Source organism: Erpetoichthys calabaricus, chromosome 3 (assembly GCF_900747795.2).
Source record: "Erpetoichthys calabaricus chromosome 3, fErpCal1.3, whole genome shotgun sequence".
NCBI lineage: Eukaryota > Metazoa > Chordata > Cladistia > Polypteriformes > Polypteridae > Erpetoichthys > Erpetoichthys calabaricus.
The window spans coordinates 146,978,226-147,050,314 of NC_041396.2; positions in this window are offsets into that span (position 1 = coordinate 146,978,226).

A 72,089-nucleotide genomic window follows, 5' to 3' on the forward strand; every position below is an offset into this window, starting at 1 on the left:
AACCTCCAAGTATTATACTGCGTCATTGATTTGTCAGTAAACATTGCAAAGATTTCTTTGCGTCAGTGTTGCAGCTCTTAAAGACAAATGTACTGTGTCCAATGCAGATCTGGAATTGGGCTTTTCAGATATTCAATTAAAACCTTAACAGCCCTCTAAAACAGTGTAATTACAACATTCAAACTGTCACTCTGGACTAGTGAATTTAAGTATGTCATCAAAGCCTTTAAACATTTTGATCAACAACTAAAGATGTTAACAATTCTGAATAAGAATAAAATATCCACTTTTTCTTTCCTCTTTATCTGTAATAAACATCAATGACAGAAAGACCAGGGGCCACATGTATAATGCCGTGCGTAGAAGTCACACTATAACATGGCATAAGCACAAAAGCAGAAATGTTCGTACACACAAAAAAATCCAGATGCATAAATCTGTGCGAATACCAGCTTCCACGTTCTTCTGCTACATAAATCCCGGTCAACGTGAAAAGTAACGCATGTGCACGTGCCTGTTGTCCTGCCCCAACTCCTCCCAGAATTACGCCTCTTTGAATACGCAAATCAATATAAATAGCCCTTAAGCTCAGCGTTCTGCGAAAAGGCAATGGCAAAGCACAGGGGGAAATAGAAGAATTTCAGTGAATACCAAATGGAGGCAAGGAAAAACGTACTATTTGTTGGTTTAAACAGTGGTATAAACAACAAAAGGAAGTTGATCGAGTGACATAGAATGTCGTAGAAACCGAAAGCTCAAGTTCACAAAGTTGCACAGTGCCCGAAATAAAAAAGAAGTTGTCAGATATCAAAGTCGCCATGAAAAGGCAAGTTGTAGCCCGCCGTCTTAGTGTAATATGAAAGCTTATTAGGGTACTGAGAAAAAAAATAGGCACACAGTGGGAAAAAAGCATGAAATGTCAACTTTAATCTCTAAATTTCGTAACTAAAGTAGCACGTTAAATGCTTTGTTTTGTATTTGATCTTCTATGTGCTGTATGTGTGTGAATTACTACCTGCTTCTTAAACCGGCTCTCTCTTCCTCCGACAGGACACAGAATCCATTACATTTGTGATATTACAGCTCTCTGAATAATTAAAATACTGAGATATATACTTGATATCATTTTCATGATGATAGGAGTTAAAGCATGTTATTAATCATGGGAACACGGTGGTGCAGTGATTGTTCATGCCTCATGCAAGATGCTTGCTGCACCGTGCGTGACCTTCAATGAAATAATTTATTGCAGCAGTACTGTCTCTTTCAAACGTACTAACCCTCAATTCCTGTCCTTACTTTTCTTTCTCCAAATACCTAATCGCCACACAATCAGCTCTGTAATAGACATTAAACCATCTGTAAGCTTAGAACGCCGATTCTTCAGAACTTTTAAGGAACACTGAAATATCTCGTAGTACATGTTTAAATTATTCTATCCATCCAGTGTCGCGCCAGTCCCAGCAAGAATACAGCACGAGGCAGGAACAATCCGTGAACAGAGCGCCAGCTCCTTGGTAGCGCTGCGACACCATGTCCTCACATGTTTAATTATTAACAGTATAGATTATTTAAATGATGTTAACATTTTATCTATATAATGTAATAAACATATTTTGCTGCATTGCATCTTAAAAATGATATCGTCATCATATGTAAATACATGCTTTATAAAGTGGCTCAGGTTGTGCAATATTATAACTGTATCGCAAGTTTACAGTGAGGTAATTGTACTTATAAGTACAAACAGTTCTACAAGGAGCATTTGATGGACTGATTGAGTGCATTTATAATTCTTGGGATGAAACTGTTTCTGAACTGCGAGGAAAGGCTCTGAAGCGTTTGCCGTATGAGAGCAGTTAAATAGGCAGCATGGCTGAGGCAGTGTGTGCTAGATGCTGTATACCGATAATTCTCTTTCCGATCAGCTGCTGTACAGCTGTGATTCCTCACTCAGATACAGTGATATAAATACTCCGAGTGGTGCAGTGAGAGTAATATGGAAATAGATGATTCGCTGTGGCAACCCCTAAAGAGAGCAGCTGAAAGGAGAAGAAGAAGGTGCAGTGAGAGTAACAACGCTAAAGCAGCTATTGTATTTAGAATAGTTTGACCATTCTGGGGACCATTATATTGTTACAGATTAATTACAATCAGATGCATTAAACTAATAAACAATATGCAGTTAATTTCAGTGTATTTATAAAGCCACGTCAGGGATGTGGATCTAAAAAAGAAAGGGTAATCACACAGGAACAGTAGCACTGCTTTGACGCTGGGTGCCACCAGTTTGCAAAACTGAGCGGAGAACTTGCGTATGCCAGGGTTGGAGCTACCGTGAAAATATGCCTGGCTTTACGTCAAGTTCAGGTTATATACATCACGGTCTGAGCGTGGAAACGTTCGTACGCAACATTTTTGTACGTACGCACCGTTTATACATGAGACCCCAGGTGCCTTAGTTGACACAAAACCAAAAACATTTCAGACAATTTCCCACAACCAGTTAACCAGGGAAAACCTGAATTTAAAGGTAAGGTACTAGTTCTCCACAAGGGTGCAAGCTAAGAGAACATTACCAAAGCTCCACATTACTATTTTTGTCAAGTGCCTTACATAATACTGTAGCCAAGTGTTTATAATGAAAGGTATATTGATATTCACACTGGGACACAATACAATATCATTCCATTGCAATTATTTTTGGATCTCTGCATTATTTTTGCATTAAACCATCTTACAAACAGCTAAATAGTTTCCCAAGTCAACAAGTCCTGGCCATTGACAACATCCAATGCAGTTATTTGGAGAATAAAAATTGAAGAAAGTCACTGGAAGATCCATATAAAGACAAGCTGCTGTATGTGAGAGGAGGGTCCAATGAAGCTGAGGGAGTCTCTGAGAGTTGTTGTTACAGTGTTTTACAAAGTGGAAAAGTGATTTGGGGTGTAATAGCAGTACTTGCTATATCAATAGCATTTAAGACAGCAGTTTCAGTTTAAAAGCTTGTACTTTTGGGGACAGCTTAATTACATCTAGTTCTACGAAACGTTTCTGAAACACCTCAAAAGTATAGTGCGATTGGAGAATATGACAAGGTTGAGGGCATAAATCATCCCCATAAGCAGCATGCAAGCTTTAGCAGTATTGCCTCATCCTGGGAATATCTACTTGCCTTCAAAAAGGATGAATATATCCACTGGATCCTCTCCATGAGCACTATGGACAACCAGGATCTTGAGAATATACTGAGTAACGTCACTGCATCTGTCCTCTTGCATACATTTTACAAGAAAAATGAAGACAATTATATTGAGAAACAAATAGAACTGCTTGAATCATTTGAAGTAACTTCATTATTTTGGCAGAATGAACACATATGTGATAAAAGGACCATCATTAAACATACAGTAGCTCAGGTTTAAATTGAGTTAAATCTATTTTACAGTGAGCTGGCATTAGCAAAACATTTGTAGAACATGGCAAAAGATGGCTGCACTCCACAGACTGTAGCCCCCAAATGAATGCTGCAGCCAATTAATTTTGTGTTCCTCTGCACCTTTATGGCTTTGTAACCCCAGAGCCTGTTTACTTTTTTTGATTGTCCCTAATTTGAATAATTGAAAAATATCTTTTTAGTTTGTTCTTCCAGATGACATAAAATTTTGTTGGCTTTTTCAGTGTCCCATTTGGGTCATCGCTGAGCAGAATATCTCCCTTGCTTCATCTGCCTTGCTATCTTACTTTAGGGTTAACTTGCATATTAAATGATAATGCATTAAAATTTTAACTGTATTATCATGCTTTACTAGGCAATCTTTAAAAAGCTCCTCTTCTTTCTCGCCCAAGGTACACTACAAGGATCTGGATAACAGTTTCACATCTCATTTCAAAGCTTTGGTTCTGTGAACAGATTAATATTGTGTCAATAGTGAACTGTTATTCATACACAATGAACTGTCAAGTGAGAACACAAGAGAATACATGTGCAAGGAATAGCGATTTGAGCACACAGAGCAAGAAATGAAGCATGCATGGGCATAGAAGCTACACAAGGATTTGTGCTGTATATGTGTATGCATGGGGCAGTGTGTGCGCGTGAGACTGAGAGACAGTAGGTCCATCTCCCTGCAAAAATGTGAGCAATTTAAATTTTCAACAAACAAACCTGACTCCAAGAATAGACTCACCTTGGTCCCCATGACACCTCCTTTGGCCTTTATCAGGGCAATAATTGTTGGTGTATAGTGGTCAAGTTTGTACATGAAAATCTGCTCCATGGAAATTGTTATTCTTCTGAATTCCTCCTTCATTTGACTTGGCAAAAGATTTATAAGTACAATATCAGGAACAAAGGAAGAATAAATTCTGTATAGGGTATTTTAAACCTGGTAGATAGATATTACTGATAAAATGAACAAGCTAGCACTTTTTATAATGATCAACTCAAAAAGAGGAACACTAATTTGTCTTCCAGTTTTAACTGAGAAGTGTGTTTCAAGTTTATTTATGTTCATTTGGCCAACCAGGAACAATACTCTTTTCAACAATATATATTATAAAAACAATTTTTGTTACTGCTCTAAGGAGCAGGTAACATTATTAAGGGTTTATAAATTCATCTACTTCAACTTCACAAAACAGAACAGGCTCTCTCCCTTTGAAGTCATCAGCAGCTGGACTACCACTCACTACCTCAAGACTTCGATAGGAAAACATTTTGGCCATTTTTTTCTTGACAAGGACAAGTTACTCCTCCATGCCTTCTCATTTTAGAATGATAATTAGTCATCTTGTATTTAAGACGCTGCTGCCTCCTGTTCATGCCTGAAAAAGATGTTTCAGGCTCCCTTAGGCATGGATGTTTTGTCATCAGGACTTTTACAACTACCTGTACTTATATGTCAGAGTTCATGCTTGGATTCTGAAGTAAGCCAGCACCTTCCTGCCTGAAGAATCATTTTGACATTATATGAAAAGGGTGGGTATCAGAAAATTAATTGGCCAAGGTTCTGATTGCTACTCTGGAGGCTGTGGTAAAATGATGATGCCAGATGAACTAATAGAAGAACTATCATCTTGGAAAGACAAATCCAATGGTGCTGGAAGGAGAAGAAATGGTAGCCTCTTTAATGAGAGTGAATGTGAGAATAAGAGAAGGTTCTGCATTAACTAGTTTAGTTGCATCTTTGTCATTATGCACATCTGTTGACGTCAGAGTGAAGAATTGGTCATCAAAATCTTTGTACATTTACTTAACATTAAAACTCCCTTGGAGTCGAAAATGTTCCTGTGCAGCTGCCAAAAGTTAATCTATACTGCTTGGAATTACTAGGAATTGCCAGGAATGTCCATTGTTTTAACTATTTTGAGTATAGCAGTACATAACGGCTAAGCTGCTTACCTTTTGCACTGTTGCACTTTTGTTTACTTCTTGACTATAATATAAAAAATAAAAACTTGTTATATCCTCTGAAGATGACTCCTTTTTTGGTGGGAGGGTTTGTTGAAGATTGTCCCTTGGGAGCCTTAAGGGCCAAAAATGACACTGTGAATGGGTTGACCGTTTTTTCATAATCCTAGTCCTAGCCAGAATGTTTTAAATTAATTTTGGGTCATTTAACTTACCCACTGAAATAGGCAGCTTGAGTTTAATCATCGCCAGCTAAATTACTGTAACTTTGACCTTTTCTGTAGGAACACAGCTAACATTAGCTACATTTCCTTCCCTCTGCTTTTGACTAAGCTTTACCTCTTTGGCAGCACTTATGTCTTTAGTTTTTAAGAAATGAAATAAATATTGGAGCTTATAAATAAATAAAAGCGCAGTCTAGCGATCTGACCAGAATGGTGTCTGGACACAGCACCCCCATCTTAGCAAAACATTAGAAATCTCCCTAACTTCTGTAATTAAAACTGACATTAATGTAATTATGAACAGTAATGTAAATTGCACATAGTTAGAAAAAAAATCAAACTATCAAAAAGCACATGGCCCAAAATATTACAAATCTAAAACAAAAAGGCACTAATGTACTTTACACCCCAGATAACCCAGCCATGCAGCAGCACCTCCGTGACAAGTTGACAGCCTCTAGTTGCTGATCCAACCCAGCTGAAATGGCAGGTAACTTGCCTTGTCCAAGGGTTTATTTGCAGATTTAAACAGGCTATACTTTTAGGTTAATATTTACTTAATATTTGTAGGTTTATGTGTAGTGACTATAAAACATTTAAATAGTTTGAGTAAATTTTTAATAAAATGTATTCTTTCCAAACAGCTCATTTATTAGATGAATAAAATGTGTATATATATATTTACATTTTTACTTAAGAAATTCTAATTATTATTGAATCTTAATATTACAATGTGGAAATAATGACAGTTAAGTTAATATATTTTACTGTACTGAAAAGTTCATTTTTTCAGTGTGCAGCACTGTTTCTCATACACTGACTCATCAATATATGCTGGAATTTTCTTTGACACCAAACACGCATGTGTAGTTTTAAAGTCCACTTGTGAAATTAAAAAAAAAAAAATGAAAACAGAGTGATGTCAGTCAGATTAAATTTCACTTTTATACTTGGGAGGGCTAATTCTGCATACAGTAATGTCCTTCTGTCCATGTAACTATTTGATGAAATCAATTCTCAAAGAGATTAGTACAGCAAGAATTACCTCTAGAGGGGACACTAGTGTATCACCAACAAACACCATCACAGGGTGAATGCATTCCAGGAACATTTCATATATACATAGTCAAAAAATGTCTTGCAAACTTAAAAATAATTCACAGTATCTTTTTTTGCATGTGAATTGTGTTACAATCTCTAAATCATGAGCAAAGTAACTTCAACTTGAAGCAGGAGTGGACACCTTTATGATTGTACCCTAATTTATTAAACCTTTCATTAAATGAATTTTCATTACCTAATTACAATTAATTTAAATAAGAAAACATTTTAACAGGCTCTGTGGCCCCAGAAGTAGCCACCATGTGTGTTTAAATTACATGAAAATTGACACAATGAGTTTAATAATAACACAAGTCATCAAAAGAAACCCTAGCAAGATAATACCATTTATTAAAAAATGTTGAAAAAGGCACTTTAGCTAGACTTTATCACTTCTAGTTTCACATTTAAAGGAATGGCCTTTTTTATCTGGCTTCCAACTGGTTTATCTTCTGCTTTGGACCTTTGATGCTCATGATAATGCAAAAGTGTGCAAAAGATATGACAAAGTTAGTGAACCACAGCACGTGAACGCATAAGAACACCTCACTGCAGAATGTGGATCAGGTTTGGCCAGTTTGGAGGACAGTGTCTGAACACATCAGCATCAGCCATGGAAATAGCTAAGAAAGAAGATTGTCATCAATATTTGGCTCTGCTTCGTTGCTCAGGCTGCAGTGGGGTGTACTTTGATTGACTACGTGGAGGATCAGGTGTTAGCACCAGCACTGTGAATATTTGCAAAATGTTATTTCCTAAAGCGTGGGGAAGGCTGAATTTTAAATAACTGACTGAGTAAAGCATTATGCATAGTTGCATACCTTATTTGTTTACTGATTTAATATTGCAGTAAAAAATACAAAACACTGCTGCAAATTTTGCTTTTAGAACTGTCATATTGATGTGGTAGCATTATGCAGTTGCTGCAGATTTGTCAACTGCACCTCCATGATGCAAATCTCCTGTTCCACCACATCCCAAGGGTGCATTGTTGGACTGAGATCTGGTGACTGTGACGACAATTTGAGTACAGTGAACTCATTGTCATGTTCAAGAAACCAGCTTGAGATGATTTGAGCTTTGTGACATGGCACCTTTACTGCTGGAAGTAGCTGTCAGAATATGGGTAACAGTGCAGTCATCAATGGGATGGACATGGTCAGAAACAATACTCAGGTAGGCTGTGGCATTTTAACAATTTTAATTGCGAGAACCAGGCATAAGAACTGTCAGGATATGGAAACTTTTTAGCATGTTTTCATCCAGTTTTTGCTACGTTTTTGTATTTTATCTAGATGTTTTGTTTATTTTTCAGTTTGCACGCTGATAATGTTTTGGGGTATGCAGGAGACCCCGTCATTCTCAGGTAAACAACTTTCTTACTACATATACTGCCTCCTCCCTCACATAATAGCAGTTTGTTGAATATAGATTTACTAATTATGGGTCTTCTTTTGCATGTACCTTCATTCAGGTTTTTTTTTCTATTAGACCATATCATAACAAGAGGTATCCAAAAACAAAAGAACACATTGGCGAGTGGTTCACATTAATTTATAAATTAATTTCACATTTAAATTGCAGCTGCATTTTCTAAGCCACGGGAAATGCTTCTGATAGGAAAACAGGTGTGGCCTTGGGAGGACTGCCATTTTAACATGTGTCACAAAAACGACCAAAAGACATCACAAAGATTTGGGGCAGCCACCTGTTTAATATGCCTTGGCTGCAAAATGGTAATGGTTAAGATATGTTCACAGGTTAGAGTCCAGAACAGAACTTAGTGTATGAAGCAAGATGATGGCTTTAAAGGCCAGTACAGGAAGTGATATCATTGGGGCCAGAATCGGAAGTGATTTAGTCAGGACCGGAAGAGATGTCATCAATAGCATCGAACCCAGAAGTGATGTCTTCGGGACCGGAAGTGATGTCTTCAATGGTGCCAGAAGCTAGTGGGATTTCCCGTGGATGGTCTGCAGAGGATTGAGAGAGGGGATTAGTGCAGCTGGCCACCCCCTGGTCCGATGTGGTACTACTATTATTCAGGCCCTCTAGCTGCCTCCCTATCGCACATGTGTGACACATGATAAAAAGCAATGTGCACTGAGGAAAGAAAAACAAAAGGAGAAAAAGCAAACACATGCTTTTGTCTAAATCAGCACACAACAAGTAATTTTGCTGAAACTGTATTTGTCTTGGAACTGTTTGACTATTTAATATGCATAATTTTTCTTACTCATTTAATGAGTTTTCATAGATTTCATACAACATTAATTAAAAAAGGTACTGAAGAGTAAGATGACTCTGTAATGGAAGGTAGGTATGGACTGGCATTCTGGCTGGGATAGATGCTTTTCTTATAATAGATGGAAAGCACTGATGGATGAGCATCTACTGGGAAAAAGGAACACCAACCAATATAATGGAAGGACAGAGAGTGAATTGCACCCCAGGACCTGTGTTCCGTGAGTTTCTTGGGTGTTAGAATCCTTCTGGTGGAGCCCCTATTTGGACACCTGCAGGGTTGCATGGGATTTGCAGTTCAAATGGGCACCCCTGTTGGTTTCCTTAGGTGGCACTGATTGAAGCTGGTAGGAGCAGGTTTTCTTGACATATGGAGGATTTCCTTGACCCAGACATGCAACATGGCTAAAGCACTGACATGCTGGGGGCAATCTCAGGTCAGTCTTGAAAAGGAGCCCATTCGCCAAGTGAGTCAGTGTGGGGAGATTAGAACACTAGGAGGACAATACTTGTCTGAAGAGGAAAGCTAAAAAAGGGATAAGGGAGAGGACTATTGGTCATAGTATATATTTTTGGTGTGAACTGGTAGCCATATAAACAATGTTCTGTGGTCAATAAGAGTTTTCCTAGACAACTGTGTAAGACATCAATGTTCCAGTTTTAGGGTGCTCCCCTATAGTCCACATTCATTAAATATGAGGCGGGTGGGAATGAATAACTAATGTAACTGTAATAGAAATAAAATACATGTGCAGCAATATCAGATAAGATACAGCCTTAAAATATCTAATGTGGAAATATTTCATTTAAAAAAAAAAAATAAGGCAAACACAGCATCCATTGCAAGCTCTGTTGAAAGCTATCAAATCTCCATTAATTAAAGCTATCAAGTTATACGAAACATTTTGTGAAGCATAAAGCAAATCAAATGTGCTGATGCCTGCTACACTACCCCATACAGTTATGAATGTCTGAATGTTACTGCTAATAATCAAAACTTTTTTTTTGTAAAGTATAGAAGGAATGATTCCAGAAACTTCTCAAAATAAGAACGTGCAACTCAGACATAGACACTTCTCTAAAACAGCACTGCTGCTCCTCTATTAAAAATAACAGATCACATGAAAAAGGGAACTGTTTTATACCATCACTTATTTGTTGTCCAGAAAACATATCTAAGCTCTCCCATCTACTTAATTTCCAACAGAATTTCGAATTTACAGAAATAGCATTTATAAATTGAATCCATTTCTGACAACTATGTTTGTGAGGTTATTGCCCGGGGGTTCAAAGAGTTTGCCACTTTCTTGGGACACCATGGTTTTTCAGATAGATGAAGATGATACAAGTCTTATTAAGGCTGTCAAATTCAATAATCTTGATTGGCTGAATGAAAAAATGTTGTATCCACTAGTGATAAAAATTGCATTATTTGGGAATTTGAGAGCACTGCAACCAGAACAGGTTTCTGATTCTGTATTTTGTATCCCTGCTATTAATTCCCCTTTAGAGTTTTCACTACAATTGATCAGATGGTGTTGTTCAAAATGGTAGCCATTTAATCTGAGGACTGTGGAAAGAGTTGTCTTTATAGTTAAAAACTTACAAAATTATTTAATCAAAAGTGTTGCATCCAAATTTAATGGCAAAGTGTACAGATTTTTCACTCTAGCAGTAATAGTACAACTACTATAATGTATACTTTAATTGGGGATATCTGGCCCACAAACACACAATTTCCAATTCAGGGTTGTAATGAGCCAGTTCCTGCAAGGTGGGCTACAAGAAAGAACTCAACCCAGGGTTGACAGTTAGTCCATTACAGGGGATATGCTTGCACATACCCCACTTATTCATACAGGCCCAAACTCTAGGCACCATTTAACCAAACATTTGCACCTTTGGGATACAACAACAACAACAACAATATTTATTTATATAGCACATTTTCATACAAAAAAGTAGCTCAAAGTGCTTTACATAGTGAAGAAAAGAAAAATAAAAGACAAAGTAAGAAATTAAAATAAGACAACATTAATTAACATATAATAAGAATAAGGTCCAATGGCCAGGGAGGACAGAAAAAGCAAACAAAAACTCCAGATGGCTGGAGAAAAAATAAAATCTGCAGGGGTTCCAGGCCATGAGACCGCCAAGTCCCCTCTGGGCATTCTACCTAACATAAATGAAATAGTCCTCTTTTTATTTAGGGTTTAGGGATGTGGAAGGAAAACTGGAAACTATAAAAGCTGTAATAATGACTAAACAACAGCTAAAGTTTAATAATAATGATATTAATAATAAATAATTACATTTATATATTACTTTACTAACTAATCAAAGTACTTTATGCAGACACAGGGGAACCACTTCAGCCACCGCCAATGTGCAGCATCCACCTGGATGATGCTACAGCCTGCATTATAGCACCAGTATGCTCATCAGACATTAGCTATTAAGTGTTGAAGGGGCGAGAGAGCGAGCCATTTAGAGACAGGGGATGATTAGGAGTCAGAATGGATGAGGCTATGATAGGCAATTTAGCCAGGACATCAGACAACACACTACTCTTTTCGAAAGATGCCCAAGTATGGCCACAGTGTCAGGACCTTGGTTTTACGTCTCATCTGAAGGACTGTGCCATATTTACAGCACTGTATCCCCGCCACTGCACTGGGTCATTGGGATCTACACACAAATCACAAGTAAAACACCCCTGTTGGCCTCACCAACACCTCTTCCAGCAGCAACTCAAGCTTCTCCTAGATGGTCTCACACCCAAGTACCGGCTGGGCCCAAACTTGCTTAGCTTCAGGTGGATGACCTGTTCTGAAATGCATGTGATATGGCTGCCTAATGTTTTAATGTTGCATCATTTCATTCACACTCTTACAACTAAATTAACACTCCATGGTAAATGGATACTTTTTCATTAAATCAGAAAAGACTTAGTCAAAGAGATTACTTTTGTTTAAAGGTGATGTCGCATCATACAACCCCATATCAGAAAAGGTTGATGCGATATGGAAAATGTAAATAATAAATGCAGTGATTATTAAATTTACTTTGACTTTAATTTCATTGCAGCCAGTTTGAATCAAAGATATTTCATGTTTTGCCTGGTCAACTTCATTTCATTTGTTAATATACATCCATATTTCAGGCCTGCAACACAATCCAAAAAAGTTGGGATGGTAAAGCATTCACCACTTTATATGTTACCATTCCTTCCCACAACACTAAAAAGTCATTTTGTCACTGAGGATACCAAGTGATGAAACATTACAGGTGTTATTTTGCCCCAATCTTCCTGCAAACACATCTGAGGGTGTGCAACAGTATGGGGTAATCTATGTTGCATTTCTCATTTCAAAATTCTCCACACATTCTCAATTGAGGACAGGTCAGGACTGCAGGTAGACCAGTCCAGGGTCTGTACCCTCTTTGTCTGCAGCCATGTCTTTGTAATGTGTGCAGAATGTGGTTTTGCATTGTCATGTAGAAAAATGCTTGGATGTCCATGGAAAATATTTTGTCTTGAAGGCAGCATATATTGTTCTAAAATCTCAGTGTACTTTTCTGAATTAATGCTGCCATCACAGAAGTATAAATTCCCTTTTCCAAGGGCACTGACACAACCCCATACCATGATAGACCCTGGTTTTTGGACTTCGTCTTTGGTCTGGAGCACACAATATCTGTTTCTTCCAAAAAAGATCTGGAATACTGCTTTGTCTGACCACAATATGTTTCCATTCTACGATGGTCCATCCCAGATGCCTCCAAGTCCAGAGCAGTCGACACCTTTTCTAGACATGGTTAATATAAGGCTTCTTTTTTGCACAGTAAAATTTTAAATGGCATTTGTGAATATAAGTCTGTATTGTAATGCCTGACAAAGGTTTGCCAAAGTAATCCTTTGCCCATATGGTTTTACCAGCTATTGATGAGTGATGGTTCTTGATGCAGTTCTGTTTGAGAGATCGGAGATCACATATATTTAGCTTAGGCTTGTGGCCTTGCCCTTTAATGCACTGAAATATGCAAATTTGTTCCAATCTGTCTTGATCAGCATTGTTTTTAAACATTTCAATAATTTTCTTACGCATTTGTTGACAAACTGGAGATCCTCAGCCTATCATTGCTCTTCAAAGATTCAGCCTTACGTGGATACTGCTTTTGTACCAAATCATGATCACAATCTCCTGTTGACATTACCTGTTTGAAATCACATAATTATTTCATTATTTTACCTCATTACTAATTTCCCCCATCTCAATCTTTTTTGGAATGTGTTACAGGCCTGAAATACAGGAATGATTGTATATTAACAAATGAAATGAAGTTCACCAGACAAAACATGAAATGTTCACATGGTCTGCAATGAAATTAAAGTCAAAGTAAATTTAGGAATCACTGCGTTTTTTTTTTTGTTTGTTTGTTTGTTTGTTTTTTTTCCTTATCATCGCAACTTTTTCTGTTCTGGAGTTATTGTTAGAGTAGCTTCTAAGGTAACACAAATTTACTACTAGTTAGTAGCATGGACACATTTTTGCCTAAATATTGCACAAATAGGATTTGAAAAGTCAGTCAACTGCTTTTACATCAACTCAAAAGCAATTTTTTTTTTCTACAGCATTTTGAACTGTGAGTTCTGAGTTCCATCAATGGGCCCTTTACCAACAAAATTGGATGTGCAAACCTACATTCTTCGGCTCACTTAATTCAATTCAGGGTTTCAGGGGCCTCATGGATATCCCAGCTGGTGAATCAACTTTAGACTAGGCACTGGTCCATTGCAGGGACCACTCATGCACACACACACACACACATGCACACACGCACGCGCACACACACACACACAGGGACAATGGATCTGTTAAGCATTAATGTTATTACTCGGTCACCATGATTCCTAAATGCAATGTAGTTATAATTGAAACACTGATTTTAATATGTAGCAGCGCAACTTAACATAACCTACAACTCTCAGCAGCCTGGCAGTATTACACTATTGGGCAGATTTGGAAGGTGCAGGGGTTGCTGGGAAGAAGATTAATCAAATGGATTCTTTGAAAAAGGAGTCAAAAAGATGCTGAGGGAATTGTGATCATCCATCTGTTTTTGTTTCTACTTATCACTCAAGCCATTGTATTATAGCTACAAGTACCTTGGATTAGTGTTTCTTCATCTAAATATGTGTCTTTGTCTGGGGAGTGCTCCCAATCACATCAAATCTTCATGTTGCAAAGGGAACCTGGTAGGACAAAACTTTTCATTTCCCTCAGAGGACTGTTTCATTCCACTCTCCGCCGTTAGCTGCTTCTGCATTACTTGACTGTGTCGGACTTTATTGTTGTTTATTGAGCAGTATCTTCATTTCGTTTGTTTTCATGTGTGTAAATAATTATTGGTAATTATGAATTCGTTTTTGTGTAACATTGTGTTTCTTTTCATTATTTGATTAATGTTTACTTTATTATCTTTAATAATATATAGATTCATTGTTCCACTTATCAGTGTCTCTGTGTGTGAGTTTGTGCATGCTGGGTCAAGGCTGGGTGTGTTCCTGGGTTCCCTGCAATAAAATAAAAAAGTCACTCGTTTTTGTGTAACATTGTGTTTCTTTTCATTATTTGATTAATGTATACTTTATTATCTTTAATAATATATAGATTCATTGTGCCACTTATCAGTGTCTCTGTGTGTGAGTTTGTGCATGCTGGGTCAAGGCTGGGTGTGTTCCTGGGGTCCCTGCAATAAAATAAACAAATCACTGTCTTCAGACATTATAAATCTTAGCGTCCCCATAGCCACTACAAATTCATCAGATTTTTCTCTTAAATGCAACTACTTGTATAAATTGAAGAATTTCAATATGTTCTTATACACTATAGTACACTTTCCTTGACAAGCACAGAACACTTAGCTTCCCAGCAATGGCTTATTTTGACCTGCATCAAACAAGTAGTCACTTCTTCTTCTTACAGCTTAAAAAATACACAGTAAAGTAGCTGTTTTTAAATTCAGACTCTCATTAGAAGAAAAGAAAATGATCCTTTCTCCAAATAAACTGCATGGATTTTAAGTATGCATAAATCAAAAGACAAAACCATTTTACCAATAACAACATAGGAAATAATTAAGGTACTATTTATTATTCCAAATGATGTAATCATCAGCTAAATGTTTTAATCATTAGTGTTTATTTGCAGTTAGTCAATGGTTACATCTCCAGAATAAAAAGATACCAAAACTGCTGGTTTGTGATTGCCACTACAAACTTCATGGAATAGTTAATGTGTCACTGAGTGCCTGCTAATAACATCTCCAGAAGCTTCTTGTGTGTAAATTAATGTAAAAGGAAATGCCAAAACCATTTTAGTTTCTCTAAAGTTGTTATTGAATGATATCATAAAGCAAAATGACCTACTTATCATGCCCTTGAGCTAACCTGTCTTAATGATTTTCTTTTCAAAGCAGGAAAACTCACAAGGGAAGGTAAACTCTGTACTTCTGAGATGTTATTTGAGCATAATTGCCTGATGCTATTTGGTGCTGACTCTGCAATGAGAGAAATTGTGAGGCAGTAGCAAAAAAAAAATAATAATAATAATCACAATCTCGCTTCATTTCCCAGCAGTCTTAGGCTTCATGATGCAGAAAGGTCTTTCAGCCTGAGCTGGGGGAAAGAGACATTCCCAGAAATCAGTTACATTTATAAATCCTTCACTTTCCATTTTAGTCAGCGCAGAAAAGTTAGAAAGAGGAGGCAATATTTAGTGCATTTAGTGTCAGGTGCTTTTGGAAGAAAAAATATTCACTAATGTAAATAAATAGTAATGTACTTGGTATACCACAGATGATGAAAGAAGGCTTGCAGTAGCTGAAGGGATTTATTACAGGCAGTTAATCAAGTTCTTGATTACAATTAAAAAACTCTTATGTTATTTTAACACATTAAAAAATGATATCAAATACACTCTAGAGATGCAGTATCAATATATTGTAGATAGATATACTTTAAAATTTTAACTTCCATAGTGATTCTCATTAACTGCACTGAATTCAGAAAGCATTCAAATGCCCTCAATTTTCTCACATTTTGCTGAGCTGCAGACTTGTGCTTAAATCATTTCAATTTAATTCCCCCAACATGAAGGAGCATTCAGTACCCCGGAATGACAAACCAAAAACAGAATTTTTTGAAATTCTTGTACATTCGTTAAAAATAAAGAAAACTGAAATATCCCATTGAAACACATATTTAGACCCTTTACTCTGCACTTCTGGCAGCAATTACAGGCTAGAGTCTTCTTGGGTATGATGTGAAAAGCTTCCCACACTTGGATTTGTGGATTTTCTGCCATTCTTCTCTGCAGATCCTCTTAAGCTCTGTCAGTTTGGATGGAGACCATTGGTAGACAGCTATTTTCAGGTCTCCAACAGATGGACTCCAAACAAGATGTAGAAATATCTCAATGATAATCACTAGAATGGGATGCACCTGAGCCAGATTTCAAGTGTCATAGCAAAGGATCTGACTGATATTTCAGGTTTTTTATTTTTAATACATTTGCAAAACTTTCTAAAATGCAGTTTTCACTTTGTCATTATAAGGTACTGAGTGTTGCTTGATGAGAGAAAACATTAATTTAAACAATTTTATCATAAGGTTCCAAAATAACAGAATCTTTAAAAATAAAAGGGGTGTGAATACTTTGAATCCACTATATATTTAACTTAACCTTTTGTAATGTAATCTAACTGCAAGATGTGATAATTTACTACACTGTGTTCAGATATACTATTAATAAAATTCAATCAATGCTAATTATGATAGTGGCGCTTCCCAAATATAATTAAATACATTCTTATAGTGCCTATAAAGACTATTCACACCCTTGGAAGTTTTCACATTATATTTTAAAGTCAAAGTGAAAGCAGACCAATGCAAAGTGGCCCACATTAATTACAAATATAAAGCACAAAATAAATGATTCATAATATGACACACCTAAATCATCACTGATTCAGGCAATTGGTATTTGAAAGTCACATAACTAGTTCATAGGAGATCACCTGTTGGTAGTCAAGAGGTTTTCATTGACTGTTGTCTAAATGCACCTGATCTGGAAAGTCCAGCTTGTGGTGAGTTGTGGTGAGACTTAACCTCCTTCTTCCATAGCTAGCATCTGGCTGAGCTTGGTCTCGAATCCAGTACACTGCTATAAGTGCCGTTGGTAGATGGACTGCTTCAAATCACTCGAGGGGTAGTTTTGTGCTATTAGTTGTTTTGCAGCTGCTAGGCTGAGTCTACAGTTGTGTACATCGCCCTCTATTTGTATCGCCCAGGTTTTTTTTGATGCAGATCTTTGTATCTTCCATTGTACTGGACAGTTCATCCAAAGTAGTCTGTGTGGGAAAGGAAATTCATCCATTCTGCAAATATGCCCAAATCAGTACCACCACCGCTGTTGTTTTTCTTCTTCAACTATTGGTTGTTCACAGCAGCTCAATTAGATGTTGTCATTTCAGATGTGATTGTACAGGCTGATTTGCAAGATTTGATGGAGACATTGCATTTGTAAGCACTTTGTTTGTTAAGATCTTCCTTGAAAAGTACCCATGTTCTGGCTCCACTGAGCATGATAGACAGTACTAGCGCTCTATACGTTTGCCTCTTTCGTGTGTTTTGAGATTTTTTTTTCCCATAAGCATTAGTTCAGCAGTCCAAAAGCAGCTGTCACCAGCCCAATTGTATAGTTCACTTCTGCCATTGCTGATACTTTCTTTTCTTGCAGGAGTGCTTCAACTTATAGACTTGCTCTATTTGGACTCTGTTGAGACAAATGATGAGATGTCAGTGGTCAGGACCTTGGTTTTTTTGGCAATGATGCTGAGGGCATATGGGCTGGCGACATTCACAATGTTGTGAAGCATGCCTGTGGCCTTGCCATAATTTTCTGAGAGTACATCACTGTCATCAGCAAACATTAGATCTGTTAGATGGTGGTTTTCATTGTATTTGACCCCACACTTGCCAGTGAATACTTCTTGAATTATGAATATCAATGACAGCCTGAACAGTAGAAGTGAGACCACACTGCCTTGGCAGGTTCCGTTTTGGATTGATAATTTGTTTGAGATGTTGTTTAGAATTTGAACACAACTATTGGATCCATTGTAGGCCTCCTGCAGTAGTCAGATGATTTTGTTGGGTATGTGTCCTGTTCTGAATGGTTTTCATAGGACTGGTTGGTGGATGTTGTCAAAGGTTGTGTGGAAATCAATGAACACTATGATGGCCCACTTTCTTCACTTCATGTGGTTTTTCACCAGTTGCCTGACGGTGAAGATTTAGTCACAATAGCTATGTTTTTGACAGAAACCGGCTCTACCCTGCTGACATTCTCATGGCGGTTCTGGAGGCATAATTCGATTATCATCATGACTACATTCCCAGCAATTAAGAAGAGGATAATGCCATGGTAGTTTCTGCATTCACGGCTGTTGCTTTTCTTGAGGAATGGGATTACAATGGCTTGGTTCTATGCTGCTGGGATTTCCTCTGAGTACCAGATTAGCTGCAGCAAGGAATGCAGTCTTTGATTTATGATATTATCACCATCGTGTAAGTTTATCCACGCCAGCTGCTTTGTTGTGTTTCAGCAACTTGATTGCTGCTTTGACTTTGCCAATCATAGGTTTGTTTTCAGGGCCAGGTTCTAAGCTTCACTGGCTTGGGGTGGATCTACAGCTGGTCTCTGCACTCCTAAAAAAAATTGTTTCCATTGCTGCAACCACTCCACAGTCAACTGCACACAAGATCCGTCTTATTTGTGAATGATGTCAAAGGTTCTCTAGGCTTTTCTGCTAAGTTGCCTGAGGGTTGTAAAGAGAATACAGTACTCATTTTGTCTTATTCAGTTTCTTTGAGGTCTATGGCCACATTATGTGTGCTTCCCGTTCTACCTTGAGCTGGCAACAAACCTTCTGCCTGCTTGCATTTATCAATTAGTGTGAGGCTTTCATATGATATCCAGGCTTGTGTTTCCAGTTATATGGCTGGGCACCCCTCTCTTATGCAGTTGGCAATTGCGCTGGTGATTCAGTGGAACTGAATGTCTGTGTCTTCTGTTTCCTGCAAGACGGCAAACCTGTCACTTAGAATTGTTGTTTGTAGGCTGCTTCTGTCAGCTTTCATCAAACTAACTTTGTGGCCATTTGTTATTCAGCATGTTTGAGTTGAAGATGAAGGTGTGTGTAAACCAGGTAGTGGCCTAACCTGCTCAATGAAGACTAAAAAACAATCCAAGCAACTCTGTGAAAAAGTGATTGAAAAGCACAAGCCAGGAGATGAAAACAAGAAGATATCCAATGCGCTGAATATCCTTTACAGTTGATTTAAATAAATCATCAAGAAATGGAAATAGTATTTGATAGCTGTAAACTAATATGGATATTAATTAGGGTAGCCTGGAATGTAATTGTAGGCGGAGTGGTGGCTCTGAGGCTAGGGATCTGCACTGACAATCGGAAGGTTGCCGGTTCGAATCCCGTAAATGCCAAAAGAAAATCTGCTCTGTTGGGCCCTTCAGCAAGGCCCTTAACCTGCAATTGCTGAGCGCTTTGAGTAGTGAGAAAAGCGCTATATAAATGCAAAGAATTATTATTATTATTAGTTTACCGTTTATTTAAAAAGGAACTCTGGTTGTTCTACTCTGTACAGCTTCAAGTGCAGCTATGTCTATCGTGTAGTGTGGTGACCGGAATTGCATGCAGTACTCCAGATTCAGTCTCATTATTGCATTATATAATCTGAGCATAATGTTCCTATCCAACACATTGTGTCAGTGAAGCATAAACCATAGTAAACACAGATATTTGAGACTCTGATACCATTGTCTGATGCATCTTCAAAGAAATAAGTGCATTTGTGGAGATTAAAACCAGCAATAAATAAGTTCTCTCTATCATTTATATCTACAAATAAAACCATACAGACATTGAATTTCCTTGTCTTGCCTTTCCTGCCAGTACAGCAATGAGGGAACAGAACAACAAGAGTGGTGCAAAAGTACTTTGTGATTTTTATCTTCAAAAAGACAGTGTTCAATCCAAGTATATTACCATGCAGACATCATGTTGTGTTAGCTTTGTTTTCCTGCCAGCCCAGTACACCTTTCTACTTTTGTCTCCATAGCTCTTTTGTTGGGTCTTGTAGCTACTCCGAAATGCAGATAGCTGCAGCCTCTGTCTCTGACCACCATTGTTTGGTGTCTGCCAGAACACTTTGAGCCAGACCTCTGTCTTCTCTACACCCTCCTCGCTGTCTGCCCAATTAATTCCCACTCCTCATGCTCAACAAGGTACAATCCACTCCTGGTATGTCATTCCTCATGCTCCCTTAAAAGGCATTTGACTGCCTGCCTCCTTTCCACCATGCTAGCTCACACTCCCGATTCTGCCCTTCTAGACACTTGATTTCTTTAATTCCTCTCTTTCTAGTCTACCCAGGCTCCTTTATACTCTCATGGCCATATTGTCCTAATTACAACTTATGAAGATGCAATGAGGGAAACAGAATCAATCGTACATTCAAGCACATGTATGATTAGCCCCAATAAACACTTCATGGCTGCATGACCACACATACCCATGGAACCTGTGGTTGTGACATTTTTATTTAAAAACTAGCACACTGCCATAGACCCCTTACTCACTTTAACACAGTCTAGAGTTCTCATATGTCTTTTTCAGTGCTGCTGTTGTCATCACGTATTAGTTGAATGACTTCCTCCATTGCTCTTCTTCATGAGTAAACTGTTTTTGACCTCAGAATCAGCATTTACTTAATGTTTTTTAATTGGTAGCACATTCTTGATACACCAGTGACACTGTTTCATGGTAAACTGCAGCAGTCTTATTGTTTTTGAAACACTCTTTTATACATAGTAAACAAACTTTATCATACTGTGATAAGTCCACAGACAGTTTAAAAGTAATGGTTAATATAGCTTGTCTTTGCTTTTAGTGGTCCAGAGAGTGAAAATGCAGTGGTGGGGAAATGCTGCACTGGCATTTCAAGCCCCCTTCTGAGTCGCCTCCTCACTCAAAGGCCTACAAGTCAGAGCTTTCTCCTGTTTTAACTGGCCCTATACTGAGGTGCATATCCAACACAGCTACTTTATCTCCAGGCTTCCTTTCACAAGTGGTCTGACAGCAAAGTGCATGCATGAAGCAGCTGTGGGAAGGAAAGAACAGAGCACTATGATTAAGAGGCTGCTGGCAGAGAGAATACACATGCTGAGAAAGTTCACCACGTAATTTATACGAAGAGTTGAACGATCAGCTGGCACAATGAAAGGTTTAAATTAGTGACACAGCATCTGATAAAACGAGGACATGGGGTGCGTGCCTCGACATTGTTTGCTAAAAGGGTCCCAGGAATACATGAATAATAATTGAATAATAATTGGCTAGGCAAACAGACTATCTTATAAAACCAAAGTCCAGACCGCCAGAGGTCATCTTTTGACTGGTCTTTGGACTTGCAAACAGTACTGCTAAACAGGTAGAGCAAAAATAAGAACATTTAAACCTGTATTTAATAGTGACAACAGCTTACTTCATATTTGTGTGTATTTTTGGGTGGAAGTAATCTGTGATTGTGGGTTCTTTTTCATCATTGTCTTTGTGCATAATGTTTTTCACTTTTTGTTTCTGATTACTTTTCTATCTGTCCCCTGTGAACTCTCTGAAGAAGAAAAAGGAGGAAGAAAAGATTTTTGATTATTCTTGTTGCCTTTTTCTCATCACTTTTTGCTTTAGAATCATTCACTGTAATCATTGCATATAGCGTCTTCACTTATTTTACTTGTTTTTGCTAGTGTTATTGCATTGAACTACATATATTTGCAAGCCATTGCAGTAAATAGTTATTAGAACATCTGGATAAACCAGCATTCTGTTTTTTGGCACAGTCATCATTATCCGTATCTCTGTTCTCACATACCCTGGCTGTTTGGTAATGGCTCCAGGTGCCTGGAGACTGAAACTGTGCAATAGTGCCATTGCAAGGGGCACCACAAATACCATGAGGATAAATTTGTTCGAGGGTGTGATAATGGAAATTTGGGCTCTGCTTTAGTGATTTGTAGATTTAGTGATTTAATAAATCAAGTAATGGAGTAGTAGTTTACCTTTCAGAAAACACCAAACACAGATACTGGGAAAACATGCAGACTCCAAACAGAAAATGTTTGGGTGTGAAATCTAATGCCAACAACCTGTAAACATGAGGAGGTTGCCCTAACCAATGTCCCACTCTGCTGCTCCCTCAGAATAATCAACATTTTTAAACAATAAAAAGTAAAATGAAATAGAAAGAGTTTGTTGCATATTGTTCCATTTTTTCATTCATGCATTAGTCTATTTTCTGAACACCCCTTTCCAGCACATAATCACATGAAGACAGAGGACTTTCCTGGGAGTTGTGAAATAAAAGTGTACACTCATGAACATGTCCATATTTACTGAAATTACTATTTCCAGATTAACTTTGGGAATATGCTAACTCCATTTTCAGACGGCATGCTAGTTGTGAATGAAACTGGAGCTCAAGCCCTCTGAGATAATCATCTTTTCTGATGAACCAACATGCAGCCCTTTGATTGCCTTACAACCAAACAAGTATTACATTGTATAAAAACATACAATTACAATACATTTGGAGGTATTAGAAAAGTGCTAATGCAAGTTACAATTAGGCATTCTTAAAGGTGCTGCCAATAGGTTTATTTTTTATTTTATTTGAGAGAAGCTGTTGATACTCTTAACATGGATGCATCATTTAAACGAAATTGAGACTTTTTAAAATAAAACTCATAGAAATGGATATTAATGGGTAGTTAGTTATGTGGTATGGTGGTGCTGACATTGTGCTGCTGCCAGCGTTCATGTCCTGGGCCCTCCCTGTGTGGAGTCTGCATGTTCTCCTCATGTCTGCATGGGTTTCGTGCAAGTGTTCCAGGTTTCCTCCCACTGTCCAAAGAAATGTAGGTTAAGAACATTGGCAATGCTAAATTAGAAAGTGACATGACATAAGTTGCGTAATTTAAAGATGGCATTATTTTAAGGAAGACATTTTGTGAGCAGGCCATGACTCTTTGCAACAATAAATTTGGCTCAATAATTTTGAAAAATGGACAAATGGATGGATGGATGGGTTTTATATTAAAAGAGAAGTGGTTTTATATAATCTTCTAACAACAGCATCTGTTACATTTACCATCTTCTGTATAACAAATATGCAATATACTCTAGAATTTGTGGCAGTTTAGTTAGTTTGAAAGAAAATAAAATTGAATTTGATATATTTAGCTCATTATATTGTGCTGACTTTACTAATGCTAATGATACTTCTAGTGTGCACACTGAGACAAATGGCAATTTCAGTTGTGCCAATAATAGCTCTATAATGTTAGAACAAAAAGCAGAATTTGACATGGTGACACAACTCTGTTTTCACCTTGTCAGCAGTATTTGCCAGTTTTCATCAAAGAAGTATTAGTTGAAAGATGTGCAGTGTTGCAGAAGTTTAAGCACAGATTACCTGATCTACTGAAGTGAAGGCACAAAAAACAAGAAAAGTTTCATCCTGGATAAGGATAAAGTTTGTATGGAAACATTTGTGACAAACTCCATTGCAGAGCCTATCATTTTATTTGTTTGGGCATCAGGGTTGTTCCTTAGAGTTTTGTGGCTCACTTTCAATATTAAGTTGTTTGACATTGTTAACAGCACAGGTACAGAAGAAAAAAATACCATACTGTCAAATAAGTGAATTGGCTGCCAAGATGTCTTAGGAAAGTGGATAGAAACCTGAACAAGAGAACATCACCATCTGTTAATAGAACATTATAGAACGTGATAAATAAAATGGTAACAAAGCTAATAAGCAGATGGGTCTCATAATAAACATGCAATAAACATTACAGAAAATGGCTGAATAGTCAACACATCTTAATACTTAAGAGATTACTTAAATAATTAAACACCGTATATTACAGAATGGTTTCATGACTATAATGAAAGATTATTGACTTCAAACTAATCAGATAATGAAAAGTCACTTGTAAATTCGGACAAAACTCAAAAAATGGATTTGCAGTTCAGCATCAACTGTGAATTTAAAATTGAGGCATTTCAATCAATGTGAAATTACTGTAGCTGCATGTTTTTTGTCTAATCACCCAATTCTGCCGTTCTTTATTATATTCTGTAAGTGCCTTGAGCATGGGAAAGGTGCTATATAAATAAAATGTATTATTATTATTATTATTAATCCTGTTTTTGAAATGCTCTGGCACACAGGATATTTATTCTTGTATAGTGCTCTTCACCAAGTACAGGCCACATCAGGCAATGCCAGACACAAGGTATGAACCACTTTAGAAAGGATAATAATCCATAACACTACAGAGTCACGGTAAGTTTAGACTCAACAGTAACCTAAAGAAAACTTACACAAGCATTTTAGGGACAATAAGTGAACCCAAGCCCAGGAACTGGTAGGTAGCATTGATAAACACTATGGCAGTTAAATAATAGACAATGATCCATGCATATTTCTTTTTTAATTTAGAATTAGGTTCAAGGTGAAAAACAAGCTGAGATGGTACACCTATGTTGGGAACACTCATGCTCTCTAAAGTTTGGAATTGCCAGAAAGCCTAACATGTACATCTTTGGGATATAAAAGGAAATCTGACTGCCCAGAGAAAAACCAAGATAGACACAGAAAAAGCGAATAAACAAATTACAAATAGACTGGGACAAAGCATGGAACTAAACTTAGGTTAAACTGGAGTGCTAACTAGTGTGTCGCTTGAATGGGAAACATTTAACAGATAGTGCCTATAAAAAGCATTCATCACCTTACAGGTTTTCACATTATATATTATACAACACTGAATCAAAGTGGTTTTAACATTTTTGACATTTTGACACTGATCAACAGAAAAAGACTCTTTAATGTCACAGACACATCTCCTTCTGTGGATTGCCGCTTTATTGACCTGTTAAGAAGTCTGCACAATTATGTGGCACACTCTGATTAGCTGTAATACAGCTCAAGTACAGTAATCCCTCCTCCATCACGGGGGTTGCGTTCCAGAGCCACCCGCAAAATTAGAAAATCCGCGAAGTAGAAACCATATGTTTATATGGTTATTTTTATATTGTCATGCTTGGGGCACAGATTTGCGCAGAAACACAGGAGGTTGTAGAGAGACAGGAACGTTATTCAAACACTGCAAACAAACATTTGTCTCTTTTTCAAAAGTTTAAACTGTGCTCCATGACAAGACAGAGATGACAGTTCTGTCTCACAATTAAAAGAATGCAAACATATCTTCCTCTTCAAAGGAGTGCGTGTCAGGAGCACAGAATGTCACATAGATAGAGAAAACAATCTCTAGCAAACAAATCAATAGGGCTGTTTGGCTTTTAAGTATGCGAAGCACCGCGGCACAAAGCTGTTGAAGGCGGCAGCTCACACCCCCTCTGTCAGGAGCAGGGAATGAGAGAGAGAGAGATAGAGAGAGAGACAGATAAAAACAAACATGCAAAAATCAATACGTGCCCTTCGAGCTTTTAAGTATTCGAAGCACCGTGCAGCATGTCGCTTCACTAAGCAGCTGCACAGAAGGTAGCAACGTGAAGATAATCTTTCAGCATTTTTAGACGAGTGTCCGTATCATCTAGGTGTGCGAACAGCCCCCCTGCTCACACCCCCTACGTCAGGATCAGAGAAAGCGCAAGAGAGAGAAAGAGAAAAGTAAGTTGGGTAGCTTCTCAGCCATCTGCCAATAGCGTCCCTTGTATGAAATCAACTGGGCAAACCAACTGAGGAAGCATGTACCAGAAATTAAAAGACCCATTGTCCTCAGAAATCCGCGAACCAGCAAAAAATCCGCGATATATATTTAAATATGCTTACATATAAAATCCGCGATAGATTGAAGCCGCGAAAGGCGAAGCACGATATAGCAAGGGATCACTGTAAACTCATGGTGTACAATCCCTCGACACTTTGTTTAAATATAAACATATACACTGGATTCACAAAAGTAGGCCCCTATTTTAACGTTTTGTTATTTTGCAGCCTTCTGTTAAAATCATTTTAATTCATTTTTTAGCCCACTTCAAAGAACACTCAATACCCCAGAATGACAACATGAAAACAGGATTTAAAAAAATTTTGCACATTTATCAGAAGTATTTGCTTAATTTAGGGAACAAAATGATTGAAAATGATCTTAGCACAAGGCTGCAACATAACAAAATGTGAAAAAAGTGAAGGGGTCTGAATACTTTCTGAATCCACTGCATGTACGTTTTTCCATATTTTGAGAAAAGATCAAAATATTATTAGTGAATACTAAAATAAAAACACCTAATATATCTCGAAAGATGTCATTAACTAGTAGTAGCTGTAAAACATCTGGATCATTAGGTAAACCAATGGCTATTAATTTACTTTTCTAGTATGTATATGGTTATATGCACTTCTCAAATTAAAAACTGTTGAACCTGTCACTTAGTTAAGTGATGAGGAAATGAAGGGAAGAGGTTAAATATTCTTAACAGTTAGGGCTCCAAAAGGCGATCATCTGCAATCTAAAATCATTTGCTTTAGATGGTGGTCTTGACATGGTGTATATTTTCCCCCTATTTGATAAAAATGTCTATAAAATCCTCATAGTGAAAACACAATATTTTGTTTAAAAAGAACTGTAGAGCTGGTTGTATTTTAAGTTAACAATCCCTAAAGCAACAAGCTCCCCATAGCTCAGTTTCTTCTGTTTCCCAATTAATATGAGGATTATGTCTTTTTAACCAAGGGGAACCTAGAATTACATAGGGTGTCTGAACAAAAACAATGTTATTTCTTCAAAACACACATGTTAATAGTCTGCTGCATTCTTTTTTCATTTTATTATTACTTCAGTTCTCCATTGACCATGGTAGTTTGTTTAGGTTGTTGCTTTGTTGAGATTTTGCATGATCAGACTCATTGTCATAGTTACTACTTCACTTTGGAAGACACTATGTCACTTCACTTTAATTTCCATTCACTTGTCCTAGTTAGGACACATTGGATTAGACCGGCCAGACCACCGTATCCTAAACAACCTTCTATAGGAAGGTAAGGATTGTTGCCTGTTCTACTCCAAAGACCTCATGTATTTTGAGCTCATTTTGAGCTTATCATGACATTAGTGGACCAGTAGGAATAGCTAAAATCACATTTTTGTGGTGACTTCTCAGATTACATGTGCATTATTTTCCAGTCGTTGTCAAGAATTTTTTTTGTTTGTTTACATTACAGTCTTCACAGAAATTAATCGCTCTCCTCTGGGACTTTCCAAATGGTCTTAAAAGTCAAATGAATTTGAACTGCATAAATGATGTGAGGATGAACAGCAGACGTCACTATAAGCATTGCTTTATTCTATAATACCTGTGCACCACTGTAACAAATCAGAAAAAAAGAGTCAATGCTGTTTAAGGAGAGTGAAGATCAAGAAAACAGAATGAAGACAAAGTTACAATCTGGTTAGAGTCAGTAATTGCAGAAGGATTTTAAGTATAAAGGAATATAAAGCTACACTGTGTTCAGAAGTGGTAGTTAGCTCAACGTTTCAACACTCTTCAGTTGCTGGTACAACACAGTTTTATTAACACAATTTTCTTAATGCATTTTAGGTAACACTTCAGTTTAGGTACTGCAGATATATATCTACTACAGTATTACTCATTTAATACTATGTAACAAGACCTTAGCATACACTCCATTGGGTCTTCAAAACACTTCCAAAGCATCAGTAAAGTGTTTATTAATCTCTACAACGTGATCTACTAACAAAACTTTACTTTGGAGTGGTCTGAGGGGGTTTAACTCAGACACACTTCTCTTGATATTCTGTATTTAGTATAAGACCCGTGAATCATTCATATTAACAAGTCATTTTACCACCATGTCAATATGCCACAGTGCACAAAGCAGAATAATCTACTGTACTGATGTTTGTAAGTGTTATGAAGAACAAAAGAAGTCTTTTTAAGGTCTTGTTACATAAGAGTAAATGAGTAATAGATGCTTTTTTGTAGATGCCTAAAGTAAAGTGTTACCAAATTTTATTATTTCATCATCTTATCATCTTCATCTGTGACTGATCAAAGTAAGAATAATCTGAAGGATTCATTGATTCTCTCATGAAATGTGCATAAATGTCTAATTTAGGATTGTGCCCCAGAGATATGGGCATTTTACTTTTAAGCAGATTAGTATGTGCCTTGTTAATTAAGACATTTATTAGTTTTGTATTAATGCAGACTTTTAAAGAGGAGAGGTTTGCGTCATTTATGCTTTTAAAGTTTAAAATATGCAAACAAGATGAAGAATATTAAATGTGTAACAAATGTATGTCTTCTTTTTAAAATTCACACTTCATATTTTAAGTATGTTAGAACTATATTTAATTAAAATAGGTGATTAGTGAATTTTGTGCAGTTGACAAGGCCACATGCTTATGTATGCACTGTCTTTTGTGATTAGCAATTATGTAATAACCTCTTAATTACACTGAAAGTTTTTGTACAGATGTTAATGAGCTATGCATTCTACTTACAACCTAAATTACCCAACTCATATTAATCTATCAAGAGCAGTGACAGCATCATTATATTCAGAAACAGGGTCAATACGTTGAATTAATACCAAAGAGACCATTAATCCAAAGTTATTTTTTAGGAACAAAAATAGAGCAAAAATAATCTGGCATGCCATTGCTGAAATACATTTTTCAAACATTACACATATTATTTCTGAAGTTCAGTATCGTTCAGGTTTTCATCAGTTAAATATATACTATATTTAAAATTTTTTTTTTTCAAGTTTTGGTTCCACTGTAAAGCATTTTAATAATGTTTAATAATGTTTATATGAACGAAGTTGTCCTATTATAGTCACAGATCAATTGATTTAATTATGTACTGCTCACTTGCCCATACTGGTCCTAGTAACTGGGTATGAGTCCCTGCCCTCTGTTAAGTTTCACATTTTTCCTGTAGCTGTTTGGTTCTCTCCTTTCTCTTCAAGCACCTTAAAAGTGTGCATGCTTATTATAGTATTTTAATTAGTGAGGTGTGTGTGCTATTGACAAATCTTACCAAATTAAATAATTTTATTTTTTATTTAGCTATAAACAGAATATAGTGTTTAGCACAACCTAACACCATTCATATGCTTTGAAATAGATAACATTAACATTTGTAACCTTTAATTATACTTTATTTTCTGCAGTGAAATGTAATGTGCTAGTAAAGAAACTTTCTTTTCTGTAGTTGTAATCAATATGTCTTTATTCAATATTTTGGAATTCAAATATGAATATTAGTTATGCTAAAAAAAATAAATGTGTTCATTGAGCTTAGAATGGTCCATGATCCTAATGTCTGTAGAACATTCTCTAAACTGATCTGTAGGCTGCCACTCCATTTCACCTATGTATTTTACATGGCACCTTCTATAAGAGGTGCAGATAATGAAGGCCTTTGGAAAGACAGACAGTTATTTTGAATTGTAGCCTGTTGAAAATGCATTATTCCACTACAAACCATTTGCATTGTAATGGTACTCTGAGAGATGGTTCTTTAGAGACTCGTACATTGATGGGTCCATGCATACATACAAACTTGTTTATTTTCAATGCTTTCCCTATGCATAAACAAATTAGTACCCAAAAAATGTAGCCTGACATACTGTATAGTATAGTGTATATCATAAACAATCGGATGAACTCAAGTATGAAAGCGTTAAAATGTTTTATAAAACAATGGCACTTTCATAAACCATTTTACTATCCTTCATCAATAAAATGAGTGAAGATTAGTGGGGTTTTTAAAAATGTAAGTGTACATGACAGTTTACAGAAATATAGAGAGAGTTATTTAAATGTTATTGTTAAACAGTGTGTGCGTCAAACTGGTGTGTATGTGGCACCAAATCCTAATCCTTGATAAGAAGGATGAAGCAGACCAGAATTAATGTAGAATGACTCAATTAACTGCTGGACATTGCAAAGGAAGGATTCTTGCAATGGCTTTGTAAAGCTAAATATTTATTGCAGATAAATATGTCTGTGGTTTATCAAACAGATGCACACAAAGTCAACAAACAATTGAACAAATGCGGCAACATGCAGACTCCTGGAAGTACGGTGTTTCTGCGTATCAGACATGGAAAATAACATGCTCACATGCTCACGCATAACCTATGAGAATGATGATGCAACAGACAGCATGCTCAGACTTTTGTACAGTTATTAAAAGTACAGTAATATAGTTTCTTGAAAACTGCTCATTAAATTTGTAATTCAGCATCCACTTAGTTTCCCAAAATCCCACATGATGTACATCATGAACATAGTCCAATATCCATCCATCCATCCATTATCCAACCCGCTGAATCCGAACACAAGGTCATGGGGGTCTGCTGGAGCCAATCCCAGCCAACACAGGGCACAAAGCAGGAACCAATCCTGGGCAGGGTGCCAACCACATAGTCCAATATACTGTATATATATATTATTTATTGTTTAGATTAAGATTTCTAATAAAATGTACACATTTATACATTTAGTTGAGTCATGAGACGTGTGTTAATGTTGTTTTGATAGTATAATACCTGCTTTGCCAAATGTGATGATAATTTTGATGATTACAATCCAAAAGCAGCATCTAAGTCAGAAATTACACTGAAAGCACCACAGTGCTTGGAATGTAGATATTCTCACTCTCATCTGAAAACATTATATTGCAGTTGCTAAGTAATGCCTGAGTGATGTGGTGGGGGTAGCAGTTTCAATGTACAGTCATTTGCCAATTTACAGCCCAACTGAATTGAGGCCATTTGTATTTATGGCCAATGTTCCCTCTATTTTTTTTTTTTTACTGATGAGTGGGTGAGAATAATAGATGAGCTGTTACTTTACCTTTGATGCCACTTTTTTCAATTCCACTATGCTACTCGAGCTTTACTCCATGATGTATTGATCTATCACTACAAAGCACTGACATATGAATGACGATGGGCTGCTCCACGAAGTTTCAAAACAACAGCTGATTGGCACTTCCAAACTGTTAGACAACAAGGAGAGTGAGTGGCATAACAACACCAAAGCAGTTCAAATGTTCTGCACGGTACCCTCAAAAAAGGCTGCCGAAACTTGAAGAACAGTTTGTGATACTCCGTACCACAAGGCCTCAACTGCAATGACCTGTACACTTTAGAACCGATATATGGCCAAATGGCCAGTCCTAAATGAAGCTGTAGGTCAGCACATAACCATACTTAGTTTTCTTTTGTAGAAAAAACACAGTAATGTGCATGATAGTGTATTTTTGTGTTTGTTCTTGTGGAAAACGTACAGTGTCACTGTTTAAAAAAGGTTGGTGGGTTGGAAAGGAGGTGCAAATACTGGTGGAATATCAGGGTTAACTTGTAACTTACCTGAACATATATGAGAAATGGAGTCCACTGAGAAAAAACAAGGTTTGGTTCATACTTCATGGTAGTTAACCTTAATGATATTAGAAATAGGCATTAACTCCTAATTGTCAATTAAACAGTGTATGCAAGATTGTTTAAACAATCCTAATCCTTGTGAGATAAAAAGGGAGAATAATAAAATAATGGCAGCAACCAGCAGTTTTTAAATCTTGTTACAAATCTTTTGCAGCAGTTTCTAGTGACTATGAATTGGATTAAGTGGGTTTTAGAATGTGTGTAATGGATGGCACACATGGGTTGGCATCAAGGGCAGGGTAGAACAAGAAACCTTTACCCGGCCAGGAGGCCAGTGTACTTGGAATGACAGGAGAAAAATTTGTCTGCGGAATATTTTCTCCCCAGTACACTAGATTGTAGCATCTCTGGGCTTCGGTACCCATTTAGATACCCACAGGGCATGCTGGTAACTGGAGTCACAGAGTACAGCCCTGTCGGGTTCCATGGGTGACGGAGAGGTCAACATTGTTTAGACCAAGGCTGACACCTGGACTGGTAGCAACAAAACCTTTCTGTGTGTAACAGTTCACTGGATCAGCAGGTCCACTTTGGAGCTCAACAAGGCCAGCATAGCCTGTAAGAGAATCAGAGGTAGGCACACATTTGATGTTATTGGAGCAGAGACAGAACAAATTCATTCACTGTATGGACTGCCTTTCAAAGTTGCCAAATGTTTGCCAAAACATTTAAAATATATCAGCCTGAGAATCTGGAGTCTGATTCTGAACTGGAAGACAGTGAAGAGGATATCTGTGACTGTGTGGGTGAGCTCCACGCTACCTGTTGCAGCCTCTTGAATTTGCTACTGCTGATAACATACCTGAGGGATGAGCCAGCAGATGAGAACACAACACACCAAAAGCAGGGGGTAGGTGCAATAAAGGTGCATAAGTGTTTTTTTTAAAAACAGTCAAAAAAATAGTGTCCACAAGTGCAGTGCAATCAATCAGTAATAAAAAAATAGTCCATTAAAATAAAAGATGCTGGTGGAAGTTAAAGGTTCCAATGCAGGGGTGTCGAACTCCAGTGGCTGCAGGTTTTCCTTCTAATCCTTTTCCTAATCAGCCAGCAGTTTTTACTGCTAATTAACTCCTTTTCCCTTCATTTTAATAGTCCTGTTTTGAAGAATTCAGTCCTCTGTGAATTGATTTGTTTCTTCATTAAATGGCAGTCAAACAGAAATGAGATGTGAAACGAGCCAACAGATGACCAGCTAAATTGGAATGTCAAACTCCAGTCAATTTCACTCCAATGAGTCCCTTAATGAGAAGCCAATTCTTGTTGTTAAATAAAGCCGTTATTGAATATCATGACTTCTTACTGCTCTCATTTTGCCACAGCAGACTGTTAATTTTGTGTTTTTTCTAAGACCACCATCATGATGTTTTGGTGACCTGAGGAGATCAACATGACCGAGAACTTCACCTTTCTTTATTTTCAGGTTAGCTGGTCATGTGGTGGCTTGTTTTTTCTCTCATTATTGTTTGGCTGCTCATTAAGGAAAAAGAAACAACTAAGGGGTTTGTGTCACGTCAATTAAAACTAAAGCGAAACAAGTTAATCAACACCAAAAACAGCTCACTAATTAAGAAGATGGTTAGAATAAAAACCTGCCGCCATTTTGGCCCACCAGGACAGGAGCTGGACACCCCTGCAATAAACAAATCCAGTAAAAGTGAGGTTAAAAACAAACATAGTGCAGAAAGCTATCCATGAAAATGTGAGCCTTGGTGCACTCCTTTAAAAATTGACATCTCCTATGCTCACGTCTCTCGAAGACTTGCAGCAGAGGAGATGCACTTTAAACTGACAGAGCCTTCCTTCTCATTACAGGTCCAGGTCCCTGCTGTTTCCATGGCTCCCAGCAGGGCTCCCAGTCCAGACAAAGGATCGGGTCCTTACTGTCCATGGACCTCAGTAAGACTCACAATCCGAACCTCTGACTCTCACTGCATTTCTCGGACTTCCGCGGAGAGTTGCTCACACCACCAATGACTCCAGCTCCATAAGACGCTCAGCCGGACCAATCCATACAAGCAGCCCCAAGCATCAGCTGCATGCTGTTCTCCTGGGACTGTCCTCACAGATGCCTGCTTCCCCTCTTGTTCACTCACTCCCATCTTAGTGTCTGCTTCCCTTTCCTTACTTTAACCTCCTTTCCTTTCATTTTTCCGCTTCTCCAATCTGTTTGTTTCTCATGCTGGCTCATCCTTATATGTCTCCATGGATCAAGCATCCCATTAGCGCACCTCAGGAAGCCAATGAAGCAATTCAGATAAACCACACTCTCACATGCTGGTGCATCTTGGCCCAACTACCTCACCAACTTCCCACAGCTGTGCGAGCACACAAACCCACAGAAATCGAACTGGCCAATAAATAAATAGCTACCTTTTTCTGAGCCATGGACCCACTATACCACAATGTCACTTTTACAGATCTAACAGAAGCCCTCTCCATTCAAACTGATGGTCAGTTTACTCCTCCCCCACATCACAGGTGTGCATCACATACAATTAACCTAATTTTCACTGCTGATATTGAGAAATACTTAACTTCCATTGCAAACACAGTAACAAATTAAAGCACAAGAGACAGACAAAGAGTTGGAGAGCCTCCCCATATACTGGCTATGGGTTCCAGTTCCAGGCATAAGGTCAAAATCAGCACAAAATAGCACACACATTTGACAACACAATATGATTTCCCAGAGCTTTTATAGAGGAGGGTTAATGACAACAGGAAGTGAGTTGACGGAAGTGACAGGGTTGGAGAAAAGCCGGAAATGACATCAAAAACATAGCAACAGTATTGAAGTCATCAGGAGGAAGCCGGAAGTGAGGTGGTTTTACGAAGTGAGACGGAAGAGTTCTTCATGGGAGATTGGAGACGTTTCTTGTTGTAAGGACTTTCATTCTGGCATTTTCCTGTGGGTGTTAAGGAAAAGAGAGTATTAGTGCTGCGTTCCAAATCTCTGTTTCTTGTGGTTTCACATGCAATTGGGCCCTTTGACTGTCCCCTACTTGCGCATGTGTGAGAACACAAAGGCTGTGTTTAGGAGTAGTACTGCAAAATGCACAGGTCTTTGGACCAAGGCAAGGCGATCTTCAGTTGCGTCAGAACATTTTAGGGAAGTCAACTGCAGAAAGCTACTGGTGTCATCATCCAAGTTGGAATTCCTTTTATGAGGCTATTTTCAGAATCATTCCTATAAATGAGCTGAATAACCTTTGTGTAAAACTGGGAATTATGTACCTCAAAGACAAGGAGTACCAACTCTTGCAGGAGTACTGCATCATTATGAAGCCAGTTACAGCAGCATTGGACATATTACAGGTGACTGTTGTTATGGGACTTTATTACCAACTTTATTACCAGCCCTCAGTGGTGATGGCAAGGACGCTTACATTGAAAGACACTCTCTCAAGAATGACAGCTGGCCATCTAGATGTCATAGTGAAGGTATTATATTCCTAAGCCTCTTATTTAGCAAATTTATTTGGGCAGATTTGTTGCATTGCACCATTCATGACAGACGGAATAGACCTTACTGCAATATTTATTTTTAAAGCAGTCAGCAAAATGATCAAAACAATATTATTCAAAATAATGAAAATTATCATCAACGAAGGAGAAGATTTAATTAAATAAATAGCCTAAGCGTTAAATTAGATCTTCCAACATTTGAAGAAGGGTGGTTTAGGTCTACAATAGCGTCCATAAAAAAATAATTCAAATGACAAATTAAATAGCAATTATACAACTATAAAAATGATCAAATTGTACTTTTCAGGCCATTTAGATTCAGTTTGGCAAAGTACTGGATAGCAAAGATGCACTTCTTGCAATTGCCAACTGTCCAAAGATCAGACTCGGTTGATACTTGAACCAGTTCTCAAACATCAAAAACGTACATGAAGTACAACACTCCGACTCCATCTAGTGCACCTGTGGAGCAGCTTGTTAGTTTTGTGCTCACCCCGAAAAAGAACAGATTGTCTGACAAGAGGTTTGAGAAACTTGTGTTAATGAGATACAATCATTGTTTCTCTTCTGAACAGTGGGACCATGTTTAATATGTTAGACAGAGGTACTAAAACAGGAGGCTGGATGCTGGTCATGATATCAGCCTAAACATGAAAAAATGTTTAAAGTTTTGTAAATGTTTGGTAAAACCATTAAACTCTGTTCTAAAGTGAGAACACTTTACTTAAAAATTTGGGACTAGTACTTTAATTTATATATTTAGAATGTCTCGTACAGGTTGCAATATTTTTGGTTAGCACTTTGAGTGTTGACTCACTCTCTACTGTACAAGGTTAACTGTTCCAATAAAGTGGATTCATTTTATTGAATCTAGAAGAAGAAGCTAGTTCTATAGCCATGTTATGGGGGGGGGGGGGGGCTGTCATCAAAGTAATATAGTAATATATCGAGTAATGTAACTAATTACTTTTTGCACTAAGTAATAAGTAAATAAGTAATGTATTACTCTTCCTGAGTAACTTTCACAACAGTGTTTGTGTGTTTTGGCTGGTGTTACTGGAATTGTGTTGGGTGACATTGTGATTATGGTTTGGTATGCTGCAACGCCCCCTACTGTTCAATGTGTTGTCTAACTCTTATAGACTGGTTCATATTTTTTTTTGCTTTGTTTTATTTATTTATTTATTTAATCAAGAAACTACCAAGAGTACCTGGTACTACAATGTTTACTACTACTTGGGTCAGGGCATAGTGAAACCCCATGCTCATAAAAGATTAAAAGATTAAAAACAAAAACCTTTTAAAATTCAAACAGGCATCAATCCAGCCTAGAATCGCTTCAAAAAGCATACAGCTCAGTGAGGTTATTACAGAAAGTGCTGTCCTCATGTTCTAGAAAGACTCCTCCCTGATATGCTGTCTTCCTCCATGCCCTTTTGATCAAATGTCAATCACCCACTCCACTCTTTCAAGCACGCAAAAGCTGGTTGCACACATTTCTCCATCCTTTCTGGTCATGCCCTTGCACCACAATTATATAAATAGCATATGGGTGAAACATTCGATATTCAACTTTGTGGACACCTTCAGAACCCTTTGCTCAAAATCGCTTCTGTTTATTTTCTGGTATTGACTGTTTTCTTTTTCAAATTACAAGTTTCACTTTGGTCTAGTGGTCAGATTTCTTAGTCATCCTGGTTTCTATTCTTGCCTGTCTAGTAGTTTGTTTACACGGTTAGCCCTTTTAACCTGTTTTTTTTTTTTCCTGAGAGCAGAACAGTTTCACCTTATCTTGCCTGGCACTTCCTCTTGCGGTTCCATTCCCATAAAGCCTGCTTCTCAGACTCTGTCATTTCGATGTACATTGCTGGCCCCCTGTCTGCTTTTTGACTACCACTAATTATAGACAGGTCATCATTACCTTCTGTGAAAACATAATTCGTATTCTTGTAAATATTTCCCGTCTTTAACGGTGACTTGGGTTGCACTTCATTAGTATTTAGTGACCCAGCATCACTCAGTATTCACCTTGTTGTCATTAAAATGCTCTGTTTTAACTCCTTTACCAAACTAACCTATCAGAGGGAGCCGACACATATGCACACACAGAATAGATATTATTGTATAGTATTTGTTATGAATTTTAGAATTATGTTCAACTTGCAAAATTTGGAAGTTTTATCATCAAAAGTGGTGCAATAGTGAAATGGAGTAAACAATTGGAAACAAGGGGTAGCATAATTTGGACCCATTAAAGGGAAAAACACACATAGAGAATATCTGCATGAAACCTTTAACAATCAAATTCCAATAGCAATTTTTATTTCTCCTAATAGCAGCCAGATCCACTTTTCTGCATTACCTTTACTAATATTCTATAAAGTTCTGTTGCAAATAAAGTTATAGAGACTCAAGAGAATTGATTTCTATTATGTACTTTCAGCTAAAGCCAAAAAGTTAAAAACGCCTAATAATATAATTGAAAATAAGATGAAAGTATTGCAGTGCTTTCAATGAAAATCAATGCCAAAGACAAGATGTAAAGAAGAAAGGAAGCTTTATCATTTATTTTTTAATATAGCACATAGAAGTCAAGACAAATCTGCAATATGAAATTAAATAAAATGGATCAAACTATATGCAAAGTTGCAATAAAAGTCTTAAGCATTCCAACTAACATCCAGATTTGCAGATTAACACTGCTTTATTACTATGTCTTAACAACACTATTGAACCATTTGATGCAAATATAGGTTTATCTTCGTGCCATTGCAACAATTAAACATATTTTCACCTTGCTTTATAAATTTATTTGAAGGATTGATACAACCCTCCCAACATCACTGGACTTTATTTTTGAATTTACGCTTGACCAATTGTCCACTGCATTTTAATGCAATCCTTTCCACATAAGCTTTGTAGCCAAGATGTTATGTAACTCAAACATTCTCAGGCTGTAAGATTAAGAGAAGACAGACATTTTTACAAGAGAGTGTTACCATTTTATTGCAACACAAGGGCTCCTTCTGGCAAGCTCCGTCCTCCTTCCACCAAACTCTGGCTCCGGCCTTTTAGCAGTGGCATTTAGCTCCTCTTATGTTGTCCCAAGAAGTACTTCCAGTGTTCCAAAGGCTTGGCCCGGGAGCACTTTTGGTTAAGGCTGGAACCTCATGAAGTAGTGCTCCCCAGTCACTGCAGCACCCCATGGTGGCACCCACGGAACCCAACACGGCTGAGACCAAGAACTCAGATTTCTATGATGCCTTGTGGGAAACCGTGGTGCTGCCAAAACCCAGGGGGCTACAATCAAGCAGTCCGAGAGGCTCCTCCCATCATTTAAACCTGAGGGTGTCCTGGCCCGGTGACGATGTCAACTGCCCCTCAGAATATATATAGAGAAACCAAGGAGATGGGGGTGTTAATGCTAACATTGTCTGGTCCTTCCACCTCTGCAGCAAAAGATGTTCAAAGAGAATGCCTAACCCCGCTCCAACACCCAGAGGTGGCTCCACCCCTTGGGTAGCTGCCCTATAAAGCCAACCTGATTCCAGAAGATGGCATCAGATGTTCAACTATCACTCAACAAGGATAGAACTTCTGTTACTTTGTTGTCTCCCTATAGATAGATAGATAGATAGATAGATAGATAGATAGATAGATAGATAGATAGATAGATAGATAGATAGATAGATAGATAGATAGATAGATAGATAGATAGATAGATAGATAGATAGATAGAAAGGTCTGCTTTTACCAAATTGGGCTGCTCTCCCATAAGAGTTCACACAGGAGGGGTATGACAGAACATCATTGATGTTTCGATCAACAGCCATGAGCTGATCTTAGCAGGAAGGCAAAAACAAAATGTTTGCATAACATAAACCTTTAAGGAAAGTCATATGTCTAAAAGATTTTTAAACATTTGTCTAAAGCCTAATACACAAAAAAGAAACAGAGTCAAAAGAATATAAGAGATATTAGGATCAAGGCCCATCTGTAGTGCCTTTTAGCTTAATGGATTACTAGCATTCACATGAAAAATTAATATTTGAAATAAAGAAATCCAGTAAATGGATATCAGAACCATTTGTGCTGTTGAATCCTGCAGGGAGCATAAGCTTCACTAAAGAAGCAGGATCAGTGCTGGAAAATTTACTGTGGTAAAGTAGTTCTAGGTGTGTACAAAGCTTTTACATTACCTACACCACAGTGATGTGTTGAATATTGATTACTGAATGGTGAATATTTGTTGATTCTTCACTGCTGTCTATAACTGCCACCTATAATATGCTGGTCAAGATGATACAAAACAAAACATTACCTCTGCATTATGTTACAAGCAATGAGAATAATGATGACAATGTTTTTGGAGCCATACAAAGATTATTACCATATTCCAATGAAAAACCAGAAAAAACACAATTTGGCTTTACCAGAATAACCATATAATAATTTTAAAAAGAGCAAAAATAAAGTAGAGGTAGAAAAAAAGACATCACAACAGGCATGGGGCATCACAAGGGCCATCAAACATCTATGGAACAGTTATCTAATGATCCTTTGCAATAATGATTCCACTTTAGCAATTGGAAAAATTAATGAATCCTGCAATGTTCTTTTTCTTCATCTTCATGTTTTCCCACTTCTATGTGGGGTTGATGTCTTTGATCAACTTTCTCCAAACAGCTCAGTCCTGCATCCAATTGTCAAGCAATTTTTCTTCAGATCTTCTTTTACTTTATCAATCCACCTCTGCTTTGGCTTCCCTCACTTTCTCTTCCCCTGTACTTCCATTCCCATCACTCTTTTGCCAACATATTAATTTGTCTGTCCTCATCACATGTCCATAACACTTCAACTTCCACTTTATCTCATTTCTTATTCTGTCCTTTTTAGTAACTCCACACATCCATCTCAACATTCTCATTTCTGTCGCATCTAACTTCTTCTCCTGCGCTCCCTTTATTGCCGATATCTCAGTTCAATATAGCACTGCTGGTCTTATGACTGCCTTAAAAGCCTTACCTTTAATTTTCACCTTAATCTTTTGATCATACAATACTTCTGATACCGTCTTCCAGTTGTTACATCCACACTGCTCTCTGTGGGTTATCTCTGCATATAATGTTTCATCTTAGGCTACCACATGGTCCTAGATTTTTAAATGTATCCAGTCTTTTCAATAGCTCTCCCAGCAGGCTAACTTCTGAATCCTGGTCATCATGAAACCTCATATATTATGTCTTTTTCCTATTTAACTTCAATCCTCTGTCTTCCAAAGACCTTCTCCATTCTTACAATTTCCTCTTTTCTGGTACTACATAATATAATATCATCAGCAAAAAGCAAGCACCAGGAGGATTGGTCGTTTGTCCCATGATTTGAAACATTCATAACCAGATCAAAGAAGTAAGTACTTAAAGAAGAACCCTGGTGCAGAACTGCTCAACCTGGGGTCTGGTCGGTAATGCTGGCACTGCTTTTAAACCAGAGTCCTCACTTCCTCATTCATTTTGTGGATAATCCTCACATACTTCTCTTCTCCTTTCTCTCTAATCCACTTCCAGTCCTTTTGATATGGCACTCTATCATAAGTTTTCTCTACATCAATAAACACCATATGAAAACCTTCAGTTGTCTCAATGCAAAGACTGTATCAACTCCAAAAGAAGCCTAAGGTCTTGTTACATGAGTGTAAATGAGCAACAGACACATTCTTGCAATACCTAAACTAAAGTGTTATCCTACTGCCTAACAACATCAACAATATAAATTAGGAAATAATTGTCTACTGCCATCCCAGTAGCATAGTAGATAAATCAGATTGGACACTTTTGTGCGATCTTAACAGTGTAATTATCCTATTCAATACCTTCAGAAAATATACTTTTTAAAGAAGAACTATACTAGAAATTTTATTCTGCTGTGCTAAGTATGTTTAGGTAGGGTTTTAGTTCCAACACAATCTTGCTATCAATGTTACAATCTAAATAGAAGGTGTTACATGAATTATTGATTAAATGTCATCCCTCCAAATGAATTAGGCAAGACAATCATTTTGACCTTCTGGACTGTAAAATCTTTAATTAAAATTTGCTGCTTTCATGGGATTATAAAACTAGAACTTATTTTGAAATTGAGGAAAAATCTAAAGATGGATGGGGGCAGCAAAATAGATATACTGATTAGGGACCCCAAATCGTCTAGAAACAACCCTGCCTGTTTGCCTTCAACTTGAGTAAGTCGGTTCAGAAAGTAGAAGGTGTGGCAGACAGCCAGGTCCCATACCTGGCCGGGACGCCCCTTCGATGTGTATTCAGGGGGAGCAGCCCTGGATGGTGCAGTACCTCCCCCTGGACGCTGGATGGCCGCCCCCCTGGGTTGGAGCGGTGCCTCAGTCTCTCTCAGGGCTTCATTGGAGATGGAGTTCTCTACAGTCCTGTTGGGATCTGGGGTGGCCGCCAGGGGGCGCAACATGGGTCCCTGAGCCCAGCTGGACTAATCTTCAACCCCACCCGGGAGTACAACCGGAAACAGGTGATCAAGCACCTGGACCACTTCCGGGTGGGCCATAAAAGGAGCCAGCAACCACCACTCAATGGCCAGAGTCAGGTGGAAAGAGGACAAAGCTTGTGGAGGAGTGGTGATGGAAAGAGAAAGGTGTATTGTATGTCTTGTGCTTGGGACTGTGTTGTGGCTGGAGGGATTACGGGTCAAGACGTGCCCTCCAGCTGTAGAATAATAATTTTTATTTTACCCATGCCTTCGCATCAATCTGTGTCGGGTCAGGCAGGTCAGGCGCTATATAGCGTCTTCTTACAAAGGCCAGAATAAAAAATTAAATGGAATATGCACCCTGGGCTCTACTGAAACCTTCCAGCTTATACTGTCTTTAATAAAAAACACATCAACAAACCACATACAACATCACCTCATAATATTCTTCAATCCATTTAATCCAATTTAGGATCTTTAGGAGTCAGAACCGCTACTAAAGGAATGCCTTTTCATCACAGAGCCCACTCACACACATACCCACACTGGGTCAATTTAGAGTTGCCAATTCACCTAATATGAACATCTTTTAGATGTAGAATGTCAATTATTGTTTCTGGAGTTTAATCTACACACATATACCAAAGAGTGGGAATATGCAAATGCCACACCAACAAGTAATGAGGCTAGAATTTGAAAAACCAGGAATCTGGCAATGCTGAACACTGAATCACCTACATTTCAATGACCAGACTTTTTATATTTTCTAGGTATATTTAATAACTAATAATTTCACTATATACTATATGTATGCAAGTATACTACATAGTCTGATATGTTGTAATAATAACTCACTGATGCTGACAGTGTCATTAGAATGAGTCTGCCATCCACATTATTGCCACATTTTCTGAATCTCAAAAGTGTCGTTTTTCAAAGCATTCTTTTTCTGTTTTTTTCTATTACATATTGTTAAAGTAACTACTTGAAATATAATAATAACATAAAAAGAAAGTAAGTTGTTGGCATATACTGTATATAGCGTATTGTACAAATATGTGATAGATAGATAGATAGATAGATAGATAGATAGATAGATAGATAGATAGATAGATAGATAGATAGATAGATAGATAGATAGATAGTACACTACTTTCCCAAGTGGAAATTTAGCTTTTACAGACACTCAAATAAATAATAATAACAAAAACAACAGCAAGCCCCTTCAAACACACACACACTTACACACACACACACACACACACACAAATTACCAAAAAGAAGAAAAAAACAAACTTCTACCTTTGTTAATGATAAGAGAGCAGTTACAATGAGGCAGCCCCGTTGCCAGAAAATCTGGGCCCCTGACAATTATGGCTGAGCACCTGGGCCCCCTGGCTCCATACTACGATTATTTTGCCTCCTCAGGCTGATTGAGTGATGTGCTTATGCTACACACAAGCTTAATGTCAATCACTTTGAAATTTAGTGCAACCATAATTAAAATATCGTATCACATATTGTGTCACATGATGCGTGGAGGCTCTGGTAGCTCTGAATTAAAATTACTAACAGAGTCAATGTATCTTTTTGCAACGTTTTTATTTCTGTATGTGTATCTCATGATATGATATCAACAATCACAGTGCCCACCTTCAGACCTTAACATTTGCATCATACACATTCTTGACGTGAATCACATCATCTTTCAAATGATGTGACAGATCATTTGAATATTTTACATCTAAATTTGCACAAGAGGCTGAGATCGCCTCCATGCTCATGCTCCTAAAGTTAAAAATTCAACAAAAAATGCGACATATGTTGTTTAGGCTTTCAAAACGCCTGGACAATTCTGAAATTAAGGAATCCTTCATAACGTGAAAAGTGCCTCTTCTGAATTTTACTTCTGGATCTTGGGATTCCTGATCATCTGCTTCTGCATCAGATCCGTCGGACTCAATAAGACGTCTTGGTCTTTTGCGATGCCAAACTGATTTGAACGCTGTAGGGATTTCCATATTCTTTTGCTGTAGCTTTAGCCTCGTGCAAGAGAGCGTCCCACTGCTCGGGGCCCCTGACAGGTGTCATGGTTGCCTTCCTCTGGTGGCGGCTCTGAGTGAGGCATTATACAGGTTTAGGTATGAAGGAACCCCAGTAATATTTCTTGACACACTTCTGTTGAATAATTAATTGGCTGAAAGTAATCAGTGCTAGCGTGTTACAAAGAGAATGTGCAGCATTATTCATAACAGCCATAGGTGTTGTCTTCATTCTGTCACTTTGTTGACAGTGCATTCCATAACCGAGCATGCCTTCTTAATCAGCTTGTTGATTTGGTGGGCCTCATCTGAAGTGATCTTACCTGCTCGGCACATTAATGTGTAGAAAATTGCACTGATCATTACAGAGGTATAGTATATACAGTATAAATATGGTGTGGCGCTGTGCTGAATGATGTTGGCTGAGTAGACAGCTCAGCTGATGACACCAGGCAGCGCTCTGCTTGCAGTGTGTAGTCTCTGCTTGGCCAAGGATGTCAACAGGAAGTAATAATAATAATAATAATAATACATTTTATTTATATAGCGCCTTTCCCATGCTCAAGGCACTTACAGAATATAATAAAGAACGGCAGAATATACAGTATATAGCATTAGACAGTAAATTCTGAAAAAAACAGACAACATAATTGATGGTCTCGCACACACATACAGGTTACATTAGCATCTTGACAGAGATGTAAACTGAGAGAAAGGTAATAAAGTCAAATAGAGCTAAAAGCCTTCCTGAACAGATGAGTTTTGAGTTGTTTTTTAAAGGAATTCATGGAGTCAGCTGACCTGATTAATTTTGGTAGGTCATTCCAGAGTCTGGGCGCTATACAGCTGAAGGCCCTGTCACCCATGGAGTGTAGATTAGTGAGGGGCACAACAAGATTACCAGAATCAGAGGACCTTAGTGGGGCGGGCAGGCACATAGTGATGGAGGAGGTCACTGATGTAGTTTGGTGCGAGGTTATTTAAAGCTTTGTAGGTTATTAGTAGGATTTTATATTCGATTCTGTAGGACACAGGGAGCCAGTGAAGACGGAGCAGGATGGGTGTGATGTGCTCGCTGTTGCTGGTTCGAGTAAGGACTCTTGCAGCTGAGTTTTGAATAAGCTGGAGCTGTGATATAAGATTAGAAGGGGCACCTGCCAGTAGGGAATTACAATAATCGATGCGGGATGTGATAAAAGCATGGACAAGTTTCTCAGCATTAGAGAAGGAGAGGAAGGAGCAAACACGGGATATGTTACGGAGGTGAAAGTAAGAAAGTTTCTTAATGTGATTTATGTGGGTGGAATAAGTGAGGGAGGAATCAAAAATGACACCAAGATTTTTTACAGTAGAGGCAGGTCTGATGAGATCACTGCCAAGATGGACTGGGAAGGAGCTCATTTTATTAAGTTGCATTTTAGTCCCAATTTGCAGGAGTTCAGTTTTATTGCAATTTAATTTTAAGGAGTTCTGCTCCATCCAGGTTTTAATTTCACTAAGGCAGGTTGTGAGCTGAGAAAGCTCTGATGAAGTTCCACTTTTAACATTGAAGTAGAGCTGGGTATCATCTGCATAAAAATGATAACCCAATCCATAACTACGGATAATATGGCCAAGGGGAAGCATATAAATACAGAAAAGCAGAGGACCAAGGACAGAGCCCTGAGGGACTCCTTGTGTGACTGGCACGGAGTTGGATCTGCTGTTGCCAAGACTAACAAACTCTTGCCTATCACTCAGATAGGACTTGAACCACTGGAGGGCAGTGCCAGAGATACCCAGCATGTTCTCCATTCTGGACAGTAGAATGTCATGTCTGACTGTGTCAAATGCTGCACTGAGGTCTAACAGAATTAATATGCTAGTTTGTCCAGAGTCTGCTGCCATAAGCAAATCATTGGTTACCCGTAGCAGAGCAGTTTCACAGCTGTGCCGCGCCCTGAATCCAGACTGAAAGGGTTCCATCAAATTATTAGAGGTTAGGTAATTGGTGAGTTGGGAAGCTACAACACGCTCAAGAACTTTTGACAGGAAAGGTAAGTGGGAAATAGGCTGGAAATTGTTAAGATTGTCAGCATCAAGACCAGACTTTTTTAACATTGGGGTTACAGAAGCAATTTTAAAAGTGAGTGGCACGGAGCCAGTGTCAAGGGATGAGTTTATTATTGTTGTAACAGTCGGGATTATGGCACGAAGGCAGGATTTAAGTAGTGTGGTGGGGATGTGGTCCAGTACACAAGTAGTCGGCCTCATCTTACAAAGCAGGTTATTAACAAACGCAGAGGTGACTGGTGAGAACTTAGAGAAGGAGCTGGATGGAGTGGGAAAACAGGGAGAGATATAAACAGATGATATATTTATGTTAGTTGAATTATTTAGATCTTTAATTTTGTTACGGAAAAAGTGGAGGAATTCCTCACAGACTTCAGTAGAAGAGGTAGTTGGACCAGATGCGGGTTCGAGTAGTTTATTAACTACAGAGAACAAAACCCTTGGGTTATCATGGCCACTTTCTATTATTCTGCCATAATGGGTGTTCTTGGCAGAAGTTAGTGCTTCTCTGAAGTGCTCCGCTTGTAGTCTCTGCATGACGTGGAAGAATAATTTTAGGGTAACATAGCATTTATATTAAAGAAATAGCATAAAGGATTAAAACATCCAGAAACCTGTATAGGCATATCAGGAAACTAGATAAAGGTCAAGTGAACAATATAGACAAAAATTTAATACACAAAATGTACTGAAGGATGACTAAGAGATCAGATGACCTGTATTTAAAATGATTGGACAGTTGTTACATACACAGAAATTTCAAAGGTGGTGGCTCAGCCCAAACAGTATAAGAAGAACCAGAATGTATCAAAATAAACTTTTATTTTATATAAACCATTTGGGTGTAAATCAATGAACCAACCAGAGTAAATGTATGCATTGATTGACACTGCTATGTAAAATTAGTTCTTTATAAAACAGACCTACACCTTTAATATTTAACCATTCTGATCATGCTATAGAAGAGTGCTCCCTTCCAAGCATTAGCTGAAGAGTAATAAATGACATAGACAACCTTTTCTCCTGCATGATTACCTATTTTTCCTGTTAGAGGATAAGTTTCTTTCTTTAATTAAGATGTTGATTTCAACCACAATGACCAAGGCTGGGTTTCTTATTGTTAGCTCAGGCTGATAAATAAAACTGGTTCTGATTACTGATATAATCCAGATGTAGCAAGTTCGTGGCTGGTCATTGGCAGTTTGCCTAGTAGAACACTATTACCAGGCATCAGAGTTGCTAGGAATTTCTGTTGGTGTTACAAGGCAAACACAATTAAACAATACAATATACAATACATGCCACCATCACAACATTATATACTGTACAGTTGCAGTAAAAATATATTGCACAAAACACAAATATATATAAAACGATATAGCAAAGTAAAATTACACTCCAGGCCAGTAATACAGCATATCAAGTAAATAGAAAGTAAAAACTATAATTTAGATAATAATTAATAATTAGGGGCGGGACGGTGGCGCAGTAGTAGCGCTGCTGCCTCGCAGTAAGGAGACATGGGTTCGCTTCCCGGGTCCTCCCTGCGTGGAGTTTGCATGTTCTCCCCGTGTCTGCGTGGGTTTCCTCTGGGTACTCCGGTTTCTTCCCACAGTCCAAAGACATGCAGGTTAGGTGGATTGGCAATTCTACATTGGGCTTGGTGTGTGTGTCCTGCGGTGGGTTGGCGCCCTGCCTGGGATTGGTTTCTGCCTTGCGCCCTGTGTTGGCTGGGATTGGCCACAGCAGACTCCTGTGACCCTGTGTTCAGATTCAGCAGGTTGGAAAATGGATGCATGGATTAATAATTATAATAATTTAGATTGGATGGTGGCATTTAGGAATCAGGAAAAAAACAGATGAATCAGTGGCTGTGTTTAACCATAGTGAGTGAAAGAAACTGGTTATATGTCTAATACAACCGGTAATGTTTTCTTGAAAGTAATAACTAAAAGTGATGGTTGCCCGAGTGGGTGTATCTTTGATTATATTCCTGACGCATGTAGTATACAGGACCTGACTGTAGTCTATTTTCTGGTGTACAATCTTTTCTGTTGTCCAAATAACATGCTGCAGCTTAAGTTTTGAGTGAGCAGATGCAATGTCATATAAGACTGTTATGTGCTTTCAAAAACAACTCTGTAAAACTATACCAGCATGGATTGGGAAAGGTTAAACTTTTTAAGTTGACAAAGAAAAGACATTTACTGCTGAGCTTTTTAGATAAGAGCAGTTATGGTTTCGTTTCACTTCAGGCTTTGAGTGATAGCTGAGCAAAGGAATTTAAATGATTTCATTCTGTTGACAGTGACATTATTTATAACTAAGGGTGAAGGAAGTGAGGAGTGTCTCCTAAAATCCACAATCACTTCTATTGTTTTCAGCCAGTTCAAGTTAAGATTGTTGATGAAGGCCAATCAGGGTGGTGTCATCATTGAACTTCAGCAGTATAACTGATGGGGCGCTAGAGGTGCAGTCATTGGTGTAGAGAGAGAGAAAAAAGGAGCAGAGACTGAACATAGCCCTGAAGGGTCCCTGTGCTCAGGGTCAGTGGCCCTGAATGATCTTGCCCATCTTCACTGTCTGACGTCTGTTTCCTTAGAAAGTCAGAGATCCAAAAATGTATGGCATTGTTCAGATTCATAGTAAGAAGCTTGTTTTGGAGAAGCTCTTCTATGATTATGTTAAATGCAGTATGGAAATCCACAAATAAGATTCTGTTATAAGTAGATAGAGAGTCTAAATTCTGGAAGATGTGGTGGACAGCCATGTTCTCTGCATCCTCAGCTGAACTTTTACTACAGTAATTGGAAGTGTATTGGGTCAAGAGGAGAATTTGAGGCAGATTTGAGATGCTGAAGTATCAGAACGTCAAATTACAGAGGTCAGTTCCACTGGTCTATCATAATTTAGACAAAGTATTTTGTTTCTTAGGCACGGGGATGATGGTGGATACAATAAGGGACTTTGCATTGAGCGAAAGACTGAAGATATGTTCACACTACTATATTTTCATTTTAGAACAGTTTTGAAATGAAAGCGATCTCCATCCGCACTTGCTTTTTAACATCATTTAAGCGCCTTGTTATCAATTATGCTATGGAAACAGGCTGTCAACTAGTTTTTTTCATTATACTCTGTAGTACTAGGGTGTTGTACCATGTTAGCCATTATGAATGTAGAGAAAAGCCAAGCAAAATGACACCTTTTATTGGCTAACTAGAAAGATTACAATATGCAAGCTTTCGAGGCAACTCAGGCCCCTTCTTCAGGCAAGATGTAATGTCATTTTGCTTGGCTTTTCTCTACATTCATTATACTCTGAATTTTTCACTACAAAGGTAATGCTGCCAGCTATTGGATTTATTGCAAAACTGTAAAAAACTAATTAATTTGCCTTTTGTGCATGTATGCAGAATTCAAATGGTGCAAAATACAATTTAGATGCATACTGGTAAGTAATGCAACAGATGCCATGGAAAGCAACTCTTCTATGCCCTCTAAGTTGTGAAGGATGTGAAGCATGGCCAATTAAGGAATGAGATGTTGTAAAGAGTAGATGAGGCCAGCGTGGAAATTTCTATAAATCCAGATGCTGTTTGATCAGAACAGTTTCTTATTGTAGAATGAGAATTTTTTTTCTGAACAAGGAGCTTTATGACATTTCTGTCTCCAGAAAAGCAAACTTTAATGGTGGTAAATGCGAAGGGAGAGGTGCAGTTGGACTCATAGAGAGATAAGTCAAGTATTTTGATGTCCTGACTGAAACAAGAGTGCTTCTCAAACCTGCAATAAAAAAAATACTATTCAACTGAGCAGGAAGAAAGAGCTTAGTTTGTGGCAGGAGAGACTTGCATTTGTAATCAGTAATGACTTGTAAAGCACTTTGGACAGAAGAACAGTCATTAGTTACACATTTCACCAACAGTTTGTATTTGGTAAGCTTAGATACTAAGGTGGAATTATTAAAATCACCTAAGATAATAACTGGGGTTTGAGTATTTACAGCTAAAACTTGCATTTCTATGGTGCTAGTTGATTGAGGTGGCCCATAAACTCCAATTAGAATAACAGATGTGAATTCTCTCAGCAGGTAAAACAGTTTGCAATTAACTGCCAGAAATTTCACATGAGGCGAGCAGGTTCTTCCCAGCACTTTAACATCTGTGCACCATGAACTGTTAATAAAAAAATCACACTCCGCCACCTTTACATTTGTTACAGAGGACGTAACTTCAATCAGCTCTATAAAGATTACATTCAGGAAGATTGAAAGCCTCATGTTAGATTAAATCAGTCAGCTAAATCTCAGTAAAGCAAAACACTGAAGCAAGTGAATAGTCAGTTGTAAAGCTTATAAGTAATTGAAGCTCATTCATTTTATTGCACAACAATCAGATGTCTGCAAGAAACATACCAAGTAAAAGTGGGCAAAAGCCATATCATCTGTCCTGCTGTGGTGAGATCAGATGTGTGGCTAAAAACTCTGAGATTATTAAAGTCAGAAAAACTGGGCAGAAACTGTTTGTTATCGAATATCTTGTTTGAAAATTATTGGCATGGGTATAACTTGAACAATGAACTACATTTAAAAAGAAAAAACAAAACAAACAGAAAAAAGTAACATCATGTCGCTGTCCTTCTGCGCCATCATCTCGTGGCGTGGAACCTAAAGTATCAGTAGCATTGCATCATTTTCACTTCCCCTCCCTGAATAGTGAGTGGGCATAGAGGATCTTTGGGATGGTGAAAGTCCACAATGATTTCCTTGATTTTTCTGATGTTGAGTTACAAACAACTCTCTTTGCTCCAAGAAACAAACCTCCAACATTCTGTCCCATCCCAATACTGCAGCACCATCTGAGAAATTCTCCATGACATGTCTCAGTGTTATATTTGTGCAAGTTACTTGTTTTTGCTAATCAACATGCAACATTTTGACACTTTCTGATGCCATGGTTAGTGAGTGTAATACCTTACCTAATCACCTCTGTCATCTTATGTCATTCAATCAATAATCAATATGCATATTAGATTTGTTTAAATAAGGAAGTTTTGCTCGCCAAAAGCTATGACTGCAGCCAGTGGTTCCTGGGCAGAAATCAACCCCAGAAGGTGAGATGTTAGACTATAGGATGCAGTCATGCATGCTCACTCATACTAATCAGATGAAATGAAAGATGGCCTCATTTAAAAATATTACATTTATTAAATAATAGAACATTGACATTTTATAAATAGACTTCTGCTTCTGACGTTCTAGCAACACCCTTGCTGAATCTCTATTGATTTTTCCTCAGGCAACACAAAATGATACCAGTTAAAAGAAAAACCCACATTTTCAAAAGGGCAAAATACTTTGTAAAATAATGCCACTATAAAGATTCTTTGAGTGGCGAGAATAACCTTCCATGGAACAGTAAAAAACGTAAGATTGCATCATAGTAAGGGAAGTATTCACCAGCTATTGATGATCTGGTTGCTATTTGTGGAACAGAGAGAACTTTGAAAGAAAAACACCTCAGAAAGACCATGGTTATTTGGTTGTGCGGCAGTGCAGTTCAATTGAATTGCTTTTTCAATGTGTGACATTTCTACAAGCCCAACTGTAACTGGATACTAATGGGACAGCTGGAAATTCCTTTACCTTTTGAATGTAATTTAGCTGACTGTGTCACCTTTGTGACACATGTCTTAATTATACTTTTGTTTCAGTTCTTGTCCTTGGCCACAGGCAGAGTAAAAATATTTACATCCTTTATCAAAGGTAACAGATTTTGCTTGAGTAAGTGCTTTTTGAATATTACGCACCTGTTATATTAGCATAGATCATTTCTTTGCATGATTATAATAATCACTTTAGACATCCAGAAAGTTGTCAGTAATTCTGCAATAAATTATTCTGATGATTTATGAGTATGCCAGTAATGAATTTAAACAAGGGATTAACTTGTCTGCTATTAACAAAGTACTGATTTTTATAGTTATTTGAACTTAATGATACTGCTTTTAAGTAGATATGTGGCTTCTAGAGAAATACTGTAAAGTGGTGAACTTCCATTTTGTTGCTTTATGCTCATTATGTTTCCACTTGCTCACCAGTCAAACCATGTCTGTGTACTGTATATCTGTCATATGTTTCCTGACTTGTCAACAGCCAAATATTTTTAACTTTAGCTCTGTGCATCTCTTAAAGCAAAAAATGTTCATTTATATATTTAATACCTGGATTACAAAGGAACAGAACAAGCATTGTTTAGACCTGATAAGTGAGTTATAGAGACGAATTTGAATGAAAACCAGGAATAAGGAAGAAGATATGCACTAACAGTTCCATTTCCATCCTCTGGCCTACAGAAGAACTACATGATGACAAGGTTAGTCACTGGACCTGCTCCTTATGGTTCCAGATGTAGGATATCAATTGACCAGAACTCAAGAAGATACTCAAGAAGAATGTGCTGTGGCACTGAGTGAACTTTTTTTCATGAAAACTGATTGATTCTTACTCTTTTTTTTGTTTCTTCAAATCTTTTTTATTTCTTCTAAACCTTCACAATTGGTTTTCCCCAGCAGCTGCATACATTTGATTATTCTGTAGTATATAAAGGAGAAAAAGAGAAGAACTCCTAACAAATTGTTCTTTTATGAATTTTTAACACTCAATTAACAGTTCTCATATCTTTGGTTTTGATGGAGACCAATTTAACAGTAGTTACCTACATAGAGAATGGGAATCAAATTTATTAATTAAAAAAATACTTTCAAAACTATTAAACTGTAAGAATTGATGAACAGCTAATGGCTATGGAGCAAAAAAGAAAGGATGCAAAAGTAAAGTTGTGCATTTTATTAGAGATATATTTTGCTTGAAGAAATTATATCTGTATACTTTACCTCAAAAACATGTCTGATGCCTGCACCCTTAAAAATACCGAGACCAATAAATCCCATAGGAGAGCAGACATCCACATAGAAATCTCTGTCTAAAGAATAAAATTGATGCTCTTTATAATGTTAAGCTTAAAAAAAATATTCAAAGGGAAAATTGCAAGAAATCATGTTAATTATGCATGATCAAAAGCAATGTACAAAACCCAAAGCATGCAAAGTAAATTTGAAATCTCAGCTATGATTTTGGTTAGCCTTTTGTGCACAGAAAAACTTTTCTCAGCTGTAAGTTTTTGTTTGTCTTTATTTCTTAATTCTCTTTCAGTATTTATGTAATGCAAATAAAAAAATATAATAATAATAATGAAATCACAACAGAAATTAAATTCTGCATAGCTACCCCCTTCTAAAATATAATAAGCTCCAAACACCAGTCCCACTCTGATACAGTAATGCACCAAAACAATAAAATACATCCTGAAAACATTACAAACAATAAGGTTTTTCCTCTTCTTCCACCTTCAGTTGAGTGTTGCCCACTGCCTCCCAACTCTGACTCCCTGAGGTAAGGCAGTAGTCTCCTTTTATGCTGGACCTGGAAAAGCTCCTGGTGACCCAGCATGACCTGCTGGTAGTACTTCCAAGATGTTTGAGAACAAGGGTAGTCCTCCCCTGACAGTACCCCCTTGTGGAACCCAGGGACCCCAACAGGGCTGCAGTTTCTGACTCTAGTTTCTATGTATCCTGTGGGTGTCCAAGCTAGAACATCTCCAGCAGACCAGTGCCACTTAAAATTTGGGGGACAGACAAGCCACAGGCCTCCAGCTTCCTCATCAATCCAAATGTTGCATAACATCAATGGAAAATTGGTCACTGAGCAAATCACCTTACTTCATAAATACATTATGGATATCAATTCACAAGCTTCCCACGTGAACCGCAATATGCTGGTGTAAACGTACACATATAACAAGTCTTCTTCTTCATTTCCTTCATCTTCTTCATGGCTAAACAACAAGATGAGCTAAGCCACTGCAAAATAGGATAGGTGTTACCTAAATTGGTGGAAGGCATGCACTCAGTTGCATGTTTTATTATTACTATGCGTTTAGCTGACCCCTTTAAACAAGGTGACATACAAGTTCAGGATACATTACAACTGTTGATTTAGAGGATACTTGAAGGGGGGATGCTTCTTTTGATATTGATGAAAGTTTTGTGCAAAGGTTTACATCACTGGTTATTTCTCATGGTCCTTCAGCACCCAGCATGTCAAAAAGTCTCAACTCAACCTTGACTTTTTGAGAAAGCTGTGAATGGAGAGTAAATCTAATGAAGAATACTGTGGTAGTCTACAAAGCCCCTGAGACTGTGGTGGAAATGGCACAGTTTAACATATTCTTGTGAAGATAGGTGCCTGAAGAAAACACATTCCATCAAACCCTAGGAACAACCAGTGTATCCTCCTACCTTTTATAGTCAGTCTTGTAGCATTCAAGATCATCCCCCCAGACTTACAATATTTACTACCTTGGCCATTAAACTGTTACCTCAAATATTGTTGCCTGTACAATCTTTAAGTGAATCCACTATATAAGCCCCTGCACCACCAATTAGTTTGCACTACCAATTTGCTATTACTGACGATTCTGCAGCTTAATTACTTGTATTAGTTTGCTAATCTGAGCTATTGTATTACATAAAATATTTTATATATGGACATTCGTATTTTAATTTGATACTGTGATGTATTTATTGATAGTGTTTGTTGCCATTGGTGGCAGTGGTTTATGCCTCTAATCAAGGTTGCTTTGCTTACTGATGTGTGTATGTCATTGTACCCTTTACTTTGATGTTGCTGCAAGTTCAATGTTTCTGCATTAGCTGGATTAACAAAAATGAAGACACAGAGATTTTTATGGTGCCTTACCTCTGACACAACACTGTCTACCTGTCTGGGGTGAAGTATGCCCTTAGTGAAAGAATACCTAGGTAGACCATTCTTTTTCACCTGATACCTACAGTCATCAGGCTGTCTATGACTGAACTGTCTGTTTGATTCAGCCTTCTTTTCCAGAATAGCTGTGTATTATATATGTTTTTTACGTATACGGATTTAATGAGCATCATATATTTTGAACCTTCACATTTCCATAAAAGGGAATGATTGAGTGTTGTTTTCATAAAAAAACTATATGACGGTAATACATGCAGATAATGTAATTATCATAGTAACAGTAATGGAAGCCATATGGAACTACAGACAGGTATGATAGTGCAGCTTCTGGGAGGCGGGGTTGTTAATTGTGTGGTTTTGCTTGGTAGGTAGCCATTTACAGTATCTTTGTGGTCACTTTTTGGATACCTTGCTACCTACCACCACAGCCAAACCCACAACATGTTCCTTTATTTTATGAAATATGTAATAATATAAGAATAATGATGACAAATTAAAAACGCTTGTAAGTTTATATGTTCACATATCTGTTTGACTAAAATGTGTCATGTCTATAATGTCTTGGAAAGTGTGCAGTTAGTGTAATGATACTTGAATTTGGTTTACTAACCAGTAAGGTATAAATTGAACTGCACAAGTAAGCAGCAATAGTTAGCATTATTATAGAGATTGTAGTATTAGTGATAAGGTAAAAGTGATAAAAAAGAACTACACTGAGAGCCTCATTCTGATTCTGTTGTTGGTGTTCTACATTCAATTGAACAATCAATGATACCAGGAGTGTGCTGCTTCCAGTAACAGATGAGGAACCCTAAGTTAGTGAAGAAATTATCTCAAAAAAAGACATGGTCTTGCTAAAGCCATGTAACAACCTTACTTTTGTTGGTGATATCAACAGCAACTGGAAAGCTTTCAAGCAGCAGTTTCTTCCACATATTTAAGCTGTTGGTTCAGTAAACAAAGCAGATTCAAGAAAGATAATGCTGTTGCTGACTGTAGGTGGTGCGCCAGCTATAACACCTTTGTCTTTGAAAGTGAATATAAAAATTCAGTCCAACAATTAATAAATTAATTTTATGAACACTCCTCCTTCTTTTTCTTTCGAGTGCTCCCATTTAGGGATATCCACAGAAGATCATCCATCTTCATCTGTTCTTGACTTTTACATCATTTTATGCCATACCAGCTGCCTTCATGTCCTCCCTCACCATTTCCATCAACCTCCTCTTTGGCCTTCCTCTTTTCCTTTTGCCTGGTGCTTCCATTATTTTCCCAATGTACCCGTCATCTCTCCTTTGCATGTGCCCAAACCATCTCAATCTAGCCACTCTCACTTTGTCACCAAACTTTCATACCTGAGTTGTCCCACTAATAGACTCATTCCTAATCCTGCCTACCCTTGTTACTCCAAGTAAAAATCATAGCATCTCCAACTCCACCACTTCCAGCTCTGCCTCCTGTCTTTTTGTCAGTGCCACCGTCTCCAAATCAGACAACATCGCTAGTGTCACTACTGTTCTATAGACATTCTCTTTCACTCTTGCAGTTACTCTTCTATCACAAATCATTCCTGTCACTCTTCTCCACCCACTCAGTCCTGCTTGCACACTCTTCTTCACCACTCTGATGCACTCTCCATTGCTTTGGACTGTTGAATCCAAATATTTAAATTTGTCTACCTTCATGCACATGTACTCTATTTTCCTCCTACTGACCTCTTTTTACTCCTACTGACGTTTACTCCTATTGACTGTGTTTATGGATTGAATGGTGGGTGTCTCAGATATCCACATGACCATCATCATCAATTTCTTCCATTTGAAACCTGAAAACCATTAGGACTGATACAGAACATCTATGTTAGGTAGAATGCCCAGTAGCGGCTGGGTGGTCTTTTGGCCTTGGAACCCCTACAGATTTTGTTTTTCTTTTCTCCGGCATAAATGGAGTTTGTTTTTCTGTCCTCATGGCCATTTACCTTACCTTTTTCATTGTTACATACTATATAATATTATTGCATAATCTTGTTTATTTATATTTTATATTAACTTCTTTTTATTTCATTTTGTAAAGCACTTGGAGCTACATTGTTTGTATGAAAATGTTATACATAAATAAATGTTGTTGTTGCTGTTGACTTTCATTTCCCTTCTTTCCACTGTGTACCACCACCTCTCCAGGTTCGCCTCAACTTGCTCTCTACTCTCACCAAAGATCACAATGTCACTCCTGACTGACCTCATCTATCAACCTGTCCATCACCATTGCAAACAGATAAGGACTCAGAGCTGATCTTTGATGTAATCCCATTCTCATTTTAAACAAGGCTGTCATTCCAACCGCACACCTCACCACAGTCACACTGTCCTTATATATATCCTGCACCACCCTCACATACTTTTCTGCCTTTCCCGACTTCCTCATACAGTACCATATCTTTTCTTTTGGCACCATGTAATATGCTTTCTCTAAGTCCACAAACACAAAATGCAATTCCTTCTGACCTTCTCTGTACTTATCTGTCAACATTCTTAAAGCAAACATTACATCACATGCTCACAGATCGCTACATCTAAACTCAGCCTAGCATCTACCACTCTTTCTTATATGTTCATGGTATAGCTGATCAACTTTATAAAGACATTTGATGAACACTGCTCACCTAAAAAACTGAAACCCTCTAAAGGTACAGTATGCTTTTTATTCTAGAAGGAAAGATATTTTCTTAATGTATTTAAAGACAAAAGCTAACACCTGTAATGTTTTGCCAATTTGATGCACAAGATGTTTTAAAATCAAATTATTTTTGGCATTCTCAGCAATAAAGTCAGAAAAAAGCTTTTAAGAGAATCTACCTAAAAATAGAGACTGCTGTGAAAATGTGTCTTACAGGCTGGTTAGCCCAAAAGTACATGCATTTATTTAATGAAACAGGAAAAGCAGTTACAGTAAATGAAACTGAAGCTGTGCATGCTGTTAAACCTAAAATGACAATGTCGGTAACAACAAAAGTGTAACATGCTTTTTTTTTTTCAAATGTTATAGAAGAAAGCACAAAACAAATAAATTCCCCACATTTGAAAAAAGTGTACAAAGTGCAGAGGCAGAAATTATTTTGCAAGTATGTCCTAATATAAAAAAGTAATAATAAAATTGAAGACACTGATATAAGTGAGGCGGCACGGTGGCGCAGTGGGTAGCACTACTGCCTTGCAGTTGGGAGACCTGGGGACCTTGGTTCGCTTCCAGGGTCCTCCCTGCGTGGAGTTTGCATGTTCTCCCCATGTCTGCGTGGGTTTCCTCCGGGCGCTCCGGTTTCCTCCCACGGTCCAAAGACATGCAGGTTAGGTGGATTGGCGATTCTAAATTGGCCCTAGTGTGTGCTTGGTGTGTGGGTGTGTTTGTGTGTGTCCTGCGGTGGGTTGGCACCCTGCCCAGGATTGATTCCTGCCTTGTGCCCTGTGTTGGCTGGGATTGGCTCCAGCGGACCCCCGTGACCCTGTGTTCGGATTCAGCGGGTTGGATAATGGATGGATGGATGGATGATATAAGTGACACCTTTTTTGTCAGGTTGTCGAATTGTGAAAACATGCAAAATGATGTTGAAACAATAGGAGCATGTATCAAGGAGATAAATGAATGGATGGTCAACCTAGATGTAAATTATAGAATTATAATTTGTTTGAAACTTTACACAGATGCAAAAGTCAATTTATTAAATGAAAATGACATTGCAGATAAAAATAGCATACAAAGCAATAAGTAAAACTTAAAACCAGCAATACTCAAATTGTTCATTCAAAAGACATATGTGTGCTACATGTTCTAATAAAAGAAAAATGGCATGATTTAACTTTTGTTCCAAAAGTCAGGATTCATTTTTATGGGATGAAGCATGTAAAGACACAAGTTGATTCAAAGATTATGTATGGTAAATGAATAAAGTTAAAAAATGATTGACGTTCTAAGCTTTTTACAGCTATACTGCAGCAGGTCCCACATTTCAAAGGTCTAGGTTTTGTGGCCAGGTGCAGGAACAACAGACTGATATAATATTAAAGAAAAATAAACAAAAGTAGTGTCCGTCTTGATGTGATTGCCCAGGGTTTCAGACCAAAAAACAACAGAAATATGCAAGGTCACTTTCTAACAGTAGCTCTGTCTACCAGTTTGTCCTTCGATGCCTCCTTCCGAGTGGGGAACCGGAAGAGGCAGTGTCAGGTCCTCTCACTTGGCGGTTTCTCAGTGCTGCAGGGAGAGAAGGAGAAGACCATGTTAGCGATAGCACACCACTTCATCCTGGCAGGCCATTGCATATCTCATCAGAGCCCAAAGGGAGATCTTCTGACATGCACATGGTAGTATATGATCCCAGATGAGTACCAACATCATTGCATTAAAAGGTAAAAAAAGATCTGTATAGAATGACAAATTTAGGAATTTTTCAGAAAGTAGAGAACTCTGTTAAATGGGTACATTTTATGGTTATTTCTTGAAAAAAGAACAGCAAGTAACAAATTTTTGGAGCCTCAAAGACCTAAACAAAATCATTATGAGAGAGCATTATGAAATTCCTAAAACAGAGGAAATAACAAGTGAATTTTACCAAATCTGCGGTGGGTTGGCACCCTGCCCAGGATTGGTTCCCTGCCTTGTGCCCTGTGTTGGCTGGGATTGGCTCCAGCAGACCCCTGTGACCCTGTGTTCGTATTCAGCGGGTTGGATAATGGATGGATGGATGGATTTTACCAAATTACATTACCCAAAGACAGAGAGAAAAGAACTAGCCAAGGAGACTTTTATTCTGGTACTTGGAGAAACAGTATTCACAGTATTCAGGCTTTATTCAGTATAGGAGCTTTTATTTTAACACACAGCAAACTGGACAACTTCCTAGTAGTCTGTCTCGCTCCAGCTTTATTGTTGAGATTAAAAGAACTCAAAGGTTTCTTCCTTGGCAGGTGTAAGAGAAACAGGCACAGTTACTGGGAAACAGCCAGACGTGGTATGCACAGGACAGAGAGAGAACAGAAGAGCAGGTGAGTGAGATGGCTTTAAAGCTTCTAAGCAACATGCTATAAGAGCCTTACACCGTACAGCTAACAGCCGCCAGCTGATCCCATGGAGTAACCTCTAAGCAAACTTGAGAGTGTGTTTCTTCTGTGTTTATAAGCTGTTTGGAAGAGTGTTTTCCCAGCAAACTTGAGAGTGTGTTTCTTCTGTATTTATAAGCTGTTTGGAAGAGTGTTTTCCCCGTGGCTGAACCGGCCCTGGGGATTGAAGTGCAGTATGATTGTTTACACCCCCCCCCCCCCCCTTTAGCTTCGTTCACATCCTTGTAAACAAAGCAACAATCCAAATAGGGCTCAGCAAGACAGGAGAGGATATCAGCATTAACATACTGAGTGCCAGGACAGTGACAAATTGCAATAGTAAATGGTTGTAATTGGATAAGTGAGCCTGTAGATCCCATCTTTTTTACTATAAAGCCACTGAAGGGGAGCATGATCAGTGAATAAGGTAAATTTCCAATACCATAATAATGAAGTGCCTCAAAAGCCCACTTAATCACCGGACAGTGAATTAAGTGGTTGAATAATTATATTCAACAGGCAGTAACTAAAGTTGGGATTCTCAGAATAGGTAAGAAGACAAGCTGGCTTTTAAATCAGGAAAAGACTTCTCACAATCATCTGACCAGGCAATACTACAATTTTTAAGCTTACTTAATTCAGTGTCAACCAGCTCTCCAAACACCCAACACAACACACAGAGTTACAAGTCCCAACACAACACAGGCTTTATTCAGAGTGGGAAATGCTTTTCTTTCATTTACCACCTACTGCTGCTTTTCTTTCATTTACCACCTACTGTATGCAGCACAGTACAATAATCACCTGACAGCACACAGTTCTTTCTGGTCTTTTCTTTCTCTCTCTCTCTCTCTCTCTCTCTCTTTCTTACACCTCCACTCATCCCTTAAGCTTTGTCCACATCCTCCCAACTGTGGCTCTCCAAATGGAGTGAGGTGGCCCCTTTTATAGAGCACCCAGAAGTTCTCCAGGTGTTCCACAATCAACTTCTGGCCAATCTAGGTGTGGCAGCAGCCCTGCAAAGGAGGGCTCAGCTGTTCTCCATGTGGCCCTGGCGGTAGCCACAGGACCCAGCAGGGTTGAGCTTCCATGCTCCAAACCTGTGACATCATAGTAACCTGATGGGCTGCCCTCTGTTGTCCTGGGGGTGGTACTGCCCCATGCAAGGTCTTTACCCCGGCCCTTCCCTTTGGGAAGGCGTCCCGGCCAGGTAAGATTGCCAGCTGCCTGTTACATCAGTTAAGGGTGCAATTCTGCTAGCAAATTTGGGAATGAAATGCTGGTAAAAATTGCCTAGCAATAAGAAAGCATGGACCTGCTTCTGTGTCTGTGGACGCAGATACGCTAGGATGTCCTTGACTTTTTTATTTGCAGTTTCATCAAATCATTACCCGCAGAATAGCCCAATCTGTACATCTCTGACATACCTAATTTACACTTCTTTGATTAGCCATTGGGCGGCACAGTGGCGCAGTGGGTAGCGCTGCTGCCTCACAGTTAGGAGATCCAGGTTTGCTTTCCGGGTCCTCCCTTGGTGGAGTTTGCATGTTCTCCCCATGTCTGCGTGGGTTTCCTCCGGGTGCTCCGGTTTCCTCCCACAGTCCAAAGACATGCAGGTTAGGTGTATTGGCGATTCTAAATTGTCCCTAGCGTGTGCTTGGTGTGTGTGTGTGTGTGTGTGTGTGTGTGTGTGTGTGCGTGCGCGCCCTGTGGTGGGCTGGCGCCCTGCCCAGGGATTTATTCCTGCCTTGCGCCCTGTGTTGGCTGGGATTGGCTCCAGCAGACCCCCATGACCCTGTAGTTAGGATATAGCAGGTTGGATAATGGATGGATGGATGATTAGCCATTAAACCATCCTGCCTCAAGCTGTTTAGTACTGCCTATAAGTGTGTCAAGTGTACATGCCAGTCATTAGTGATCATTGAGATATACCTTTGAATATTCAGCATGTGGACAAAAATACAAGCCATCATATTCTGGAATGTAAGAGGCACACTATAAAGCCCAAAAGGAAGCTTGGCAAATTTGAAAAAATAATCCAGTGAAGTGAACACTGTTTTCTCACAGCTAAACTCCTCTAGAGGTATCTGCCAGTTTTCCTTCATCAAATTGAAGGTAGAGATATACAAAGCTTGACCAAGTCTTTCCAACAATTTATCAACATTAAATATATTCAACTTTGAAATCTTATTCAATCACCTAAAATCTATACAGAAGTGAATGGACCCATCTTGGAATTAGTACAATAGGGCTACACCATTTACCGTTATTCTTACGAATTACACTGAACTCAATGTCCCCATTAACACAACAAATGTCCACTAAACTTTTACAACATAACTGCCAAAGCAAGTCGTGGCAGATCACACAGAGATCATTTCCAGAGTTCAACAACGCAAGCACCTCCTGTTCCACCATGCCCAGGGAGACACAAAAATTATCCTTCTTCACTTACTAGAAAAAACCCTGAGAACAGCACTACCAAGCCATTTTCAATGGATTGAACTAGCGAAAGACAGCATTCTCTTATGATGTAGCCTGGCTTCATACAGCAGAATCATCTGCGCTCACTCAAAGCAACAGAGTTTCCCCGTGGCCAGGGGATATTGTGATTGAACTTGACTAATGGGAGGAGGGCTTTGCACAGAAGGTTGTTCTGGGATAAGGAGACATCAACCAAACCTTGGCTTTTTTGAGGGGGTATACAAGGAAAGAAAACCTCAAACACTCTGAGCAACACTTTATGTCAGAGGTGTGACCAGAACATCATGTGTGGGTGGGCATTTGGCTTGTCTGGGGGGGGGGCAAAAAATATCCATCCATCTATCCATCCCTATGTTTGTAGGGGGATCAAATAATAATAACAACATAATTTTATATAACATATAAAAGCAAAAATTGTGGCATAAATCATAACCTATTGTTCAATAAAATTAACAGAGGCAATGGAACTTGTATTATTATTTTTTGTGAACAAACATAGAACTACATCTACAAGGTAAATGTCAAAGTCAAATGTATACAACATCTGAGAGCAAGAACAGAAACGTGGCTTATTGTAGTCATGGGATGCTATAGGACATCAGTTTCCAGCGTTTAACCTGGATATTATCTAGGATCAGTCTGCGGTTACTCTTGGCAAATTCTGAAATAAATTCATTCATGTCTAGATTTTCTGTGATGTTTTTCTCATGTGCCAGAATGACTAAATTTCTCTTTCTTGAATGCAGCATTGTTCGGCGGAGTGGAGTGAGAATGCGGTTCAAAGTAGAGAAAGAGCTTTCGCATGCAGCAGAAGACACACCAATGATGAGTGCTGTGATGCAGACATGGCTCTGACGTGCAGGATACTAGAAGCGTGTTTGTGGAAGCCGCCACCGTCTTTTTCTAGAGCTTGTTTCCAATTAGTGTAAGTGTGTTTGGTGAATATGTCCTCGCGGTCCGAATTGGAAACACTAAATTTGCGGCAGGCAAAGCAAAAGCTGCCATCACGGACAACAGAATATTCAAGCCATGATCGAGACTGATACCAGCTTGCACTAAAACATCTGAGTGTCTTTCCGAATGCGCGCTTGGGATAATTAATTAAAATGGGCTGGGATGGGCTATCCATATTTAAGTCAGGCAGACTGGACTGTATATTTTGTTGAAGGCAGAGGTTTAGAGTACCCAACATGGGCGCAGAGCTGGAGGATTGTGTAGGCTTATCTACATCTTTTGGAGTTTCAGTTCCTGAAGTGGGTGCGCTGTGCTCCATGTTGGTAGCAGCAGTGCTGGGCTCAACCGTGGAACCAGCAGCTTGCGGAGGGACAGAGGTTGAAGATGTCTGCTTTTTAATAAGCCACCTATGCATAGCCTTTGGTGTTACCAACCAGAAAATAAAAGAAGAATGGAACGTATACGCTGTTTTAATTAAAGAATGTGGTCAACAGGTTCAAAACATGCTGCAATATGTTAGGCGAAGTGAACTGTGAGCAGTACGGTGCCTGTCTAGTGGAGGAGACACTGCCGGATAGCCCCAAATTCAAACGGGCCGATTGGAAAGCAACTCAGTTTTGAAAATCAAATGTTATTCTTCTCCAGGGTTTTCATTGGACAGACAGAGCATTTCGCAGGGTGGGCACGGCTTGTCTATGGGGGGGCAGTGCCCACCCCCGCCCCCCCCTGGTCACACCTCTGCTTTATCTGCAAGGCTGTGAAAAATAGTTTCCAAGACAGGGAGACGGATGATGACGAAACAGCGACTCATGAGCTGGGGTCAGGCTGGGGCATCCCCTCTCTCTCCAGGTAGCATGCATGTCTTTCTGTCTCCTGGTCAGATCCATTAGGGTTTTGACATCACTTCTAAATATTTTATTGCAAAGCTCCTAACTTATCCCAGCCAGCATGCATCCAATAACAAGCTTCTCTATATCATGTTCAATTGTGGTTACCCGGGGAACCAGCTTTGGATTAGATTCATAAAGTCTTGGACCTGCCTTGTTATAGGGTTGATTAGGATTAATCTGCCTGACACAGAACTTGCATCCTTTTGGTGAGGAAACTCATGGCAATGCCAATAAGAATTTGCTGCTTCAAAAAGTTTTAGTCATCAAGCCTATCTCCAGTCAAATGAGGAGCCATGATGGCAGCTCAGTTTCTTCTGTTCCAGTGCATAATTGTTGTCATGCTATTAAATCAAAACAGGAAGCTCTTGAGGTCATCTGAAAATGCTATACAGTATTTAGGAGCATATTCCTGGCACAAATAGGAACAGGTGTCCTATCCTCTGGGTCAGAACGAAGGGGAATGTCCTGTGGCTGTTGGTCTGCTTGCTGGGCTGATGCCTCCATTCGTGGAACATCCCACTGTTGGTACCATTTGTCATGTTTCGTTTTTTGAGCTGCACAAAATACAGGCAGGACAGAACTGGGCAAAGAGACTTTTGTACTGGCACGTGGAGAAACAGTATTCAGGCCTTATTCATTTATAGAGCTTTTATTCGAGCATACAACAAACCGGACAACTTCCTAGTCATCTGTCTTGTTTCAGCTTTGATAATCTGGGGAAACTCACTACAACAATATCGTGAAGGGCCTTATGATATTCTACAGATAATAGAGAAATACAGGCTTAAATTAAACAAAGGTAAATGTCAGTTTTTCTTTAAAGAAATCGCTCTCTTGAATGACAAACTTTCAGAAACAGGCACAGAACCAGACAATGCTAAGATAATGGCAATTCTTTGTATGCAAAGGTCCAAAAACAAAAAAAAAGCTACTCTGCATGCAGCGGGCAAGATATACTTCATTGGCAAGTTCATACCTAACTTTTCATCTAAAACTAATTGTTTAAGAAAGCTTATTTTTTGGTCCAGTTTAACAGAACTAAAAAACATAAGCAGAAGTGGAGAGAAAGAAAAAATATTCTCATTACAAAACCAGCACTAGTTTTCTTTCATGTATGCAGTACAACCAAGATTTTCACTGATTCTTCAAAAGATGAGTTGGCACAGTCTTACTGCAGGCAGAAAATCACATTTGGAGACCAGTTGCCCATGCTTCTAAAGTTAAGATGGAAGAAGTGTGCACATATAGTATGTACAAATGAATGTTTGTTATTTTGCGGTGAAAAGCTTCATGTCTATTTTTATGGCCTACCAACATCTTTATATAAAAACTGACTGCAATCCTTTCATTACCTTACTAAAGAAAAACCTAGAAGAAATGTCTCCCATAATACATCTGATGATGAAGTTACAAAATATGACTTCAAGCCAGATTAAACAGCAGGAAGCTAAACTCTAATTGCTGACATGCTATCTAAAGCACCACTAAAAAACACAGAAAACAAAAAATAGAAAAGTAAGAAGATATTGATGTTATTTTTATGACATGAACACTTCAGTCTTCTGATAAGAAATTGGAATAGGTACCTGATGAAATTGCTAAGGATGCAACTTTAAGCAAAGTGACAGAGCTCTTACTAAATAGTTGTGCTATATTGAGGATTTTGGAGTCACTAAAAAATGTGACAGTGCTAAAACATATCTTTTTCTTTCTTATGCCTAGATTCTTTGTTACACAGACCCACATATATGTCCTTCACCCAAACTCTCTGTCACTTATTCTTTCATTCACCTTGCCTGGAAGGAAACATAGCCTTCCGACACAATGTACCTGTTGCTCGGACTATGAATCTGTCTGAATCCAGTCTGCCCCACTGTGCTTCACTTCTCCTATTAGAAGACATCTCTTCTGTTCTTTATACCAAAAATGGAAAGATAGATCAGGACAAAGGGAGCAAACAGTAAAATACATTTTTACATTCATTATAGTCTTTAACATTCTTAAATATTCTTAATGTGCCAAAAAGTGAAAGCAAATAAAAATAAATGGGTGTGGCAAATCACCAATAATATAAACTGGCTATTTGAGAAGCTATCATAAACCCCAATGTGTGTGGGTCTCTTAAAGTTACATTACTGCATGGCTGTGCCCTTCCTACTTCTCTCTCTTTCAATTCATACTTTCATTTTAAGCTGATGACGTTTTAAAGCTTGTCAGGGCCCCTCTCTGTCCAATGTCATTTTAACAGACAGTATCCGTAAATGTTTACCAGGTGCTCATGCACAAAGGTAACCAGCGGCATGAGAATTTCACTGTTATGCATGTGTGAAAGTCCAGAAGAATGACCAGTTTACCATTTAAGGTCTTACCAGATGGCCCTTTTTACAGTGGTAGGTTTCATTTTTGCTAGTTTAGTCTTCAGTCTACTGTCTGTTCTGACACTTCATCTTGTGGTTAGCTGAACTGTTACAGAGATTAGAAGTCCAAGTAAAATAAAAAGTGCACTTTTTTACCATAAATACATTGTCTATATTTCTTCTTAACACATTAAAAAGAAATATAACACTGGCTGAGTACAGGAATGGCAGGTCACACAAAAATAAAAGTTGGGACACAAACTGGGTTGTCCTGTTTAGTTAACTGAAAACGTCCAACAAAAGTAATGCCTCTTGGCATACATGCTTCTTTCCCTCAAACTCAATAAAAACAGATAGGTTCAGCTTTAGCTGCAGATTTAGTGTCAATCTGACAGGAACTCCATCCAGTGGGTTACTCTAGTTGCAAATGTCATTTCCTTCCATGCAGCTGGGCTACTTATACCTGGGGAAACTTAAAACAGATAGGTTCAGCTTTAGCTGCAGATTTAGTGTCAATCTGACAGGAACTCCATCCAGTGGGTTACTCTAGTTGCAAACGTCATTTCCTTCCATGCAGCTGGGCTACTTATACCTGGGGAAACTTAAAGGAGGGTGGTCTAAGTGCCCTCACTGGGTGGTTTCTCAGTGCTGCGGGGAGAGAAGGAGAAGAGAATATTAGCAACAGCACCCCCTCCATCCCGACGGGTTATTACATTACCTTGATCGATTCCTGAGGAGATCCTCTAACACGCATGCATGACAAACATAACACATATAACACATAACAATGATAATAAACTCACATTCCTCTTTCAGCTGCCATAGTGATGTATGCAAACAGTATTACCATATCAGAGTAGCAATTTGCTTTGTACTCAGTGAAGAGCATTATACAAAAATAAAGTGACTTGACTTAACCTGAACTGTGATGATGAGGATAGGACCTAGAGACCCTTCTTTAATACACTCCATTCAAAATCTATTTTTACAATACAAAATGTGCAACATGAACTGCAATCATAGACTACTCTATTAATGATCAGTAGATAGATTAATCCTGTAAAATATTCTTAGCAATGTATCTTGCTGAGATCACTGCTCTGTTCCTAGTGTTTTAAATTTTAGTGTATCCAGCAAATTTATGATACTAGGCATAGTTAAAATGGTAGATATGGTATTAACTAGCACCTGATATTCGTACCTCAGTCTTCTTATAACCTTATAATCTAAGTAATTTGGCAGCATCTTCTGATCTCAGAAAATATATATACTAGACTGTCTTGATATCTTGGATGAGGTTAAGTGCTTCCTTTCAGATTCTTTTGATAGCTGGAACAAATAATCAAGTAGTGGAATTAGAGAAGAGGTTCCATCATAGACTCAAAGTGACTGCTGGGTGCCAGAGTGACTTACAACAAAAACCTCCAGAAATGATGGCCTCCAGGGCCAAGTTTACTTACCCCTACTCTAAAGCGTTAAGTCAGTTAAAGTACCCTACACATTTAAGTATAGTGTCAGACTATGGAACTGAAAGGATTTAGCCCTGCACCAATTTTATATGCTGTTTGACTTTTCACTTTGAAATCTATGGCTGTTTATTTTTTTAAAATCGCCTTACACTTGCATTAAATGACTTCTTGTCAAGATAATCACTATTTAAAATTCCATAAAAACAGCATTTCTCTCTTTGAATCACTCCATTTTGCCTTGCTGCACACATCACACTTATGCAAATGAGCATTTTATAAATAGTTCTTGGCTGACTTTTGAAAGGATTTCACCTGTGTTTACCTTTTTGCATTATCCTAAAAAGAAAATTCACGTTGAGTACTTTATAAAAAGGTTAAGAGTGCTTTCATCAAAATGTGACATTAGAACTGAAAGAAACAAAATTCCTAATTATATCTGCCTGCTCCGATCAAGGCTTTCAAATGTTACATGTATCTTGGAACACATTCAGATGCAGTGTATTGGAGGTTGACACACACATTGAACTGCCGAATACTGCAGATGGTAATACTAAATCATTATAATATTAAATGTGTTTATAGACAAAATGGCAAAAAATAGCCAGAAGCAATGTTGCCGGGAGCAGTGGTTCAGTTTTCGTGAACTCTAGCAGGAAATAATTTCAAAATGTGAAGAAAAGAATGAATTTATTGCCCCAGAAACAACCAAATCAGAACGTATTTACTGTATATAGCACATTTTCATACAGAAATATGATTTACAGTAATTAAATGGAAAGAATTACAATTACACAGAAACAGATAAAAAAATAACCTAAAATATGAAATATCTGCTGAAGAGGTGGAGATATGCTCTAGAGAGGAGAGGAATGAAGGTCAGTAGGAGCAAGACAGAATACATGTGTGTAAATGAGAGGGAGGTCAGTGGAACGGTGAAGATGCAGGGAGTCGAGTTGGTGAAGGTGGATAAGTTTAAATACTTTGGATCAACAGTACAGAGTAATGGGAATTGTGGAAGAGAGGTGAAAAAGAGAGTGCAGGCAGGGTGGAATGGGTGGAGAAGAGTGTCAGGAGTGATTTGTGACAGACGGGTATCAGCAAGAGTGAAAGGGAAGGTCTACAGGATAATAGTGAGACCAGCTATGTTATATGGGCTGGAGAAGGTGGCACTGGCCAGAAAGCAGGAGACAGAGCTGGAGGTAGCAGAGTTAAAGATTATAAGATTTGCATTGGGTGTGATGAGGATGGACAGGATTAGAAATGAGTACATTAGAGGGTCAGCCCAGGTTGGACGGTTGGGTGACAAAGTCAGAGAGGCGAGATTGTGTTGGTTTGGACATGTGTAGAGGAGAAATGCTGAGTATAGAGCTGCCAGGCAAGAGGAAAAGAGGAAGGCCTAAGCGAAGGTTTATGGATGTGCTGAAAGAGGTAAATGGGTGATGGGTGTAACAGAGTAAGGAAGAGATAGAAAAAGATGATCTGCTGTGGCAACCCCTAACGGGAGCAGTTGCACGAAAAAGAAGAAAAAGAAGAAGAAGAATTAAAGTAATAAGTTTATGACTGCATATGTGGTACAAAGAGAACCATTTTTTAAATATATGGTATTCATACACAAAGTGCTGCTGCTCATACGAAAGGAGAGCTCACATTGACTCATTTACTCTAAAAGAGCTTTTGATATTTGTTAGCTGTTTGCTTCAAATTTCTTCTAACCTCCAGTGTCCTCTAATTGTATGGTTCGACTATGGCAAGTAAATGTTACACTGATCAGACTCTGGCCTTATGCATGATAAACCACCACCTGATCAATTTAGCTACGAACTGAATGGACTGGCTGCCCTCTTTTAATGAACTGCAGAATGAATCGTCTAATCCTTCTAGTGTGCTTTTAGCTGAGTGTAAATGTAAGTATTTGTGCTGATTGTGGTGGCTTAACATGCTAGGAGCAAGACGTGGTAAAATTAGGAATGTTGCTAGTTTTTCCAGATTGAAATGATTCACGGTCCATATTTGTCAGATAACTTTTAAAAAGTCATTATTTGCATAAAAAACAAAATGTTTTTCATATGAAAACCTATTAAATGGCCATCGTGTCACTACAGGAATCCTTTGATATAAATCATTTGGGCCAGGGAAACTATTTTTTTTTAACTAACACTTTCCTGGTGTTAAACAATATACCTAAAATTCATGAACAAAACATTAACTAAAACAGAATAACTACAGTAAGATATCTTAAGCAAGGAAAGTATTCCCTGGCATCACAGCTATCCCAACAATAGTGGGGTTATAATGTGTCATACGTAACAAAGTATCACAAACAGATAACAGTTTTATTCTAAATAATATTTACCATATATAGGAAAAAAAGTACTGTCAGCCATAAGTATGAAGAATTAAAAGCAATCATTTGACAAACAAAATTAATGTAAAAAACAATAAAAAAAGCATGTGTTGATTACAGTGAATAAATTCTACATTTAAAAGTGAACAAGACTGCAAAAAGTTTCATACTTAAGAGTGTTTACCTGCGCTTCAATAATCTGATTATTCACAGAAATCTAATTTCTGAAATGCCATGTAAACCCTTACTCTGATTAGAGAAATCAGTCTCTGTTATTCGTCTCTGATAAACCTGATCAATAGAAATAGATTTCTCCATGAATGATCCAATTATGTGGCCATGTAAACCCTTGATTGGGTTACAGTTAAGGATTTTGTCTGCTAACTCTTGTCAGCCTGCGCATGTGTTAGCTTCACATACATTATCAGCAGCCACGAGCAGAGGCGCTCACAAAATACATTTCCATTGACAATCGCATTATTCCTTCTCCTGGCTGAAATAATCTGTCTTAAAATTTTAAAAATCGATGTGTTGATGAGCTGAACATACAGTGCTATGCTCCAAACAGAATCTCTATAGCAGTATGATAACATGTTAAAAGTAATGTGCATTATGTAGACCAATTACTTTTTAAAGCAATAAGTAATCTAAAGCAATATATGCTTTATTGAAGTAAAAATACCCGCGTTATTATTATTTCTGCAGCAGCAAAAGGTGTATGACATGAAGAACACGTACCTGGTCATTTGCAGGGCTCAACTGCACAACTGCTCTGTGCTTGCTCTTTGTGAAGATCACTTAATATACTGAATAGAATAGAATGAGTTGGCATGGTGTTGGTTGTAATGGTTACTGCTTCAGGGTTTGATTCCCAGCCAGGTCATGTTAGTGTGGATATTACAGGTTCTTGAATTGTTCATGTGTGTTATCCCATTTCACTTTGGTTTACTTCAGTTTTGTTTCCCATCTTAAAGACATGCATGTTAGATTGATTGAGCTTTTCACTTTGCATAATGTGAGTGTGAGTGTGCAATGTAGCGGACTGACATCTCATCCAGAGGTGGGTTAGGGACTGCAAAATGAATTAGTTACTCATCTACTGTTATGTAAGACCTTAACAAAGGCTTCTGTTGGTCTTAATAACACTTACAAAGCATCAGTTAAATTGTTATTTATATGTGCCACGTAGCCTACTAAGATAAATTTTTCTTAATAGCGCATACTTCAGTATAAGATCAGTGAATCCTCCCCATTCATAAGTAATTTTGCCAGCATTTATATAGTAGAAAGACAGTGGTGAACAATAGTTACAGCAGCCAGAATTCTCCAATTAAATTGGGAAAAGTGGGAAAACCCATTATGGCAGAGATTATGAGGCTCCCTAACACCCATTAGAAAGGGCAAATGATAGGTCACTAGAGGGAGCTTTAGGTGGATAGCCCTAGGTGTTCCAAAAGTTGTACCTTAGGCTTGAAGAGTTCCTCAAATCCATCTGACAAAGAAGCCTGGAGTTGGAGCGTAGAACGAAAGAAGCAACAGCTTGACAGTTGTCACAAGAGGAAAAAGAATGCAGAGAGAGGAGAAAAGGTGTAAAGTGAGACCAGGCAGCGACTATATTAAGATACCTATCAGGTCATTAGTCATTTGATGAAGTCTTTTACACTTTTTAACATTTATTTACTTTGATTTTTTTTCTGTTTGCTATCGATCTACTATTGTTTCTACATACCCAAAAAGGTTTCTATTTTGTGATGTCATGGGCTGTAGCTAAGTATAAAGATTGTCAAGACCATGTGATGGGTGTGGTCTTGGTGCCCATTTTGGGACACTATATAAGCTGACCTGGAAGTTCTTAATGATCTCGAAACCATTTTTCCCATTTGTGTTTGTGTTTTTCTACATTATTTTTGAGCATGTTTTCTTGTTTAGTACTCTTCTATTTCCTTTTCAACAT